The sequence below is a fragment of the Blastomyces dermatitidis genome, assembly GCF_000003525.1.
Source record: "Blastomyces dermatitidis ER-3 genomic scaffold supercont1.6, whole genome shotgun sequence".
Taxonomy (NCBI): domain Eukaryota; kingdom Fungi; phylum Ascomycota; class Eurotiomycetes; order Onygenales; family Ajellomycetaceae; genus Blastomyces; species Blastomyces dermatitidis.
This window is the reverse complement of record NW_025544779.1, coordinates 5,408,789-5,480,877: the sequence shown is the minus strand read 5'-3', so window position 1 is coordinate 5,480,877 and position 72,089 is coordinate 5,408,789. Positions and strand designations below refer to the sequence as shown.

The 72,089-nt window shown below is 31.6% G+C and overlaps 3 protein-coding genes across 3 annotated transcripts; 2 read left to right on the top strand and 1 right to left on the bottom strand.

Moving 5' to 3' along the window:
* Nucleotides 1-40,391: 40,391 nt before the first annotated feature.
* On the top strand, nt 40,392-43,598 carry BDCG_06481 (MFS multidrug transporter). The gene is made up of 5 exons (XM_045422216.1): nt 40,392-41,421; nt 41,517-41,763; nt 41,831-43,145; nt 43,200-43,286; nt 43,344-43,598. Exons 1-3 carry the CDS (start codon nt 40,628-40,630, stop codon nt 42,767-42,769), a joined length of 1,980 nt encoding a protein of 659 aa, XP_045277907.1. The 5' UTR covers nt 40,392-40,627; the 3' UTR covers nt 42,770-43,145; nt 43,200-43,286; nt 43,344-43,598.
* BDCG_06480 (uncharacterized protein) lies at nt 42,598-44,265 on the bottom strand. Its single transcript, XM_045422215.1, has 2 exons — nt 43,630-44,265; nt 42,598-43,493 (listed from the first exon to the last, which is right to left on the bottom strand). The coding sequence occupies exons 1-2, from the start codon at nt 44,071-44,073 to the stop codon at nt 43,386-43,388; spliced, it is 552 nt and encodes a 183-aa protein (XP_045277906.1). The 5' UTR covers nt 44,074-44,265; the 3' UTR covers nt 42,598-43,385.
* BDCG_06479 (3-deoxy-7-phosphoheptulonate synthase) lies at nt 43,604-47,056 on the top strand. Its single transcript, XM_045422214.1, has 7 exons — nt 43,604-44,138; nt 44,226-44,752; nt 44,828-44,937; nt 44,998-45,061; nt 45,144-45,236; nt 45,292-45,343; nt 45,399-47,056. The coding sequence occupies exons 2-7, from the start codon at nt 44,701-44,703 to the stop codon at nt 46,489-46,491; spliced, it is 1,464 nt and encodes a 487-aa protein (XP_045277905.1). The 5' UTR covers nt 43,604-44,138; nt 44,226-44,700; the 3' UTR covers nt 46,492-47,056.
* Nucleotides 47,057-72,089: the final 25,033 nt, after the last annotated feature.

The following is a 72,089-nucleotide window of genomic DNA, read 5'->3' as shown; positions in this document are numbered from 1 at the left end:
TATAATTTTATCAATTTCTTAATGATATTAACTCATTCTTCAGTTAGTGATATTATATATTCAATATTGATCTTATCTCACAGAGCTGCAGTATTGTCAGCTTTTAAGATTTTAATAGTGATTCAAACATTTTTAATAAGACTTAATAGTATACATCTATATAGAGACTTAGAATGAATTCTTCACTTCTCAGAGTTAATATAATGTGTAAAAGAGAATTCTCATTAAGTTCTTAATAGAATGTTGATTTTATTAATAACTTCTGTATCAGTTAATATATCAATACAACAGGCTTCATAATTAGAGTCATCAAATGTAATCACTGATTTGATATCTAGTATATATTTAACTTTCTTCTGATATTCTTATAACTCATTTCTTATAGTGTCTCTTTGTGCAGAAACAGATATTATACGATGTTAAGTGATTTCAGCTGCAGTCATTTGATTCTGTAGTATTATCTGTATAAGATTTATAAGATTATCTACAGTGCAATAGATTATTATTATTATTATTATTCTTCAATTATAGATGTATACAGTCAGAGACTATGACATCTATCTAAGAACTTTTAGTTCTCAGAGTTTTTCCTATATCTGTAAAGTTAACTATTATACATTCATCAATTTCAGATATGCAAAATCAGAAAATTTCAGCTCAGAATACAAAAACTGTTTACAAATTACAGTGTTTTAACATCATTTGATACTTTGAAACCATTTGACAATATCATGACAAAGGAAAAGAGAACACAGTCTTAAAGATAGACACATTAAATAGATAGACAGAAAGAAATTGAAAGAAAAAGATAAAGTAAAGAAAGACTGTAATAAAACAAATTATTAAAAGATAGTATATAGCTCTTTTAACAGACTATATCTGGTTGATTTCCTCCTCTTCATATTCAGATAATTCTGAATTTAGCCATTTTCTTATATCTGCTTGAGTTTCTGATAGAAAGTCTATTAAGTATTTAATTCCTGTCTCAGTTGAGAATAAGAATCTCATATGTAATTGATTTAGATTATACTTCTCTTTCAATCTGGCTCTGAGACTATTGTATAATGCACAGTGCATTACAATATACTCAGAATTCTCATTTGTATTGAAGAATGAGCATTCTATTGAGTTAAATCTATCATCAAATCTTTGTATATAAGATTTGAAATAGTCATGTTCTAGTTTCAGCTGTATTATAGATGAGAATATTTTCTTTTTACATTTAATTGAACAAGATTTTCACTTGAGTTTTGCTTCAAATCTTGAATAATGTATACTCTTCTTTTATTTCTGCCAGCTTTCATTTCACTTATCTAAACAAGCTTCTTTTATTTTTCTCTTTATAAAAGATCAGAACACAATTTTTTGAATAGATCTGCTTAATTCTGCACTCTTTTTTGCAGCTGAATCAGCCAATTCATTGCCATGAATATTCATATAAGCAGGAACTCAGTGCAGATGAATTATCAGCTTTAATATTCTTCTCTTTTGAATTTTCAAAACAGAGTTTAAGATCAGTTCAAGATTCATTTGATCATTATAAATCTGACTATTTTTAAGTCTTTTTAAAGCAGCTTGACTATCAGAGAATATTCATGTCTCTTTCAAACAATTTCCTCTTTTATGAGATTTTATTTCAATGAGTTTGAAAGCTTTCACTATTGTAAATAGTTCAGTATCAAAGACATCACATTCAGAGTCTAAATTACAGAAATCTGAGATAAAATTGATATTATCTTCAGTATAAGCAATGCCTGCATCTAATCTATTCAAGTTCTCATTTTTTAAGTCATCTGAATAAATCAGAATAGAGTCTTTTATATTAATTGTAGAAATTGTCTTCAAATGCTGTTCATATTCTTTCTCTTTTAATAGTTCACTTATTTATAAGTCTATAAGAGATTGAAGCTTTTCTCTTCAGAGAGATAACTTCTCATGAGCAACTTTTTCAATATTTAAAGAAGAAAATTGATTTTTAATCAGAGAGCATAGTCTGTACAGTTGAGAAGAAATTTTCTTTAAAGAATTATTTTCATTTCAATCAAGAAATCTATTTCAATTCAGTTCATTTCCAGAGTTAATTGATGAAAATGAAGAAGAGAGTCTTTCTCTGATTATATAATTTGAGCTCATCTTTACAACTCTCAGAGTATAGTTCATACAGGCCTTTTCAAATCTAATAGCAGAAGAAGGAATTAAAGCTTCAATTTTCATTGCTTTAATAGAAGATGATTTGAATGCTTTCAGAATTCTTCTCAAGACTCTGTTTTGTAGACTTTGAAAGAGTTCAGTGAAATTTTCTTGATTATTTTATCAAACTTGAACTTCATAATCAGCTACTGATGTAATACAGGCTATATATAACTGTCTCATAGTCTGGAAGAATAGACCTCTCTCTGTATTTGATAGTCTGATTATGTTGTTTAATAGTCTTTCTATCTTGACAGTTCTTTATTGAATGTGATATTTAAAATTCAACTTAGAGTTTAATCATACTTCTAATCATTTGACATTTACACTGGGTTGAATCTCTCTATTTAAAAGAGTTAGAGATAGTTCTTTCTCATTTAATCTAGAAAAGAAATGAATTAACTCAGTTTTATTCATATTAAATTGAATTTAATTAATATCTGCTCTAACAAAGATTTTCTTTACAACTTCTTCAATTACTTTCAAATTCTCTTTGATATTTTTTAAGCTGTAGACTAGACTAATATCATTCATATAACTCAGAGATCACACTATTCTCATATTTCTATTTTTGAATAGATATGCAGTGTACATTGCAAATAAAATAAGTGAGATTGAAGATCTCTGTGATACTTCTATTTTTATCTCAGTCTTGTCTTATTTCATTCCATCAAAGAAGAGTTATATACTTCTTTTAGATATAAAACAGTTAACTCATTTTATTAGAGAAAGTGACAGTTTTAATATCTTCAATATCTGAATTAACTTTGACTTTGAAACATGATCAAATACTTCTTTTATATCAATAAAAACTGCAGTTGAAATCAGATTCTCATGCTTTGCTATTTAAATATCATGAACAACTGAGAGAACAGTGTTAATTGCAGAACACTGTTTTCTATCTCTCATTTATTCACTGAATAAAAGAGAATCATCTATAGAGCTTATAAAAGATAGTTGAGTAGCTATTATCTTTTCTAAAAACTTTTCTAGGCAGTTCAATAGAGATATTACTCTATATGACTTAGAAATTGAAGTTTTTCTATTCAGTTTTGTAAGAATCACTTCAGTGACTTCTCTTCAGCATTCAGAATGATATTCATTTTTCAAGAGATTGAAAAAGAGCTCAAAATATTCATTCTTTAAGTAGAAATATATATTTTAAATAATCAAGTGATTAATTGAATCAGAATCTGCAGCAGTTTTAACAGAACTTGAGAAGATAGCTGACTCTAATTCATCTTGTGTAAGATCAGGCTATTTCCAGTCATTTTTATCAATGTAGTTGAGAAGTGATATATTCTCTTTCTCTGAATCTGAATCTGAATCTGGTGAGTTCTGAAAGAGAATTCTTATGAAAGCTTAACATTTTTTCTCAAAAGAGTTTGCTGTATATAATTCATTCTGAAACTCATATTCTAAGACTGAAAGTTTTACTACACTTCTTATTTTAGTATAGTTAAAAGCTTTAAAAACTTTCTTCTCTTATGCTTCTTCAAGAAATTTATTTCAGTAGTCTATTTTAGCTCTTTTAATATCTGAAAAATATTCATTTCTGACAGCTTTGAACTCTTTATCAGATATTACATTATTCTTTTAATCTCTTCTAGCAGTAGCTAATTCTTTTCTTTTAGATGAGATATTCTCATTTCATCAAGATTTTGAATACTCAGAAGATTTTCTCTTTAAAATATTATCTCTAACACTTATTAGAATAATAGATGTAATAAGCTTCACTCTATTCTTAAGCATCTCATTTGAGATATCTTGATCAGAATTTCAATATAGCTCATTCTGTCTTTCAGATTTTAACAGTTTTATACTTTCTTCAACTGCTTTTCAATCAGCTTTTTCAAAGTTATACTGATTAGAGAGAAGAGGATTTTCACTTATTTGTTTTTTACTCAGTCTAATATTAAATTGAATAATCTCATGATCTGATTCTGATGTCTCATTTGAATCAATAAACCAGTTTACAAGTCTTCTTTTCATTAGATTTTATGATATGAAGCTTAGATCTATAATAGACTTCTGTTTCATATCTTTTCTAAAGAATGTTTATTGATCAGACTTATTAATCAAATCTATTAAATGCTCAAAGATTCATTCAATCAGATTATCAGCTCTCACTGCTCTCTTACATTCTGAATTTCATTAGAAATAATGTGCATTGAAGTCTTCTGCAATTATAGAGTTTCTTGATAAAGTTATGTTCAGAAATTCTCTATCAATTGTTCAGATATTATTATTTTTCTTCAATGACTTTTCATTATAGATATTTATGAGCTGTATAGTATCAAACTCATTTTCTTTATCTATAATATCACTCATCAGAATATCAGAGTCAGACATGATATCAAATCTTAGATTAAATTAATATCTTGATCTCTTTCTTTCATAGATCACTACTCTTGAGTTTATCTCAGACTTTTGAGATAGAAAGTAGTAGTAGCTTGAATGAGAAATGATGTAATTTTACTCAGCATTAAAATTCAGTTCCTGAACTAGTACAAAATCAACTTTTTATTCAAATACAATTTGAAGATAAGAATAAATACAATTTGAGTTTCTATTCATATTATTTTGAATAAATGTGATTTTTGAATTATTTTTAAACTTTTTTTGTTGTTTTTGTTGTATATTCATACTAAAAGAGAGTAGAGATAGAGTAGAATCTAGTCACTATCATCAGATAGTAGATTATAACTATTTTGAAAAGTAGAGATCTCAACTGCTTGCATTATATCTAGTTTATTATCAGAGTCATTTCTCAATTCTCTAATCTTAACAGAAGTTTAAGGAGTCAAATTCTGTTTATATTTAGCTGAAGAATTGAAGTTTGAAGATTTAGATAGTTGAGAGTTTCTTGTTTTTAAGCTTACAGTTGTAAGTCTACTGGCTTGACTCTTCTCTTCAGTTCTAGATTGACTTTGAGCTTCATCTTTTCTTCAGTTCTTTTGAGTTCTAGGAGCAAATATACATTCTTTTGAGCTAGATACATGTTTTTCTTTGCAATTAGAGCACTTAAGCAGAGTGTATTGATATATTTCATCTCTTTTTAAGCATGTTTCACATTTATGCTCACTAGTTTTATGATATCTGGCACAGAATGCATATTTTAAGTCTCTAAAATATGAGATTGCAAAGTGTTCATATCTTTGACAGTTTGAACACTGTGTTTTAGCCCCAGTGGCCGAATGGTTAATGCGGCCACCTGGTAGCGCCTTGGTGTGAGAAATCAAGGCATGTGAGTTCAAAACCCGCAGGGAATATATTAAATCCGGAACTCAAGCACCTCAGATTTCTAATAAATACAGAGGTGTACAAATCGCTTTAATAAAATCACTCTATGTTTCTGAGCTGAGAAGTTATTATTGCATGTATCTAATTGTCACTTCTTTGTATTTCCTATGTTCTTGTTATCTTGGTGTGGTCTCAACACCTGTATTTCCTCCTGTATAATCAACACTTGGCCTGTATTTAACATCACACAAGGACTCATCATAAGCTCCGCTTGCATATGAGTATAATGAAAGAATAATAATAATAATAACACTGTGTTTGAGCTTTGAGATTCATTCTTGAGTCTTTGTATTCATGAACTCTCATTTTCAAATCTGCTACTCTTGTGATTCAAAGGTTGCTTAAGCCAGCGTACGATTACAGGCGTACGCCGGCTTCTTATATATTGTAATATTGTACACTAATTTAATTAGCAGCTGCTATGGCCTCTTTACATTTGTACACATACACTAGTAGTTCAGAAGCAGCTGCATTATTATTCAACAGTCATACATTCTTTCAAATCATATTCTCTCTCACCAGATTTGATCACACTTATGTGATCATATCATATGTTCTAGCTTCATGCGGATTAGCTCATCACTAGTGTTTCACAGTTATGTGACTTATCTCTGATTCAGCTAGTATTCTGTGTACATTCTCACAAAGAAACTTTCACTATATTACATCACTTATTCACTAACTTTTCTCATTCTTCAATCATCTTCTTCATTATTATCATTATTGAACATCACTATTTCATTCAAGATTTCTATTTCTTCTTCTGTTCAACTCTTTTCATCTGTTCATCTATCATATTATATATGTTTCTGACAATAATCTTCTGTTCTCATAACAAGCATTATCATAGTGCTTATACTGAGTAGTTCATTAGCAGTAAGTGTAACATGTTGTGAAATGTATGTGATCAGAACTTGTTTATCTTCTAACAATTGTCAGAATATACTATTATGAATGACACATCTACTTCATCTTCTTATACACTCTCTTCATCTTCTTGTACACTCTCAACTGTTTCTCTTCTCAGCAGGTTTCTGATCATGTTTTCTGACATGATTTTGCATGAATGCAGATACTGATATATTTGTTTTTATTTATATAGAATCTTCACATGTTGACAGATTCATGTCTGCTGATAATAGTGAACTCAATTTTGAATCATTGATTGAGAACTTGAAGAATGTGATAATGAAGAAATTGTCTGTATTATATATAATCAGATCTTCTGTGTTCTCTTCTGCTCTCTCTGTTTCTTTCTCTGCCACTTCTTCTCAATCTTCTACACCTGTCTCTGTGTCTGGTTCTCCCGCTCCCACTACCTCTGTTCCCGCGACTCTCACTTCTGTCACTCCTGGTTTTATCATCTCTGCTTTTGTTACCAGCTCTCCCTGTTTCAAGAAGATATTGTATAGACTTAATAAACTATCTCTCTCAGTATATACACTTCTGTCCTTCTTGCTGACTCTCAGAATGATTTATTGTATAAAGACTGTGTATAACATGACTATCTGAAGCTCAGTCATGAATGCTGATTATTATGTTTATTTTAAATATTTGTGATAAGACAATTGTTTATTTATATCAGAGAATTATCTCTCTTCTCAACAGTGTTGAGATTGTAAGTCTTTTTCTTTTCATCTTTTCAATCTGATGCTGATTTTTCTGTTTCTAGAGAAAATTGTTATGAGTTTTACTGTGCATAAAGTCATGATGTTCACAGATATCAAGAAGCTTTTTATAACTGTAAAGTTCAATATTGCAGAAACATTCACTCTGATGAATTTCTTCAGAATGATAGATCTGTATCAGCCTATTCTCTAGCATCTGTTGTCTGACTTCATGATGCAGGCAAAAGATATCTGTGTTTTCAGAAACAGAAATACAGATATCATACTCTTTTACACCTGCAGATGTGAGGCTTGTATGTCTTGTCTGAGATGTTATTATAAGAATGAGCTGTTCACACACTGTGTTCTGCTTTCTGCATTTCTCTGTGTCTCTCTCTCTCTTTCTGAGAAGCCTTGTGTGTGTTGTAATTACATGTACAATTCTAAGACTAGTAGGTATTTATTCAGTAATTATTATCTCTGCTTTTACAATTTTTATATACTAACAATAGTTCTTAGTTGCTCTGATGTCAGAGATTATTCTCATTGAAGATGATAATACTGCTGAGACTACTCTCTCTCACTCTCAAGCTTCTTCTGTCACTTTCTCTTCCTTCTCTGTGAGAAAGGTTGTGTATACATCAGATTATAAGTGTTTGACTCTGAGTGACTCTCACTGTTATTTATTCAGTTCTGTATCTTCTTCTTCTTCTGTTTCTTCTGTCTTCATTCTCTCTACTCTGACTTCTGATTCTGCAGGTTCTGCACTCTTCTTCAATTTCTCTATGTATACATGTGTGCATTTCTATATTGATATTTCAGTCAATATTGTGATAAATGACATTAATATTGTACACAGAGTGATAGAGAAATTGAAGATATATACAGTATTGTTATAAGAGTGACTTACAGCTCTTGAATTCCTTGTGAATCTTGAGTTTTGAGATTTCCTTTGTTTTTAGCATTTTTCAGGTGATGTGGTGTTGGAAATAGATTAAATATGTAATGTATGAAAATGAATGAGATGTATATGATAACATTTATCTTTTACAGCTGACTCTTATAATTAATGATTAATTCATTATTTCTTTTCTTACACTTTTTCTTTATCTGCTAGTCACTACTCTTACATGACCTCTATATAATACAGTGTTCAGTGACTAGATTCAGCAGCTTTTATCTTTTGTAATTCTGTCTTATACATTATACTGTTTCTCTTCACTTACTTAGATCACTACAGTGAACAGCTCATTGAAACTAATCTCATCTGATCTCTGAGTATTCTCAGAAGTTGAGATGACTTGGTTTCATATATCTGTGAATATTTCAGATAGTTCATTCTCTGTGATCTCTGTAATTGAACTGATGTAAACAGTTGAATTCAACTCTGAATTTCTTTTTCTTCTGTGACCTGACTCATGTGCAAGTCTGCTGCTTTGAGACTGCTCTTTGCTGTATTACACTAACTGTCTGCAGTGTGTTATTATACAACCAGCTACAGTCTCATCACTTATTGAAGTGTGATATTTATCTGATTTCTTCATTTCTTCTCATTCTTTTCTTATAATCATGGAAAGATTGAAATAAGTAAGATCATCTAGTTTGTAAATATCTATAATTTCTCTTACCTTGTGAGACTTTTTAATTGTAAGCTTCTTCTTTTTCAATACTAATAATAGTGCTGTGAATAATTATAATTCACTCAGGTCTTGTATCTTTGCTTTTATAAGTCATGAATCATTAATTAAGTTGTATAAGATCTGTCTCTCTGATTCTTTCAATGCATACATTCTCAGAGAATGTGATTTGAGTATTTTATATGACTCAAATTATCTAGATTGAAACTTCTCAGAACTCTCATTGCATATAAGAACTCATGTTCTCATCTTGAGACTTGATTTCTTAACTAGTAAGTCTTATATTCTTTTTAATTGAATTGCTCAGTTCAGGAGTAACTTGTTAGCTTTTGCATGTGCATGACTGATCTCTTTCAATCTTGATTTCACATCTGCAACTGTTGCATCTGCAACTGCTGTTTCTGCTGTGTATGCAACTGCTCTCTTCCTCACCTTTTTCAAAGCATTCTTCAGAATACGCAGATGCAATTCATACAATAGGTAGAATGATGAACACTTGAAGACTGTATGCTGTCAAATCCGCGTGGTCAATAGCATCTGCCTGAGATATTCATCTCATAGTCTTGTAGACTTGCTCACTAGATATTTTATCAGCATGTTGCTCAAGATTTCATTCAAGTGTTTCATCTTTTCATTTGTTCATGAATGATATAATGTTGTTCTATAATATCTTGTCTGTAACTGGCTCATGAAATGCCTCATCACTTCTTCTATGAGATTTGCACTGTTATCAGTTAGAATCTCACACGGCATTTCATATTTGACATAGATCTCATCATGTAGAAACTTCATCATCATCTTCTCTGTCATCTCTGAAACTGCTTTTACAACTGACCAGTCAGTAGTGTAATTAATAGCAGTGATTATTCATCAATTTTCATTTGATGTCTGCAGTAATATGTCTATGAGGTTCATCTCTTATCATTTAAACAGTTATATTGTACACTTCATCTGATGTTACACTTTCTCATATTTCAATCCTTTCTTAGATTCTTTTACAATCTGATAATTCAGACACTTGTAAGTATATATCTGAATGTTCTCAGTCATGCTTGATCAGTATACTCTTGATTTGAGTACACTCATAAGTTCAGAGCTTTCTAAGTGACTGAATTTCTTATGCATATAAGCTATTAAGTTATGTCTAAATAAAGATTCTAGATAGAGAGCTTCTATATATTTTAGATTGTGATAAAACACAATGTTGTTTTTCAATTTTCTCAGCTTGAAGTTTGAAAGCATCTCTTCTACTACTTTCATAAGATACTTATTATCTGACATCTTATCATTCTCTAAGTGAGAGATTATAATATTCACTCATTCTGATTTCTTGCATTCTCTCAGCACATTTAACATGAATGTCTCTTGTGCCTGATTTGTAGAACTCTCACTCATGAAATCAGATCTGTGACTGATTATGTCAGATATCACAGTGTCTGATTCTTTTCAGTATTTGATATGAAGATTGTATGCTTAAAACTCTGAGATTCAACATACTAAGTATTTGAAAGATTTTATTATTGATTGTAGATAGATAAGACTTTCATAATCTGTGATCACTGTTGATGTATATCTGTTATTGATATATCTATCTTATAACATCAATGCATGCTTAATCACTAGTAATTTCTTTTCATACACTGAGTAATTGAGCTCAGCATCTGATAGTTTTCTATCATTATACATTATCAGATGCAGCTTGCTATTCTTACTCATCTGTAGAAGAGTGTCTCTGATAGCTCATTCAAATGCATCTGTCTCAATGTAGAAAGATTTATCACAATCTGATTAAATAAGCACTGAGAATGTTATTATACATTCTCTCAGTGTGAGAAAAGCCTCTTCACACACAGTATTTCAGATAATTAAATGAAACTTCTTCTTTTACAGATTTGCATCTATTTCTCTTAAGAGATTTTAGAGTGATGCAGATATTTATATGAAATTCTTGATAAATCTGCAGTAGTATGAGACTAACTCAAGAAACTGTTGTATATAATGTACATTTCTCAGCTGCAGTCAATTCACTATGACATTCAATTTCTCTGAGATGAGATGTATACAGTCATCACTCACTACATATTCTACAAACTTTAACTCTTTCATTTTAAACACATACTTGATTGATTTGATATAGAGCTTATACTCTATCAGAGTTGTAAGCACTTCATTGAGATGCTTCAGATATTTATTATAAAAGTTTGAAAAGACTAGAATGTTATTGAGATATATGAGATATGAGGTTCTATTCTGTTTATAAAGAATCATATTCATCATTATTTAAAAGATGACAGACATATTTATCAGACTGAATGATATTATCAGAAATTTAAACTTTCTTCATTATGTATTAAATACAGTTCACAGAACTGATAGTTCATCTACATGAATCTGTCAGTATTCTGAGAGAAGATTAATCTTTGATAGATATCAGATGTTTTCAACTGTATTCAACTGTTATTGAATCTGTAATAGTGAATATTTATTCTTGATTATAAGCTTGTTAAGTGCTCAGTAATTGATACATATCTATCACTTCTCATCTGTCTTTTTCATAAATAGAACTGAAAAGTCTCATGTGCTTGATAAGAATTATATAAGATCACATTCTAGAAGATCTGTGATCTGACACTTCTGTTCTTCAAGATGTGTTTGAGACAGAAGGTACACATTCTGATTGACTGGTTTTGCATTCTCTGTGTCAATCTCATGTACAAATCCTCATTTCAGCAGCAATTTCAGTGAAAGATCTGTTCAGAAGATCTTCTCATACTTCTTCAGAAGCTTCTTCATACACTTATTCTTCTGTATATCTTTTATCTTGATTTTCTTCACTTCTGAATTCTGTATAACATACAGAATGCTTTCAGATGAGATCTTGTAAATTATTCTCTTTACTTATTAGTGTGTAAGCAGATTTAATTCTTCTATATCAGAGACATGAAATGTTCTTCTCATATCAGTTAATAGAATTGTATGAATCATTTTCTTTCTATCAGTTAATTACATATAATATGTACATCATTGAATCTGTAGATTGAATCTTTGAAATCAATTGAGTCTGAGAATAAGATTATATTTCATGTTCTACAGCTCTCATGCTTAAATATAGCAAGATCATTCTCTGAAGTGCAAGAGAACTCTTACTTTTATAGATGATATTAAATATTAGTTATTAGATAATCTTATATATCAGAAATTGTTTACTCAGCAGACCTCTTTCAATCTTCAGATTATATAATCATTAATATATTATATAGAAGCTTCTATGTCTGTTAACACTTTTACAGCTATCTCTCAATTCTTACTCAAGTGCTCTCTATATATTAATATTTCAGATCTCAAGGCATTCAGATGAGTATCTACTTCATTCTCACTTATATCTCAGTCAGAAGCCTGCTTTCTCTTGATGTTTACAGAATTCAGAGAGTCATTTAATATGAGCATCTCTTTCACTTTGAAGACTTTTCATAGAATATCAGTGAGTGTCTTTAAGCTCACTAATTCTGCTAGTTTTTTGACTCTCTTACTTCTCTTAACTGTGTATACTGAATGTAATCTTTTACATCATGATTTTAGCATTCACAGTTGAAGCAAGCTCAATACTCATAATATCAAGATTTTCACTCAGAGAATTCCTTTTTCAGGAAATTCAGTACTTTAGTGATGACATTCAGATCTAGATTCATTGTATCTGAGTGTGTGACTTATGTTATAGAAGTCTGATTACTCATTCTCTGTTAAGATATACTCAATTGCAGTATTTTCTATTATAATTGACTCACTTGTTTCTATATAATACAAATATTATATGCTTTCTTCACTGTGTCTGACTGTGAGATTAAGCATTTTCATTTCACTCTCAACTTAGATATAAGATTATGAATGAAGATCTATAAACAGAAAGATGTTGAAAGCTCTTTATTTAATATAAGATAGTATAAACTAAAGTGTGTAAAGTATGATGTAAGATTACTCACTTATCTATACTCAGTGAAGTATTTATAATACTTATCTTATATATTCACTTTCTTAAAGTTGTGTAAGATTCAGTTGAAAAACTCATTTCATATTCATGAGAATGAATATCACTTCAGATCTGTGAGATTCATCTTTTTATTAGTTATTTATAATGACTTTGCTTTTCTATGTAGAAACATGACAGATCTTAAGACTTGTTAAAATTCTATTAACTGTCTGTCTGTGAGTTCACATTCAATCTGATAATATAATTGTATCTGACTTAGTCAGCTGATTGCAGCATCATTTTTCCAGTTATTATTAAAGCTTAATAACTCTGACAGATCTTCTGACTTGATATATTTCATACTCAGATTCTCATTCTGTGCAGTAATCTCTGATAATGTATACACTTCTGAAGAGATTGTGAACAATTGTGGTTCGGAAGAACGTACGACCGTCGGATAATACCGCGGCCGCTTCCGAACTACTAGTGTACGCGTATGAGTGTAAAGGGGCCATAGCGGCCGCTAATTAAATTAGTGTACAAGATTCAATATATAAGAAGCCAGTGTACGCCTGTAATTGTACACTGGCTTAAGCAACCTTTGAATCACATCTGATAGCATGTCTAAAAACTGGTGAGGAGTGCAGGCTCCTTCAGAGTGTGATAATTTCATCTATGAAGCAATTCATAGTTATCATGTCAGTGTGGTTCTAGAACATCTCAAAAGATAGTGTATGAAGAGCAGTGAGTGAAAGAGTATTCAATTAATACTGCTTCACTTGTTGAGGGAAAACTCCACACCCAGATGAATGCCATGTATGAGACATGAACAGATGAGGTGTGAGAAAGAGGATGGGAGCGGTGAACCAGATTCAAAGAAGTCCGCTCCCTACTCAAAAGAAGGATAAAAGAGGGGGTGGCCATCACCGGAGTCATACAATGATAACAGAGTGATATAGTGATATAATGATATAGTGATATAATGATATAGTGATATAATGATACAGTGATATAGTGATATAATGATACAGCGATAATAATAGACATCGTACAATCAATGAGAAACCACTGAAATGAATACCTCTTCTAGCTGATATGAACAACACCCTTCTCTGCTACCTGAACTGAAAGGTATGCAGAACCTCTCAGAGGGTTTACTTGAAGCAGTAAGAAAAGTGACTGAGATCACTGAATCAGAATTGAAGCTCTGTACATGTATAAGAATTCTAAACAAGATTGAGACCTTGTGTACACAGTGGCAGGCTGAGATGAAGGTCAAACAACAATTGACATTCACTGTGGATCAAGCATTCACTATGAAGAGCTTTGCCGACGCAATTGCCATCATCAATAAGAATAGAGAAAATCAGATCTTAGGCCTGTAGCAGAAGATTGAATATTTACACAGATAGATAACTACACTGAATCTGAAGATCTCATCATAATCATTCACAATCTCTTCAGAAGTATACACATCATCAGAGACCACTGTGCAGGATGAGAATTCAAGTATGAAATATATCAAGCTGAGAGATCTGCTGAAGTCATTAAGCTTCAATAATGACTGAAAAAATGATACTGTAATCAGCTGGCTAAGTCAGATGCAATCATATTATCAGATTGAATATAAACTCACAGACAGACAGTCAATGAAATTCCAACAAGTCTTAAGATCTGCCACATTTCTATGTGAAAAAGTGAAGTTATTATGAATGACTGATGAAAAGATGAATCTCACAGATCTGAAGTGATATTTATTCTCACAAACATGAAATGAGTTTTTCAAGTGAATCTTGTATAACTTTGAGAAAGTGAACATGTGAGATAAGTGTTATAAATGCTTCACTGAGTGTAGATAAGTGAGTAATCTTACATTATACTTCACACACTTCAGCTTACACTATCTCATGTTAAATGAAGAGCTTCTAACACCTTTCTGTTTACAGATCTTCATTCATGATCTTACACCTGAGTTGAGAGTAGAATGAAAATGCTTAATCTCACAGTCAGGCACAGTGAAGAAAGCATACAACATTCTTATTATATGAGAACAAGTGAGTCAATTGCAACAGAAAATACTGCAATCAAGTATGTCTCAGTGAAGAACAGATAATCAGACTTCTATGACACAAGTCACATATCTGAACACAATGAATCTAGATCTGAATGCCATTGCTAAAGCACTGAATTCTCTGAAAAAGAAATCCTCTGAGTGAAAATCTTAATATTATGAGTATTGAGCTTGTTTCAACTGCAGACATCAAAATCATGATGTAAAAGATTGCACTCAGCATGCACAGTCAAAAAACTAGCAGAATCAGTGAGCTCAGAGACACTCACTGATATTCTATAAAAAGCCTTCAAAGTGAAAGAGATGCCTGTGTTAGATGATTCTCTGAATTCTGCAAATGCAAAGAAGAAGCAGGCTTCTGACTGAGGTGTGAGTGAGAATGAAGTGAACACTTACCTCAATACCTTGAGGCCTGAAATGTTAATGTATAAGAGACACTTGAATAAGAATCAAGAGATGGCTGCAAAAGTGTTAGCAGATACAGAAGCTTCAATACAATATATTGATAATTATATAATCTGAAGATTGAAAGAGGTTCACTGAGTGAAGAATTCTCAACACATAAGATTATCTGATAACTGATATTTAATATCACCTGCAAAAGTAAGAGTTTCCTTACACTTCAAAGAATGATCTTGCTATATTTGAGTGTGAGAGCTGCAGAACATAGAATACAATCTTATTCTTAAACTCAATTGATTTCAAAGGTTCAATCTGCAGATTCAATGATGTACATGTCATATGCAGTTGACTGATAGAAAGAAAATGGTTCATACAATTCTATCAACTGATATGAGAAGGACATTTCACATCTCTGATATAGAAGGATTAAATCTGCTTACACATTAATAAGTAAAGAGAACAATTCACAAGATCTCATCTGAAAGCATTCTGTATATCATACAGAACCCAGAAGTGGAGGAAACCAAGATAAAGAATATGCAGAAGAACAAGTGTATGAAGAAGCTTCTGAAGAAGCATGAGAAGGTCTTCTGAACAGACCTTTCATCAGAATTGCCACCAGAATGAGAATTTGTACATGAGATTGACACAGAGAACACAAAATCAGTCAATCAGAACACATACCCCCTGTCACAAACATATCTTGAAGAACAGAAGCATCAGATCACTGACCTTCTAGAACATAGTCTCATATGACTCTCATCAAGTGTGTGAGGCTTTTCAGTCCTATTCATGAAAAAGGTGGGTGAGAAGTGACAGATGTGTATTGATTACTAAGCACTCAATAAGCTTACAATCAAGAATGAATATTCACTATCATGAATTCAACAATAGTTGAATACAGTTGAAAACACTCAATATCTATCAAAGATCAATCTTCTCTCAGAATACTGGCAGATCTGTGTAGATGAACTGTCAGTTCTGTGAACTGCATTTAATACATAATAAGAAAAGTTCAAATTCCTGACAATGTTATTCAGTCTGACAAATGCATCTATCATCTTTCAAACAATGATGAATATGATTCTTCATAAACAGAATGAAATCTCATATCTTGTATATCTCAATGACATTCTAGTCTTTTCAAACTCATATAATGAACATCTGAAGCATCTTGATGAAGTGCTTACAACTCTGACAGAGTATAAGCTCTATATTAAATCAATCAAGTGTGTGTTTGAAATGAAAGAGTTGAAGTTCATAGAACATGTAGTGAGTGATGACTGTATATATCTTATTCTGAAGAAATTGAATGTCATAGCAAATTGACTATGACTGAGAAATGTACATCATGTATGACAGTTTCTTGAGTTGATCTCATACTATTACAGGTTCATCAAGGATTTTGCATGAATATCTGCATCACTCTCAGATCTCTTAAGAGAAATGAATACAAATCTGTGAAAGAAGAAGTTTCATTCAATTATCTGAAATGCTGTATGTGAAGAGGCTTTTCTCACACTGAGAGAATGTGTAATAACATTCTCAGTGCTTATTCAATCAGATCATGATAAACCTTTCTACATTGAGACAGATGCATCTGAATGAGTTATCAGAGATGCTCTTCTACAGATGAGCAAGAATGACAAGCTGCACCTGATGGCATATGATGGTAGAAAACTATCAGGCGCCGAGCTCAATTATTCAGTGCATGAAAAGAAATTGCTAGTGATCAAGCACATGCTGGTGTTGTGGAATAGATATATCAACAATGAGCATACAACAACAGTGATCACAGATCACAAAAGCCTCATCTATCTACAATCAATAACAAAACCTTTCAAACATTTAGTATGTTGAATCTCAGAGTTTTAAGCATACAATCTTCATATTAAATACTGAAAGGGATCAGATGCAGTGATGCTGGACACAATCAGTCACAGACTCAATTTCATGAGTGAGAGTTCTGTGAACCAGGCACAAGAGACATTCATGTTAAATGCACTGAGAAAATGCAAGGAATCAGAATGAGTGAACATCATGATCTCTTGCTTAAAGAATGACAAGGTGTTGAATGACAAGCATCTCATGAAAATAGTAGAAGAGATGCTTCTGAACTTCAAGCTGAGAAAATTGAAAAACAACATTGTGCTTTACTGTAATCTAGAATATGCAGAAGCTTTCTATCTAGAATCTTCATTTTGACACAACTTGATGACTCACATGCACAAAGAATTCAGTCACTTAGAAAGCTCTGAACTCATGAGTGTACTTGAATCAAGAGTGTACTGGTCAAGTATAGCTGAGAACATTCAGATGTACACTCACAAGTGTCTGAATTATCAGGTCATGAAAGAATCTAAGAAAGGATTAGAACATGAAGAAGTACAACATCAGATGAAGTGTACAATACAACTGTTTAAATAATGAGAGATGAACCTCATAGACATATTACTGTGAACATCAAATGAAAATTAATGAATAATCACTGCTATTGATTACACTACTGGCTGACCAGTTGCAAAAGCAGTTTCAGAGACAACAGAGAAGATGATGATGAAGTTTCTACATGATGAGATCTATGTCAACTATGAAATGCCACGCGAGATTCTAACTGATAATAGTGTGAACCTTATAGAAGAAGTGATGAGGCATTTCATGAGCCAGTTACAGACAAGACATTGTAGAACAATGTCATATCATTCACAGACAAATGAAAAGATGAAATGCTTGAATGAAATCTTGAACAACATGCTGACAAAATATCTAGTGAGTAAGCCTACAAGACTATAGAATGAATATCTCGGGCAGGTGCTATTAACCACACAGATTCAACAGTATGCAGTCTTCAAGTGTTCACCATTCTACCTGTTGTATGAATTGCATCCGCGCATCCCGGAGAATGCTTTGAAAAAGGTGAGGGAGAGAGCAGTTGCAGACACAACAGTCGCAGACACAGAATCAAGATTGAAAGAGATCAGCCACACACACACAAAAGCTAATGAGTTACTTCTGAACTGAGCAATTCAATTGAAAAGAATATGAGACTCACTTGTTAAGAAATTGAGTCTCAAGATGAGAATGTGAGTTCTCATACACAATGAGAGTTCTGAGAAGTTTCAACCTAGATGGTTTGAGTCATATAAGATACTCAAATCACATTCTCTGAGAATGTACACATTAAAAGAATCAGAGAGACAGATCTTACACAACTTAATCAATGATTCATAACTTGTGAAAGCAAAGATACAAGATCTGAGTGAATTATGATCATTCACAGCACTATCATCAGTGTTGAAAAAGAAGAGACTTACAATTGAAAAGTCTCATGAAGTAAGAGAAATCATAGACACTTACAAATCAGATAATCTCACTTATTTCAATCTTTTCATGATTATAAGGAAAGAATGAAAAGAAATGAAGAAATCAGGTGAATATCACACTTTAATAAGTGATGAGACTGTAGCCAGTTATATGATAACACACTGCAGATAGCAGACATAACATAGTAAAGAGCAGTCTCAAAGCAGCAGACTTGCATGTGAATCAGATCACAGAAGAAAAAGAAATTCAGAGTTGAATTTAACTGTTTACATCAGTTTAATCACAGAGATCACAGAGAATAAACTATCTGAAATATCTGCAGATGCATGAGACTAAGTTATCTTGACTTCTGAGAACACTCAGAGATCAGGTGAGATTAGTTTCAATGAGCTGTTCACTGTAGTAATCTGAGTGAGTGAAGAGAGACAGTATAATGCATGAGACAGAATCACAAAAAGTTGAAAGCTGCTGAATCTAGTCACTGAACACTGTATCATATAGAGATTGCATAAGAGTAGTGACTAGCAGATAGAGAAAAAGTGTAAGAAAAGAGATGATGAATTAGTCATTAACTGTAAGAATCAGTCACAAAAGACAAATATTATCATACACATCTCATTCATTTTTATACATCACACATTTAATCTATTTCCAACACCACACCATCTGAAAAACATCAAAAACAAAGGAAATCTCAAAACTTGAGGTCTGCAAGGGATTTGAGAGCTGTAAGCCACTCTTGTAACAACATCATGCATATCTCTGATTCCTCTACCACTCTGTATATGACATTAATGTCATTTATTGCAAGATTGGCTGGAATGCCAATATAGAAATGCGCACGCATACACATAGAGAAATTGAAGAAGAGCACAGAACCCGCAGGACCAGGAGTCAAGAGAGAGGAGGCAGAGGCAGAGAAAACAGAAGGGGGAGACACAGGACCGGACAAATGACGGGAGCCACCCGGGGCTGAACACTTACAACTCAGTGTGCGCACAACCTTCCTCACAGAAGAGAGAGAGGGAGAGAAAGCAATAGAAGGAGCTTGAAGGCAGGAGAAGGTAGTCTCAGCAGTGTTATCATCTTCAATCAGAATGGCCTCTGACACCGGAGCAACTAAGAACCATTGTTAGCATATAAAAATTGCAAAATCAGAGGTGAGAACAGTTATCAAACAAACACTCACTGGCCTTAGAGTTGTATGTGTAATTACAACATACACAAGGCTTCTCAGAAAGAGAGAGAGAGACATGAGAGAATGCAGAAAGCAGAACACAGCATGCAAACAGCTCATTCTCATAATAACATTTCAGACAAGACATACAAGCCTCACATCTGTAAGTGTAAAAGAGTATGACATCTGTGTTCTCATTTCTGAAAACATGGATATCTTTTGCCTGCATCATGAAGTCAGATAACAGATATCAGAGAATAGACTAATACAGATCTATTATTCTGAAGAAATTCATCAGAGTGAATATCTCAGCAATGTTGAACTTTACAGTTATGAAAAGTTTCTTAATATCTGTGAATATCATAACTTCATGCACAGCAAAACTTATAACAATTTTCTCTAAGAACAGAAAAATCAGTATCAGATCAAAAAGATGAAAAGAAAAAGACTTACAATCTCAACACTGTTAAAGAGAGAAGTGATTCTCTGATATAAATGAACAATTACTTCATTATAAATATTTAAAATAAATATAATAATCAGTGTCTGTGACTGAGCTTCAGATAGTTATATCATATACAGTCTTTGTACAATAAATCATTCTGAGAGTCAGTAAGAAGAACAGAAGTGTACATGCTGAGAGATGTGATTCATTAAGTCTACATAATATCTCCTTGAAACAGGGAGAGCTGGTAACAAAAGCAGAGATAGCAAAACCAGGAGTAACAGAAGTGAGAGTCGTGGGAACAGGGGTAGCAGAAGCAGGAGAACCAGACACAGAGACAGATGTAGAAGATTGAGAGAGAGTGGTGAAGAAAGAAACAGAGAGGGCAGAGAGGGATGCGGGAGACCTGGTCATACATGGCACAGACAATTCCTTCATTATCATATTCTTCAAGTTCTCAATCAATGATTCAATATTGAGTTCACTATTATCAGCAGACACAGATCTGTCAATGTGTGAAGATTCTATATGAATAAAAACAAACATATCAGCATCTGTGTTTATACAAAATTGTGCCAGAAAACATGATCAGAAACCCGCTGAGAGAGAAACAGTTGAGAGTGTACAAGAAGGTGAAGAGAGTATATGAGAAGATGAAGAAGATGTGTCATTCATGATAGTACATTCTGACAATCATTAGAAGATAAACAAGTTCTGATCACATTTCACAATGTGTTACACTTACTGCTAATGAACTGCCTGATATGAGTACTACAATGACACTTGTTATAGAAATGAGAGGCCATTGCCAGGAATGCATATGATGTGATAGATGAACAGATAGAAAGAGTTGAACAGAAGAAGAGATAGAAATCTTGAATAATGATGATGTTCAATGATGATGAAATGAAGAAGATGATTGAAGAATGAGAAAAGTTAGTGAATGAGTGATGTAATATAGTGAAAGTTTCTTTGTGAGAGTGTACACAGGATACTAGCTGAATCAGAGATAGGCCACACAATCATGAAATGCTAGTGGTGAGCTAATCCGCATGAAGCTAGGGTGTACAACATGGTCATGTGGGTGTGACTGAATCTGGTGAGAAAGGATGTGATTCAGAAGAATGTATGACTGTCAGATAATACCGCGGCCGCTTCCGAACTACTAGCGTACGCGTATGAGTGTAAAGGGGCCATAGCAGCCGCTAATTAAATTAGCATACGAGATTCAATATATAAGAAGCCGGTGTACGCCTGTAATCGTACGCTGGCTTAAGCAACCTTTGAATCACACAATCATGATAAGATCTTCAGATTCAGTGTAGTCATCTATCTGTGTAAATATTCAATCTTCTATCACAGATCTAAGATCTGGTTTTCTCTATTCTTATTGATGATGATAATTGCATCAGTGAAGCTCTTCATAGTGAATACTTGATTCACAGTGAATATCAATTGTTATTTGACTTCTGTCTCAGCCTGTCACTGTGTACACAAGACCTCAATCTTGTTTAGAATCCTTATATATGTATGAAGCTTCAATTTCAGTTCAGTGATCTCAGCTACTTTTCTTACTGCTTTGAGTAAATTCTCTGAGAGATTCTGTATATCTTTAAGTTCAGATAGCAGAGAAGAATGTTGTTCATATTGACTAGAGAAGATATTCATTACAGTGATTTTCTCATTGATCATACAATGTCTATTATTATATTACTATATCACTGTATTATTATATCACTATATCATTCTATTGCTATATTATTATATAATTTCTGTTATCATTATACAACTTCAGTGATGGCTACTCTCTCTTTTATCTCTTTAAGTGAAGAGCAGTCTTCTTTGAATCTGATTCACTGCTCTCATCTCTTTTCTCACATCTCATCTGTTTGCATATGTGGCATTCACCTGAGTGTGAAGTTTTCTCTTAACAAGTGAAGCAGTATTAATTGAATGCTCTTTCACTCACTGCTCTTTGTATACTATCTTTTTGAGACATTCTAGAACCACACTGACATAATAACTATGAATCACTTTGTAGATGGAATTATCATGCTCTGAAGAAGTCTGCACTTCTCACTGGTTTTTAGACATACTATCAGATGTGATTCAAAGGTTGCTTAAGTCAGTGTATGATTACAGGTGTATACTGGCTTCTTATATATTGTAATATCATACACTAATTTAATTAGCGGCTGCTATAGCCCCTTTACATTCATACGCGTACGCTAGTAGTTCGGAAGCGGCCGCGTTATTATCCGACGGTCGTACGTTCTTCCGAACCACACTCTTACTTCAGAGATCTTTGACTGTTTAAGTGTTTTTATATATACTAGAACAGAGGCATTTCTTCTACTTTGTCTGAACTCAATTGAATTTAGTCATACAGACTTCTTTCTCAGTTGAATAGAGTTGTATTCTTTCAATTCATTTTTAAGAAGTAGCATTTCTTCTTCACAGTCAAAAATTTCAACTGAAATATTATAAAGAATGAATTTGTCTCACTTTTCATCTCTCTTAGATAGATTTATTGTGTTTAGCAAAGATTCTACTGCTGACTTTCAGAGATTCTCATTCTGAATAAGGAATTCAGCACTGAATTCAGACATTGTAGTCAGAATGATGAAGTTTTCAAAGAATAATAGCTTAATTGAAGCTATAACTGGTTTTTAAACTTCAATATCAGTCATCAACTGAGAAAAGAACTGCTGATTAATTTCATTTCTGATTCTGAAAATGAGATTTGAGTTTAGCTTGTTTCTTTGCAGAATATCCTGGTTTGAGACTTTGAGAATAAGTCTTCTATTTCTGAAGATTTGAAAGTTTTTCTCTTTTTATATTTTCTTTTTCACTTTTCTATGAATAGAGATATGAGCAGTATTCTTCTCAGTTTTCTCAGGTTTTTGAGCAGGTTTTAAGATAGCAGGTTTAGAGATAGCAGATTCAGCTGCTTGAGCATATGTTTTCTTCTGATTCAAAGAAGAAGAAGAAGTAGGAAAAAAAGAAGAAGAGTAAGATGAAGAGTCAGTGATTGTACAAGGAATTTTCAATGTTTTTTGAACTGTGTTTGAGATTCCAAGTTTGAACTTGATCATCTTCTGTAGTTATCTAGTCTGAGTATGAAGAATTAACAGAACTTCTTCATTCATCTCACTCAGACACTGCTTTTCAAGAATCTTGCTTACTTTTTTAAGTTTCTGTATTTCAAGAACTTGTTATTTCTCTATTTCTTCTTTCTTTCTTTTCTTTTCTTCAGAATTTCAATCTCAGGAATAGTATTTGAGAAAGCATCTTTTTCCATATCAACTGAGTGTATTTTTGAACTCATTGTTCTCACTTAATGAAAAGTTGATCAGACTGTTTCAATTGAGATATTTCTAAGTCTGTTTTCAATTGAAAAGTTGATCAGACTGTTTTCAAAGAAGAATAAAAGACTTTTATGTATAAAACACCTAATTTTTTTCACACTAGTTCAGTAACTAGATTAGATTTTTGAAGAGAATCTAATAAACTAAATTTGATTTTTGAGATAAATCAATAAAATCTTTACAATCTCTTTCTTAGAATACAGTGAGAAAGAGTATGATATCAATTGATAATGAATCAGATGATATAACAGTTTTTGAGAGAAAAACTGATAAAAAATAAATCAATTCTTTACAGAGAAATTGATTAAAACTATTCAATTTTATTCTAAATCATTCAATTCTTCTCACACAACAAGTATACAACTCAAATCAGTTAATAAAGAGTGTAAAAAAGAATTAAGTATTAATAAAAGCTCTTCAGTTACTGAAAAAGTAATTCTTACTTAAAACAATATGAAATTATGACAGAAAACAGCTCTGTTTTTTATTCTTTATAAGAATATTGTATAAAACTCAGAGAAAAACATCTTACTTTTTCAAGAGAAGTAAAAAACTATTTCTAAGATTTTTTTTTGCATTAACTGCTGCAGAAGAATGAGATAGAAACTGCTAAGATATATACTACTATATACTCTCTATCAAGACTTTCTCTCTTCAGAGTCTTGATATTATAGAGAATATAAGTCTGTTTCTATATAATAATATAAATATTGTCAGAAGAATGTAGAGGAACTGGTTATTTATAAGAAGACTTTGTCAATGATTATATCAATATAGAGTTAATTCTCAAATTCAATAGAAATCTAGTATTGCTGTTCTCAATCCCTTGCAGAATCTATTGAATATTAAGATATTAAAGCTAGATTTAATATATCTCACTGTGCAGAGATTAAAGACTCAGTCAGATCTTAAGATATACTGATTTTATAGTTGTTGATATGCTGTTGACTCATTGTCTGCTGATTATGTATTAAATACTGTTACTGAGATATCTTTTTGTATTATTCTGCTGAGAATGGGCCAGATTGAGAGAGATAGTACAAGGGTGAGACTTGGTGTTGAAGTCTAGATACACTGATGACAGACTGTGAAGATTGCACTTCAGAAGAGTCTGTTGATTATGTGCTTGATATTATTGCTGAGGTATCTTTTTGTATTTTTCTGCCGGGGATCGGCCAGATTGGGCAGGGCGGTACGAGGGTGAGACTTGGTATTGGTGTTTTGGAACATCAAAGATGGACAGGGTTTTCGTGGAGGTCGCTTCTCAGATATCTCCACAACTACAGGTCGGGAATCTTCCAAAATCGAGAAGATTGGTGCATATGACTAGGTCTCTTCACCTTACAATTTGTATGGCACTTTGACCCGGGGTTGTGGTGTGGTAGGGGAGAATGGGGGATAATCCCACACAGGAGTTTCGAACAACATCCGGTTCATGTTTGGCTGGATAACTTCACCACCACACAGGGTATGCGGTCGGCGATGGGGTCAGAATGCTCGTATGATCGAGGGCTTTTCGATGGATCTATCGGCGGGTTCTTATTTGAAAAATCGAGTGAGTTCGTGATGGAGCGGTTGATGCTGACAGTGTAATAGATAGATTGATTCAAATCATTATTAAAAGTCAGCATTTCAGAGATGAGAGACAGTGAAGAATTCAATGAGTTGAAATAAATGAATTTTACAGATGAATGTTAACTCTGCTTTTCTTTATTCTAAAGTTTCTTTATTATCTCATTATCAAATTTCATACTCTGATGAAAACTGATCTCAGTCTTATTTTACAAGTCAGAAGTTTTCTTATAATAAGTGATCATTCTATCAATAAGTTATCTAGTGAAGTGTGTGATTCTGAGTCTTGAGCTGAACTCTGAAGTAACAGATGTATTACTTATATCAAGATAACTCTGCTTCTTCTAGATATAAAAAAAAGATTGATATTCTTCACAATAAAGAATATACTTTCTTAAAAATATAAAGTATATAAATCTGCTGATCAGTAGATTCAGAGAAAATGAAATATCTCTAATAAAGAGTGAAAGTCTTTTTAAAAAAAGATGAACTATCTGTGTCAAAAAAAAATGTTAATGCAATATTTTAAAAAGAAAAACATGTCATTCAGGCTATAATCTATAGAATAGTTGAAGATTGTATTAATAGCTATCTATAAGAATATAATATAGTGATGAGTTATGTGATCTAGTGAGATTGCTAACTGCAACAGCCGTAACAGTCAACAGAAGTTAAAGTTCATAACGTAATCAATCATCTAACACTCATTTCTGTTGATCATTACGGCTGTTGCGGTTAGCAATCTTACTAGATTATGTGACTCATCACTATATTATATTCTTGTAGATAGTTCTATTAATACACAATCTTCAACTATTCTACAGATTATTGTCTGAATAGTATATTTTTCTTTTTAGAACATTGTATCAATATTTTTGACATGAATAATTCATCTTTTTTAAAAAGACTCTTACTCTTTATTAGAGATATTTCATTTTCTCTGAATCTATCAGTCAGTAGATTTATATACTTTATATTTTTAAGAAAGCACATTCTTCATTATGAAGAATATCACTTTTTTGTTTTTTACATATCTAGAAGAAGCAGAGTTATCTTGATATGAGTGATATATCTGTTACTTCAGAGTTCAGCTCAAGACTCAGAATCACACACTTTACTAGATAACTCATTAATAGAATAATTACTTATTATGAGAAGGCTTCTGACTTGCAAGATGAGACTGAGATCAGTTTTTACCAGAGTATGAAATTTAATAATGAGATAATAGAGAAACTTCAGAATAAAGAAAAACAGAGTTAATATTCATCTATAGAATCTGTTCATTTCAACTCATTGAATTCTTCACTGTTTCTTATCTCTGAAATGCTGATTTTTAATCGTGATCTGAATCAATTTATCTATTATACTGTAGACAATCTTATAAATCTTATACAGATAATACTACAGAATTAAATAACTACAGCTGAAATCACTTAATATCTCACTACATCTATCTCTGTATAAAGAGATACTATAAGAGATGAGTTGCAGAAATATCAGAAGAAAGTTAAATATACACTAGATATTAAGTCAGTGATTGTATTTAATAACTCTAATTATAAAGTCTGATATATTAATATATTAACTGATGCAGAAGTTATTGATAAAACTGATATTCTATTAAGAATTTAATAAGAATTCTCTTTTATACATTATATTAACTCTGAGAAGTGAAGAATCTGTTTCAAGTCTCTATACAGATGTATGCTATCAAGTCTTATTAGAAATGTTTAAATTACTATTAAAATCTTGAAAGCTGACAATGCTGCAGCTCTGTGAGACAAGATCAATATTGAATATATATTATCACTGACTGAAGAATGAGTTAATATCTTCAAGAAATTGATAAAATTACAAGTTAAGAAGAATGATTATCTTACTTTTCAGAGATGTTTTCATTATTTTATTATCTGTTACAAGAAGCTCTGTCAGAGTACTGAGAATATATATCATGATCTTTTTCTCAACAATCTATAAGATTATCAAAGACTGTTTATCAAGATATGTTTGAATAAGTTTTTCTTCACTGATCAGAGACTCATTGTCAATATTGATATTAATAATTTGATAAAGTAACTGATTAATTGTACATTTAAGAAGATTATCACTGAGTGAAAAAAGCAGTCTCAGACTGATTCTGTAACTGTGAAAAAGAATAAGAACAAAGATAAGAATAAAGATGAGAATAAAAGTATAGCTGTATGAAAGTGCACTCACTGTAGAAGACATGAATATACTATTAACAGATATTACATCTTACACTCTAATAAAAAGAAAAAGAAGAATGATAAGAAGAAAGAGAAGAAGAATGACTTAATAACTTCTCAATCAGCAGTCAATGCAGTAACTATAAAGATTGAGTTCTATTTCTCTTTCACAGTCACTGGAAAATCATTCTCTAAATCTTGATATTTGAATACATGTGCAAGTCTGAATATGATGAATGAGCTTCATTCTTTTTTAAATATCAAATCTTTTAATAATAACATCTCTGTTGATTCTGTCACTGAGAGAACTGAGTTTGTCAAGAAGATTAAGACTGTCATCTTGAAGATTGAGAGTGATGATATTAACTTACAGAATGTTCACTATATTTCTAATATTATAGTTAATTCACTCTTATTTGCAAAGCTTAAAGATCAGAGATTCTGATTTACATTATCTTTCACTATTCTCTCATTTTTCATTTACAGAGCTCTGAACAGTGTTATTTTTCATACAGTTCAGACTGCTCAGAACAACATATATAAAGTTAATAAACAGAAGTTCAATGAGAATTTCAATCATTTAAACAAGGCAGTTAAGTATATTACAATATCACACAAGTATAATTTTGACTGAAAAGTTGATCTTTCTGTGACTACTGCTACTACTGTTAATAACATTGATTCTACAGTTCTGAATACAGATCTCAAGAATACAAGAATATCAAAGACTCTTTTAAACTGATACTGTGATCTCAGTCACATTCACACTGATGCTATAATTGCTATAGTCAAGAATTCTCATACTGAAGTTACAATTAAAGATTCTAAGACTAAGTTCTTTTGTAAGAAATATGTCAAGACAGATATAACATGAGATTATTCAAAAACATTAATATCTAGATCTATTTGACTCATTGAGAAGATTCATATTAATCTTACAGATAGTAGATGTACATTGAAAGATCTCTCTAATCATCTCTTAAAGTCTCATCAGAGAATTAAATACTGAATGCTTATTATCTGTGATGTGACCTGCTACTGTTGAGTATATTTTTTAAAGTACAAGAATGAGGCTGTTCAATACTTTGAGTTGTAGCTCAGATTTATAAATAATCTCAGATATACAGTCTCTGCTTTTCTACACACTGATATTGATGATGCTTTCTGATTCACATGTATACACACAGTTATGAATTCATATAGTATTAAATGAGAATCAACAGCATCACATTCACCACATCAGAATGGCATTTTCAAATGTGAGATTTACACTATCATGAGACAGGTTAGAGCTGCTCTTTTAAAAGATAATCTCTCTAAGAGATACTGAGCAGATGTTTTAGAGACAGTGATTGTAATAATTAATAATACTCTCACATCTACAGTTCTTTACAACTCAAAATTTTGATCCTCTACTGCAGAGACTTCTGTGATTTCAAGTTCATATAAGATTTCTTAATATGCACTTACAAATACCCTGCTGAATGTGAGACATTTTCATTAATTAAGTACAGAGGTTTTTATTCACTTGCATGAATCTCAGAAGCCTGTGAATAAGCTTTCTTCACATGTCAATTTCTATCATATTATTGAATTCAGTGACATATTAATATATTACCTATGACATCTCAAATCTGATAAGATTATTATCAGTAGTGATGTGAGATTTCTGATCACTGAAAAACTGATTGTTATATCTATGAAACTCATTAATTATGTTATTGAATCAGAATCTGATATTCATCTGATTAATGATAAAGATGTCTCTGACATTGATAATCTGAATTCTACATAATTACAGCCCGCGAAATCACTGACTACATATACTCTGAGTCTTATTACAGATAATCGTCTGAAGTTCTACAAGAATGTCACATCTCAGTCAGAAGAGATAGAAGATTATTGGAGAAAGTTCATGCAATATGAGATTACTGATCTGAAGAGATATAATACATGAAGTTTAATCTCTAGATCTGATATTCTAAGAAGTGAACTGATTGCTTCAGACTGTTGAGTGTTTCTTAAGAAAGATAGACTCACAGATCTGAATACTGATTCTGATAATATTCTTAGAAAAGTGTATTGAGTGATTTATAATAACTGACTTAAGAAGAATTCTAGAGAAGAGATCTACACTTCTGTTATCACTGATACTATTAATTATATTCTTTTTACAATAGCAGCACTATGCAGTTGAACACTCTGTTCAGTGAATATAGTGATGATATATCTGCATGAGCATCTCACTAAGAAGATCTATATGAGATAACTCACTGAATTTGAGACAGATTCACTGAAACCACTTGTCTGTACAATTGAGAATAGTCTATACAGTCTAGATTCTGCAGTGAAGATCTGATATGATTACTTAACAGCTCTATTGAGCAATCTTGAATTTACAGTCAGTGTCTATGATTCAGCACTCTGATATTATATATTCAGATGTCATTTCTATATAACAATTTACATTGATAATCTTAACATCATATCTGAAGTTTCTGAGAATGCTGATTAGCTAGTGAGTATACTCAGTGAGAAATTGAAAGTCAAGAATCTACATCAGTCAATCAAGTATTTGAGTATGAAGATCAATTATTCAGATAAGAGAATTGATTTGATATATTATCAATATATTAAATATCTTATTGAAGATTTCTATCTTGATAATACAGCTGTTATCAGAATATCAATGAAGAATGAATTCTGCATTGATGATTTCTCTATATCTGAGAAAGAGACTGATTTCACAATTCAGTAATATCAATATAATGTGAGTTGCTTGTAATATCTTGCAGTTAAAACACATTCTGATATCACTCACACTGTCTCACTACTCACTCAACAGAACATTGATTCAACATCTCAATATTGAAAGACTCTATTACACATTATACATTATTTGAAAGAAATCATAAATCTGAGTATTTTCTACAGACACAGTCTGTATGAGAGGTTCATTTCTATTAATATTTTCATTTCTTCTGATTTCTCTGATGATTTCTACCTACTCTTCAGCTACTCAGATTCCAATTGAGCCGGCCTCTTGAATCATGATAGAAAATCAACATTCAGCTACATTTTTAAGCTCACAGATAGCTTGATTTCATAGTATTCAGTAAAGCAATCTTATATATCTCTAAGTTTTAATGAGACTGAATATGTGACTCTTAGTGAGGCAGTCTGCAAAGTAATATGAATCTGAAATCTTATAATTGAGCTTGACTTCATTACTATATCTCTGATACAGATTCTCACTGATAATAAGAATATTATAGATCTCACAAAAGTAGCAGTCATTACAGTCTGAAGCAAGCATATTGACACACATTTTCATTTTTTATATTGACAGTTGAATCAGAGAGTCATTGATTTAGAATATATTCTCACTGCTTAGATAGTAGTGAATGAACTCATTAAACTTCTAGACACTGTGACATTTACATAATTCATGATTTTACTAGGTCTTACAGGTAGACTGGCTGATGAGATTATGAATTTCACATTTGATTTCATTTGATCTGATCTCATACATTTCTTGGCGTGAATCCCGCTGGGACTGGCTATCAAAAAAACATGTAAAGTGACTATATATCAGATCTTAAAATGAAACCATGACTTGAGAAAAATGAGAAAGTGATTTCATTTAGTTCTATTTAGTCTCATTCTTGACATAAAGTTACTATTTTTAGACATTTTAAGGTTTTTTTTAGACTATTTTTAATTTTTTAAAAAGTAACACTTTTTGATAATGCTCAAATGAGATTTAAAGTCATTTAAAGCAATAAAAATAATTTAAATTGAGAAGTGAAAATCATGATCTCATTTGAAAAATGTGACAAGACTAGACAGTAAGTCTCACTGAGACAGTATGAGACTACTATCTAATGTTAAAACTGTGTAATGGGATCAGTCAAATTGATAATGAAACTATCAAAAAATCTGGTCCTGGTCTCAGACACGGTCACACAGTCAGTCTACTTACAGGTGTAAAAGTTGAAAATGTTTAATTTTACATTTGTATTTGATTTTGACAGACTATCTTGATGATTTGAGTGATTTTATATGTGATTCTTATTATCTTGAGAGAGAGTGTTAGCTGTTACAGCTATTGCGGTTAGCGATCCCACTAGATCACGTGACTCATCACTATATTATGTTCTTGTAGATAGATCTATTAATATATAATCTTTAACAATTCTACAGTTTTCACCTAACACTCGCCTTTGTAAATCAATTACAATCAACTTTAAATGTTAATATCTCAATAAATATTCATTATTTTAATTTTTTAATTTGAAATTAATAAATATCAAGACTTATAGTATAATAGAATTCAAAATTATTATAATATGATTAAAATTAATTAAAATATAGATTCAATTAGAAAATAAAATACAGTGAAATAAAATATATAATATTTTATTCAAAATTAAGAAATATATATTTATATATTATTAAAAATAATATAAATATATTATAATTTAATAAATATTAAATTATTTTATATAAGAATTTTATATTTTAATTTTTAAATTTTTTTTTATTTTTTTATTATAATTCTTTTTATAAATTACAAGTAAAATATTGAAAATTCTTGAAATTTTACATTTTGAGAAATAATTTATTAAATATTAATATATTTAAATGATATGATTTAATAATTTATTTAAATTACAATTTTAAAGTATAAATAATATATAGTTATTACAAAAATAATTGTGACAGACTGTGTCTGATTAGACTAATCACTGAGATTATAAATTTCATATTTGATTTCATTTAATCTGATCTTATACATTTCTTGATGTGAATTCTGCTGAGACTAATTATTAAATAAACATGCAAAGTGACTATATATCAGATCTCAAAATGAAATCATGACTTGAAAAAAATAAGAAAGTGATCTCATTTAATCTCATTTAGTCTTATTGTTAGCATAAAGTTACTATTTTCAGATATTTTAAGGTTTTTTTTTAGACTATTTTTAATTTTTTAAAAAGTAATGCTTTTTGATAACACTCAAATAAGATTTAAAGTTATTTAAAGCAATAAAAATAATTTAAATTGAGAAGTGAAAATCATGATTCTATTTGAAAGATGTAATAACAGTAGACAGTAAGTCTCACTGAGACAGTATAAGACTACTATTGAATATTAGAATCATGTAATAGAATCTGTTGAATTAATAATAAGACTATCAAAAATTCTGATTCTGATCTCAGACACGGTCACACGTAGACTGATCAGTGAGATCATGAATTTCATATTTAATCTCATTTAATCTGATCTCATACAGTTCTTGATGTGAGTCTCATCAGAATCAAGTCTTAAAAAAATCTGAAAATGAATCATTTCTGAGAGAAATAGCATGAAAAATGATCAAATTTAATTCAAGAACAGTGAAATGAAAGTAATTTCTCAGAATAAACTGTGAAAAATGATTATTCTTTCAAAATCAGAATGAGACTGAGACTGAAGATTAAAATCAGTCTCATTCAGTTTATTCAGTGATTGCTTATATAATCAGAATTTGATAATGATTATTAATAATACTTATGAAATAATTAAATACATTCTTGTAAAAGATTATTCTTTACTTTCTTGTGAAAACTACACTTCTTTGATATACTATGATCAGAGATATTAAACTGTCTGATAATTCTATATTTTATAATTATAAGTTTCTTGATTATTTCTTCTTATAATTATTCTCAGTGATAGAGATAAATATCTTGACTTGAGTTGAACTTTTACTTCATTCTTATTTCTGTTAATGAAATTATTAGAATATTATATATTATCAGTACAACAGTTGAATATATACTCTTAACAATTTTTTATAACTCTAGAATTGATTTGATGTGTAAATTTATCAGATTATGTTAAAGATAGCAGTTAAATTCAGTTTTACAAGCATGTAGTTTTATCTGATTTTCAGTTGCAATTAATATATATAAGTTCTGTTTCAAAGTTAGTATTATAGTTCTATATAATATAAAGTAGTATCAAAGATTATTACTTACTAGAGAATGTATTTCACTATCTTCATATCTTGAACATCTGCTTATTCAAATCTCTGATAGTTGATATTGTAGTAGTCTTAGATTAATTTAATATATAAGTCTCATTTCTTCTCTGTTCAATCTTGAGAAGTGTAGATATTAACTTGATAGAAGAAATCTAGTAGAGCTGATACTAAACTGACCGTGTGACCGTGTCTGAGATCAGAATCAGATTTTTTGATAATTTTATTATCAATTCAACTGATCTTATTACACAGTTTTAACATTAGATAGTAGTTTTATACTGTCTCAGTGAGACTTACTATCTACTCTTATTACATTTTTCAAATAGAACTATGATTTTCACTTCTCAATTTAAATTATTTTTATTGCTTTAAATGACTTTAAATCTCATTTGAGTGTTATCAAAAAGTGTTACTTTTTAAAAAATTAAAAATAGTCTAAAAAAAACCTTAAAATGTCTAAAAATAGTAACTTTATGTCAAGAATGAGACTAAATAGAATCAAATGAGATCACTTTCTCATTTTTTTCAAGTCATGGTTTCATTTTAAGATCTCATATATAGTCACTTTGCATGTTTTTTTAATAACTAGTCTCAGCGGGATTTACACCAAGAAATGTATAAGATCAGATCAAATGAGATCAAATATAAAATTCATAATTTCAGTAGCTAGTTTAAAATAGAGTCTCTCTGTGAGATTCATTGTTATCAGAAGTCAGAGAATCTTATATTTCTTAAAATTATCTTCATACATCTTATTCATGAAACTAATGAGAGAAATTATCAATTTCAGTATTCTATTCTTAATATCATTCAAGTGATATCAGAGTTCACCCTGATCATACTTTTTAAGTGTATATTTTCTAAATATTCACATTTATACAGATATATACTGATTGTTTATTAGATAATATTAAGATAATAGCTTATCATGACTGTGTTACTCTCACTGTGAGAGATACACAGTTAAGAATGAATATTGTAAAGACTCTAAGAAGTGAGTATTTTAGGAATACTGCAGCTCTGTAATCTTGATTTTTTATTTTTTTTTATTTTTTTTTTCTTTCTCTTTTTTTTTCATTCTGATTTTTTCTTATTTGTATTTTATTTTTTATTTTTTGTTTTTTTTTTTGTATTTTATACTTTTTTAATAATTAAAATTATATAAATTATAATCTATATTTAAAAAAGTAATGATATTTAATAATACTCTCTATTGAATCTTCAATAAATGAGTACTATGTTATGATATTATGTAAGTGAGAAGTGATTTGATAATCTTATTTAATATCATTATCAATAATGAGATCAGAATAAAAATATAACTAAGAATTTAAATATATTCTTTATCTGAGACTAGATTTTTATTTGAAAAGTGAATCTGAGATCTTTAATATTTGAAATAACCTGATTTAAGATTAATGTAATGAACACAAATCATGATCAGAAGTAATACTTTTAGATAGTATAATAACTGTAAAGTTTGATTCTGGTCTCAGACACGGTCACACAGTCAGTCTAGATATAAGAATCATTAATAGAGAATCTAGACATATTTATATATATCTGATCAGAGATTATATGAGTAAAGAGAGAATAATTATAGACTTACAGAGTTGTAGAGAACTAAACTGATCACTGAAATCATAAATTTTACATTTGATTTCATTTAATCTGATCTCATACATTTCTTGACATGAATTCTGCTGAAACTAATCATAAAAAAAACAGGTAAAGTGACTATATATCAAATCTCAAAATGAGATCATGACTTAGAAAAAATAAGAAAGTGATGTCATTTAATCTCATTTAGTTTCATTCTTAGTATAAAGTTACTATTTTTAGACATTTTAAGGTTTTTTTTAGCCTATTTTTAATTTTTTAAAAAGTAACACTTTTTGATAACACTCAAATGAGATTTAAAGTCATTTAAAGCAATAAAAATAATTTAAATTGAGAAGTGAACATCATAATCTCATTTGAAAAATGTAATAAGAGTAGACAGTAAGTCTCACTGAGACAGTATGAGACTACTATATATTCTTAAAATCATGTAATGAGATTAGTTATATTGATAACAGAACTATCAAATATTCTGATTCAGATCTCAGACACAGTTACACAGTCAGTCTATAGAGAACACTGATAGTACTGAGAGCTTCACACAGAGACTATCAGCTAGAGTCTGTAAGAAATTGCTTATAATAAGACTTATAGTAAAGAGCAGAACTACACTGCTAAGAGTTTGAAGCTGATCTGAGAAAGACACAGAGATAGCTACTGATCTGAATATTAGATACAGTAGCTGAGCTGAGAAGAGTAAAGATACTATTATAAGTAACAGTATCTCTGCTTTATCAGCTGATAGAAAGTAATTAGAGATGTTATAAGAATACATACAAAAAGCTCAGCAGTAATCAGACATTGTTTATAAAGATATTAAAATTAACAAAATTTACTCTTGAGAAGTTCTTGAATTAATATATGAATTTTGTCAAAAATATGCTTTCTCTGTCATCTGATTGAAAACACTTCATAGATGAATAAGAATACTCACAGTTTATAAAAATGAAAGCTATTACAGAAAAAGAGAAGAGAAGATGAGATTTCACAGACAGATATAAGATATTTATACTACTTTAGAGAGATTTATTTATACTATGAGTAATTCTGTAAAATAGTCAGATCACTCTAGTAAATAAAGAGTGATTATAAATCACAGATCTAAATCTTTCTATATAACTATAAAAAGTGATGACAGACTGTAGATATCTTGATTCTACAATTGTACAGAGTTAGTAAAATAAGGAAAAATTTCTTATAACTCTACAGTATCAAAGAATGATAATCTATAAAAAATAAGTAAAAGATTCACTTATAAATACTTCTCTTTAATAAGAATGATCTCACAGAAAGTGATTCATCTGTGAGATGAATCTATGTGACAGTTATATACAAATCTCATAGAAAAATGATCAAAGATTAACTGAAATTCTTCAGTTTAAAAGATACAGAATAAATCTGTGTAATAATCACATAAGAATCTTACAGAAATAGTTGAGAGTTAAGTGAAACTTTTCAGAATGAAAAATATGAGATGAATCTGTATAGTAGTCAGAGAAAAATCTACAAATTATAAAGAATCTTACAGAATGAGAAACTGAGTGACAGACTCTTTTCTCTTTATAGTAATAAGAGATTTTTTCTCACTGAGTTTTTTTATAGATATGAAGAGTTTTTAGTGAGTATCACTGCAGTACTGAGTCTGATTCTATGAAATCACTCAGTGAAAAACTTCACAGATGAAGTTTTAGAGAGAAAAGAGTATATAAGAAATCTTACTTCTTACAGATTCTTTACTTTTATTTCTATCTCTTATATAATTAATAGAGTTAGCAGCTCTTAACTATACATAACTATATAGACTAGAGTTTGTGACAACTATTTATATGTTATCTTAAATACTATTATATATTTAACTTCTATATTTATCTTTCTACTGTGAATACTTCTAGTAACTATCAGTACATATTATATCAAGCTGTAAACACTGAAATAATTACCTGTCAGCACTTATTCTTACACTTATAGCAGATAAGATTATTAATAAGATTATTAAGATTAATCTCAGAAACAGATATCTTTGAAATTTCTTAATATAGATTTATAAGATAGATTTAAATAAATATTTATATATAAGTCTTCAGATTATAAACAAATTGTTAAGTAAGAAAGTCTTTGAATATTAATCAGTTATAAGTGTTAATTTCATTTATTATTATTTAGCAGTACTTTATATATAGACTGGCCGCCGGGATTATAAATTTCATGTTTGATCTCATTTGATCTGATCTCATACATTTCTTGGCATGAATCCCACTGGGACTAATCATTAAATAAACATGCAAAGTGACTATATATCAGATCTCAAAATGAAATCATGACTTGAAAAAAATGAGAAAGTGATCTCATTTGATCTCATTTAGTCTCATTCTTGGCATAAAGTTACTATTTTAGACATTTTAAGGTTTTTTTTAGACTATTTTTAATTTTTTAAAAAGTAACACTTTTTGATAATGCTCAAATGAGATTTAAAGCCATTTAAATCAATAAAAATAATTTAAATTGAGAAGTGGAAATCATGGTCTTATTTGAAAAATGTGATAAGAGTAGACAGTAAGTCTCACTGAGACAGTATGAAACTACTATCTAATGTTAGAACTGTGTAATGAGATCTGTTGAACTGTCAATGAAACTATTAAAAATTCTGGTTCTGGTCCCAGACACGGTCACACGGTCAGTCTATTTATATATAATATATTATTATTATTGTAATCAGTGAATATTATAATAATAATTTTATTATATAATTTAAATTGAATATCTACTCTGTGTGTTTAATATTTTAATTTAACTACTTACTATAATACAGCTGAGTATCTTATCTTGATAACACTGTAATTATTAACTTAATTCAGTTTTAATTGAATAAGTGTTTACAGCTCTGTTTTTATTGAGTTTTATATACAGTCTTATAATCTATTTTCTTTATAGTATTAGATCTTTAAATCTTTATCTATTAATTAAAAATCAGAGAAAATCTCTTTCTCTGTAAGAATATAAGATATATCAATTAAAATTACTTTTAATTCAATTTCGCAGTATTAGATATTATAGTCTTTTAACTCTGAGAGTTTTATAGTAATTTTTATTTTAATATAACTATAATTATTCTTCAATTTATAAAACTTATCTATTTCAGTAATTGAATTTACAGCTATAGTAAGATTATGATTTATTCTCTGTTTTTATAGTTATTACTTATAGATAATTTTCATTATATCTGTCTCAGAGAACTCTGTCTCTTATTAATAAGTAAAGTATATTATTATTTCAGTGATCTTATCAGCAGAGCTATTTTAAGTAAGTATAGAGTGTTTTATTAAAAAGAAATCTTCTTTCTCTTTTAAACTTATATTATAATCTATATTTATTTTAATTTAAATCTTTTTAGCTGTCTGAGATAATAATTACAGCTTAAACAGCTCTTATTTAGAGGTATTATATATATATATTAATTATATCAGATATCTTCTACTTTTAATAATTAATACAGATTCAAGTGAGATAGTATTATCTTTAATAGTGAAGCTGCTTATTGAAGTATATTCACTGTCAATACTTATATTTAGACTGACTGTGTGACTGTGTCTGAGATCAGAATCAGATTTTTTGATAGTTTTATTATCAATTCAACTGATCTCATTACACAGTTTTAACATTAGATAGTAGTTTCATACTGTCTCAGTGAGACTTACTCTCTACTCTTATCACATTTTTCAAATAAGATTATAATTTTCACTTCTCAATTTAAATTATTTTTATTGCTTTAAATGACTTTAAATCTCATTTGAGTGTTATCAAAAAGTATTACTTTTTAAAAAATTAAAAATAGTCTGAAAAAAACCTTAAAATGTCTAAAAATAGTAACTTTATATCAAGAATGAAACTAAATGAAATTAAATGAGATCACTTTTTTATTTTTTTCAAGTCATGATTTCATTTTAAGATCTGATATATAGTCACTTTGCATGTTTTTTTAATAGCTAGTCTCAGTGAGATTTATACTAAGAAATGTATAAGATCAGATTAAATAAGACTAAATATGAAATTTATAATCTCAGCAGCCAGTCTACTTATATTCATGTGAAAATACAGAAGTTACTTATAAACTTGTTATGAAAGTCTATAGTGAGTTAATTAACTTCAAAATCAATAGAGTTCTTTTAAATTTAATTTATAATAAGTAACTGCAGAACTACTAATACAGTATTTCAGAATATAATTAGACTGACTATGTAACTATGTCTGAGATTAAAACTAGATTTTTTAATAGTTTTATTATCAATTTAACTGATTTCATTACACAGATTTAATATTAAATAGTAGTTTTATACTATCTTAGTAAGACTTACTATCTACTCTTATTACATTTTTTAAATAAAATTATGATTTTCACTTCTCAATTTAAATTATTTTTATTACTTTAAATAACTTTAAATCTTATTTAAGTGTTATGAAAAAGTGTTACTTTTTAAAAAATTAAAAATAGTCTAAAAAAACCTTAAAATATCTAAAAATAGTAACTTTATACTAAGAATGAAACTAAATAAGATTAAATAGAACTACTTTCTCATTTTTTTCAAGTCATGATTTCATTTTAAGATCTGATATATAGTCACTTTGTATATTTTTTTAATGACTAGTCTCAGTGAGATTCACATCAAGAAATGTATAAGATCAGATTAAATGAGACTAAACATGAAATTCATGATCTCAGCAGTCAGTCTAAATATAATTAGGTCTTTAATTTAAGTATAAAGTATAAGAATTTGATTTTAAGATAGAATTAGCAGATTCTTATGCATAAGTAGATGGAGGTGATATAATAGAGTAGTTGATTGTATTATCAAGATCTAGCTGTTGTGCAGCTTTTATGTGTGGTTGGCATTCACCAAGCGATCGGCGAACACCTCGTTTAGGCGGAAGCAGTCAGCCCGTAGAGGGAGACAAAAAAACTCTTTTCACACATTTGTCACTATAGACTGCTGTACGGAGTACAGGCGAGGCCTCAGCAAACAATTTAACCGCGCTGAGATTCTCACTACACTATGAGCTTCACTCCACAGACCTCTCAATATATACTCTGTAGTTTACTACTAGTTCTCCTGGGTGTATACACTGTAGAGCTCCCTCCCGGCCCGGCAATGAACGCCCTCAGGTATATAGATATAGAGTTTCCCTGTGTATAGACCCTCTTAGTATAGAGGCCTTCTGAGTCCTGTGTATAGAGCTTCCGGGTATAGAGGCCCCTGAGCATAGAGACCCCTGGATATAGATTCCTCTGAAGGCTCTGAGTATATACGTACTGTTTCTATGTGGCTCATTCTTCATACAACCTCCAATGAGGAGATCTTGATTGTTAATACAATTAATGTGTGCTCATTGGAACAACTGGTATAAAATAGCAATTTGACACATTTGTCAATATAGACTGCCGTAACTACTGTACTTAGTCATCCGCCACCATGAAATTCTCCGTTCGGCAATAGCGATTGACCGGCTGGAGTTGTCATATTTCTCCGCACGACGGTGAGTTTACGCTTCACCTCCTTTCTATCTTCATACGCATCACAAAGGAGACAAAGACACGGGCTTCACCTAGACAATTATCCCAATACAAAATACTTGGACGTCGTGGCACAGGAACGTTGCCAGTCACTGTCTGCCTGTATTTATCTAATCAGCGAGTTCGGCATTTCGGTTCTGTGGATGAGCTCGCCCCAACGTCGCTCCCCTCCTGTTATCTTACATGGAAATGTAGCGTCCCGCGTAGGGGCCAATGCTCGCGAGAATGACGATGATTCCATTGCAGCAGTTGGGGTTGATAGAGAGAGCTCCCAGAGTGATATATATGAAAATATAGATGCCGATTCGTCAAGTTTGGAACAATTGAGCGGAGATACAACTGACCTTCACGGTCATCTTTTAGGGAAAAATGGTTTCAATGGGCGGATAAGAAGAGGCCACTCACCTGCTGCTTTGCAGCTTTCCAGTTCTTGGGATACACAGCCATCCTTGGCTGAGGAGGGCGAGACAAGCGCGGCGAATATTTCGAGGTCAAATGGGAATAATCGGGACGATGAAAACCCAGTATCATGGCGGTCTTTACCAAACAAAAGCCAACTGGCCATTCTAACCATTGCTCGATTGTCCGAGCCGCTCACCCAAACTTCCCTACAAGCGTATCTCTTCTACCAACTCAAGTCCTTCGACCCACACTTGCCGGACTCCGCGATATCTGCCCGAGCTGGTCTCCTACAGGGCTGCTTCACTGCAGCACAGTTTGTGACAGCCATGATCTGGGGCCGACTTGCAGACACTCATTTCATGGGAAGGAAAAGGGTGCTTGCAACAGGCCTTTTTGGAGCGTCTATTATGTGTGTGGGATTTGGATTTTCTCAGTCTTTCGTCGCTGCTGCCATATTTCGCACTATGGGAGGCGCCTTGAACAGCAACATCGGCGTCATGCGGACCATGATTGCAGAGCTTATCGTGGAGAGAAAGTGCGTTTGCCCATTTGTGAAACTATGATAAAGCTCCGAACGGCAACATGGCCAAGTGCCGAGTCCTAGAGAATCGCTGGCTAATAGAGTGCTAGATACCAATCTCGGGCCTTCTTGCTCCAGCCAATGTGTTTTAATATCGGCGTTGTAATAGGACCTATACTAGGTGGACTTCTCGCTGATCCTCTGGGTAACTATCCAGGTCTGTTCGGGCCGGGTTCATTCTTTGGGGGCCAACACGGCGTCTGGTGGATGCAGAAGTGGCCATATGCGCTACCAAATCTAATAAGCGCGATATTGGTCCTGATCTCTACGCTAGCTGTTATCCTTGGATTGGACGAGGTGGGCTTCATTTCTATGCGCGCTAACTCCTTTGAATTTGTACCACCTTGACTAACTTCTCTTGCAGACTCATGAATCAGCTAAGTATCGCAGCGACTGGGGCCGAAAAGCGGGTAAAGCATTATGGGGATACTTTAAATACGGTCGTTCCTCGCATAACTATCACCCAATCGACGGAACTTATGATGTCGAGACCGCAGGAGAATCCATCGATCTGGAGAGAAGCGTACAAGGATCAGTGCCAGCAACACCTTCCTCAGCCCGGGCACCCCGACAGCAACGCATGCCTTTCCGTCAAATCTGGACACGGAATGTCATACTCACGCTTCTCACCCATTTCGTCCTCGCCATGCACCTCAGCTCCTTTAACGCCCTGACTTTCGTCTTCTTACCCACACCTCGAGCCCCCGAAGGAAGCCGCCGTGGGTTTTTCCATTTCGGCGGCGGTCTCGGCATGCCGAGCTCCAAAGTCGGTTTCGCGACCGCCATCATCGGCCTTCTCGGCCTCCCACTACAGATCTTGGTTTATCCACGCGTTCACTTCCGTCTAGGGACGCTAAAGTCGCTACGGTCATTTATACCGTTTTCCCCTCTTGCCTATGTCTTGGTTCCATTCCTAACTCTCGTGCCGAACCGCGCATATCTCATCTGGCCAGCTCTGGCAGCAGTTTTTTCCCTCCAGGTTATTTCGAGAACATTTGCGCTCCCTGCGGGTATTATTCTGGTTAACAATACTGTTTCGGATCCGACCGTGTTAGGTACATTACATGGGGTTGCACAGAGCGTGGTCAGCTGTGCTAGGACTCTGGGTCCCGTGATTGGTGGTTGGGGCGTGGGGATGGGGCTCAAATATAATATTGTTGGTGCGGTTTGGTGGGCTCTTGCAGTTCTGGCGTTTTTGGGATGGGGCCTTACTTGGACTATATTCGAGGGCCGTGGGATTGAAAAGAAAAAACTCGAACAAAATCATGCAACTGGAGGTTCCGAGCATCGAAGGAGCAGATGAGGTATATCGTAGGTCCGTTTTAATTATGACATTGGACCTTGATCTTATGATGAGACTATGATTATGGAAATGCTGCACTACTTATATATGATTTTTAGTCTATCTACTTGGATTGTCATATTGGGATAATGGGATACATATGTTGATCTCTTGGAAATACGGAACGCTAATGACCTCGAAGTTATACCCGTAGTAGCTAAATCATATACATGGATGTTCCAAAACACACAAAAAGGATGCTTCCTGTTGGTCAACGTCGTCATACTCTGCTACCGAATATACTTCTGTATAGTGTCAGGGTCTTCTGAGTCCGGGTCCTCTGAGTCTTGCTCATTCATTTATGAAAGAACCCTGGAAATGGACCATATAACAAAATGTACGTCCCTTTGGAAGGTGGGAGACATATTCCCCCAGTTATTCATGATTGTAGTGCATTGCGTCCTCCAAAGGCCCTAGGATCACTGAGATAATGACTGTGTCCATGTCCCCCAAGTGTTGACGCCTTTCTAAATTGAAGGTAATGCCTTAATATGTCCTAGGTTGACGGAGCCGAGACATCTGATGACGCTGATAGGCCTTATCCATCGAACGATTTTCCATTCCTTGTTCCCTGTTATCACGCTGCCGGAGGAGCAATGTATGCGCGAATAGCTTTGATTGAGTCTCCCTCGTGTGTTTTCAAGAGTTCCGTAGCTTTTACTTTTGTAAGATCAAGCTGATCCACCTACATCCAATCAATCAGCAAACGACTATGATAACCCAGGTAGAAAAAGAGACCAAAAAAAAAAAAAAAAAAAAAAAAAAAAAAAAAAAAAAAAAAAAAAAAAAAAAAAAAAAAAAGGAAAAAAAAAAAAATTTACCAAGAGCCCAACATCCTCCGCCGTAACCTTTACCACCTTCTTCTTCACCGCCTTCTCGACCTCCCCCGCGTCCGGTTTCTCCTCGGCCTTAGTTTTCTTCACTTCCGCATCCTTTTTCCCAGTCCCCATAGCAGCACCTGCACTTGAACCGCCAGCTTTCCCCATCCCCGCGATAATCTCCAACCTGCTCATCGCCTTACCCAGAGCCTCTTGGTCAGCTGCAGAGGGAACAACCGCTCCCGCGGGGACGTCTCTGTCGTGTTCGGAGGCGGAAGTTTCATTGGCGGTGTTGAGAGAGGAGAGCGCAGCCGCCGCGGCACGGTCCTCAGCATTTGTAGGAAGCTCAGAAGCTGATTCGCCGTTAATATTATTATCATCGCTGTTGTTGTGGCTGTCCGGACCAGGCTCCGCAGCTGGATGGTTCCGACGTTTCGAGGCAGCCATAGCTAGTCTCAAGTTTATGTCGCCGGGAAAGGGGGTCTGTACTCCGTATGGGGGAGGTGGATTACGTGAGTCTTTGGAACAGTTGAGCTGGTCTTTATTTAACAAAACATATTCTAAATTCTCTGAGGTTCACTCTTGACCGCGGTTGATAGCGACAACGTATGTTATACATACCTTGGAGGTCGAAGGAAGGAGCGGAACTGCTAATTTTAACCCCGCCACCAGGCCAGCTTGCTGACTCACCAGGTCAGTCTGGTCAAAGTATCCACGGCCCAAATTTTGTTCGAGACAAATTTTCCCCAACAACCAACGTCTTTTCCTTCGCAAGAAAATTTGTTAAGAAATCATATATACGCAGCCCGGTTGAGAGGCTGTGCTCTCTGTCGTATATCAGTGTTACGCGGTTGCCAGCGGGTTTTATATATCCGCTTCCATCACCCCCCGACACTCCTTTTGCTTTCTCCTCGTTGTAGAGTAACATTAATGTTACAAAGCTCGAAGCAATATTTCGATCATTGATCTTGCGACATTGAGAAACACCTAGCGTCGAACCAGCGTCATATCAGCCCTATCTGCGTTTTGGCGGGGTATCCGCGCCTCTCAATCTAAGAGATCTACCAACTCGACATGCCTGCCGCCATGAAACAACAGCTGCCCAAAGATGCTTGGACTCCATCTTGTATGCCCCATTTGAAATTAGCCTTTTTTTTTTGTCTTTTTTGTTTGGTACATGATAGTTGACAATATGGAACAGCATGGACAACAAAACCCATCAAGCAAGAGGTGGTGTACGAAGATAAGGAAGGCTTGAAAAAGGCCCTGATTGAGCTTCAGTGTCTACCTCCATTGGTGACTCCCCAGGAGGTATGAACCATGCACGCGGGAGAAACTGTGCTAATCAAAGATGCTAACTTCCCGGCCCAGATTGTTGAGTTGAAACAATGCCTGAGAAAAGTAGCCCTTGGGAGGGCTTTTGTTCTTCAGGGGGGTGAGTAACGGGACCCCTATGATTTTATATACCTCATGAAACATTATATAACACTTCGGTGAACTGACATTGCGCCGAGAAGGTGATTGTGCGGAACTCTTTGATTACTGCAATCAAGCAACAATTGAGTCGAAGATCAAATTGCTTTTGCAGATGAGTTTGATTTTGATCTGGGGTATGATTCTGAACACCACTATTAACTTCGGTTTCGTGGCTAACTCTACAAATAGGTGCAAATAAACCAGTAGTAAGAATTGCTCGGATGGCTGGTCAATTCGCCAAGTAAGTTGAATCTCTCGCTGTGCATTGCTTTCATATAATACTTACAGTCATCAAGGCCTCGTTCAAGCACGACTGAAACCGTCAACGGCGTGACCATGCCTGCATTCCGTGGTGACAATATCAATGGCTTTAAAGCGGATCCCGTTTCCCGGAAACCTGATCCATCACGCCTAGTTTCTGCGTACTTCCATTCCGCCGCAACTCTAAATTATCTAAGAGCAGCTCTTTCATCCGGTCTAGCTGATCTACACTCTCCACTGGACTGGGGACTTGGTCACGTAATTACGCCGTCGATAAAAGACAAATATGAACAAATCGTATCCAGAGTAACAGACTCGCTGCGTTTCATGAGAACCGTAGGTCTCGACACAGACCGCGGAATCGAGACCGTGGACATCTATACCAGCCACGAAGGCTTAATGCTGGAATATGAGCAGAGTCTCACCAGACTCTGCCGTGATCCTCCAGAGCCAAGATCGAAACACACCCTCCCAATAGGAGGAACCATTCCCTCCTCCCCCTTCCCATCAAACAGCCACTACGCGACCTCAGCCCATTTCCTCTGGATAGGCGATCGCACACGCCAACCCGACGGTGCCCATGTAGAATTTTTCCGCGGTCTCTCCAACCCCATCGGCATCAAAATCGGCCCATCAATGGACCCAGACGAACTCATCGAGCTCCTCAACATCGTCAACCCAGACAAGGAAATTGGCAAAGTAACCCTGATATCACGCTACGGGGCATCGAAAATCGCCACTTACCTACCTGGACACATCAAGGCGGTACAGTCCTCGGGTCATATGCCTGTCTGGCAATGCGATCCCATGCACGGCAACACACTCACCACGCCGTCGGGTCTCAAAACTCGCCATTTCAAAGATATCTTGTCTGAACTGCGGCAGGCGTTAGAGATCCATCGCGCACAGGGCTCGTTTCTGGGCGGTATGCACCTGGAGCTGACTGGTGAGGCGGTGACGGAGTGTGTCGGTGGTGCGGCGGGCCTGACGGAGGATGGGTTGCGTGAGCGTTATACCACTTTCTGCGACCCGAGACTGAATGAGAAGCAAGCGCTGGAGTTGGCGTTTTTGGTGGCGGGGTTCTATCGGGACCGGATGGCCGAGGATGGTGATTTGAATGCGATGTGATGATACCGTTTTGTATATGTTTTCCTGGCGGTTTCTAGAGGAAAAAAACGACATACGTACGGGAACAAAAAGTTTTGTAACTTACCAGTGAAAAGATAGGAATGTTCACATAGATTGCGATAGAGTGAATATGTGCCTTTATAAACACAATTACCATCCAAGCCCAACCGTCGTACGAAAATCGACCAAAGGAGAAAGGCGACAGAAAGAAATTCAAACTCAGTTACCAAAGTTCACGATCCCCAAGGCCGTAAACTTACATAAATACGAGGTTTGAGGGAACGGAAGAAAGTTGCAAGTAATACCAGGTGGTATGATACATAGTACTATAACCGTGCCAACACAACACAAGCCCTGACCCACGTGACCCACACACATATCCATAGTTACCGGAAGAACGTAGGGTTATTACACGACCGGATTATGGTTGTTTCATCATTTCAATTGATGACACAGTCACTGAGCTGTAAATCATAGTATAATGATAAATGAATGATAGAATCACTGTAAATAAGTTATAAACTGAAAAAATCAATTATTATATTAATAATGTCACTGAATTCAATCTATATAATTACTAATTCTAAAAACTATCTTATTAACTGATATTATTCTTTATTGAAAATTATGAATTCTTTTATTCAAATTCTTCTGAATTAACTGAACTAAGTTTGTTTTATAGTCTTTATTTCTAGTTATATTACTCTCATTGATTATATTACTGAACTTATAAATTAAGATTTATAAATTAATTATAATCTGAGAGACACTGCTATCAATTATCTGATATTTAAGAGTTAAGATTTAAAAGTGATTAGATATCAGATATTTAAAAGTTTATATAATTATTAATCTCTAAATAAATTTAAAACTTATTTTACTAACTTTAATTTACTATTTCAGTAATTATTTTATAAGTTTAGAAACTTAGAACACTTATTATAACAGACTGTATCTGATTAATTATATAGATTATTTTATTATACTTCACAGATTTCAACTACTTCATTCTTAAATATATACACTTTAATTCTCAGTCATTCTTAATCATTAATTCTCAGCTGCTATAAATACATACACTTTGATTCTCAGTCATTCTCAAGCACTAATTCTTAGCTGTTATAAACATGTATAGATTCTTCTACTCTCAAGTTTCATTACATATATTATTACATATGTATATAAATATTTACTTTAATTATTAATTCTTATACTTTCTCTTTCTTTTACTTCTCTAATGTTTTTCTCTTTATTATATAAGATCTATTAATATCATAGTAATCTATTTAGTGTAGATCTCTTATACTAGAAAAATGTTCATTATCTTCTTATTAGAAACAATTATTCATGTATTATCTTCTTATTAGAAATGATTACTCACTGAGATATTCAAACATGTAACAATGTATAAGAAAGAGAAACATAGTTAAGCAGATACTGAGTTTTTAGATAGAAGCTTACTTATCAGTCACTCTGACCTTATAATAAGACTTTATAAAGAGAATGTGAGTGAAAGACCTGAGAGTTCTAACACTCAGATATATAAGATATTCATATAATTACACTTCTTCAAGATTTCACAGATATTATATACTCAATAAATGACATATCTAATAATAATATAAGAGAACTCTTGAATATAAGTATAGAAGTAATATTACAGTGACTCTGAGTAATATTGAAATTATAATAGTAATAAATAGCTAATATGCATGCAACTTAATAATACTAATTTAAAGAGATTTAATAATTATTATAATAAGAAACTCATGCAATTTTAATATCTACAGAATTGAGTATAAAAGTGTTGAAAGAACACTTAGATACTTCTATATATTTCAATACTTCTGATCTCACTCTCTACTCATCATGAAGAATGAAAATGCTTATGAAACTAAGTATGAATGAAGATATTATCAATTCACTAATTAATTAAGTTTAATATATCAATGAATAATTGAAGAATCATATATAACAGAAGTTTTATTCATGAATAAAAGCATATAAATCAGTGTTACAAATATCTGATAATATTATTAAATATCTTGATATTCTGTTCTGAGATGCTGTTATATAATAGAAAGTATTAGATTGATTACAGAGTATCTGATAGAGAAACACTTCTCTTATAATATTTATTCCTGACTGTAACATTAAGATTCTAGAAGAAGATAATCAATCTTGAAAGAATTAAATAAAGATTAATATGCTTAAGAAGATATTAACTTTTGAACTCTTACAGACTCTTATAAGTATAGATGAAGATCAGACTTATGAAGATTTCTGCACACAGTTTCAGACATTGAATGACTGTCTTATCAAGCTCAAGAGTATACAGAACAGTAATAGAAGATATTACACTTCAGTTACTTATACACTCATACTGAAGAACAGTAATACTGCAGATGCTATGAACTGAATAGATTCAAATGTCTATACATAAGCAAGAGTTTCTGCTGTTTGAACAGACTTTCAAGTTTCTGGGATCACTTCTGAGAAAGTTGCTGATTGACATCAATAAGAAGTATATATTAACTGTAACTGATTAGAATATATCACTTTCAACTGCTGATCAATCTATATGTTTTCACACTCAAGAGAAAGACTGATATCTTCTCAATTAAGAGAAAGATCAGTGTCTTCTTATTTCAAGAATGAATCAGTACCTGTTCACATCAATTACATTTCAGTGAAGAAAGATTTAGAGAATAACTATAAGAATACTCTGATGAAACAGGAAAAAGATTATCTTCTATTCAAATTTGCAAACAGAAGCTTGAAGAGATCAGATAACAATAATTTAAAGAGAAAATAACAATGAATATGATTCTTGTATCTACTGTGATAGATAACATGTATAATATGAAAGTCATGATAGACAGCAGTCTATATTACTATACAATAATAAAATCTTCAGTTGTAAGATATTATAATCTTTAGTATATTCTCTTATCAAAATTCTGACTTCTTGCAGAATTTAATGATTCAAATGATGTTTATATCTGTTATATAATAAAACTAAACATAGATATGAGAGAATATTAACATGAAGATGTCTATATATATAAAGTTGATAATCTCAATTATAATCTTATATTAGAACTTATCTGACTATCTGAACAAGACATCTTGTTAAATACTTGAAACAGAAGCTTGATATTTCTCAACAATGATAGAATTCACAAAGATAATATTTACAAGACTATGAATCTTACACAGATCTCTGTCAATGCTTATGAAATACTCTGAAAAAGAAGTTATTATCAAAATTGCTAACAGAGTCATTAATAAGATTGCTGATAGCAGAATTATGTATTAATCTATTTCATCAGTCTGACTAATATTAAAAAGACTCTGAAAAAGTTATTCTGTGTTACAATAACAGATTCTTGTATACAACTCTCTTAATAATATCATGAATATCTAGATATCTTCTGACTAGACTAGTCACTGAGATTATGAATTTCACATTTGATCTCATTTAATCTGATCTCATACATTCCTTGATGTAAAGCGCGCTGAGACTAGTCATTAAAAAAACATGCAAAGTGACTATATATGAGATCTTAAAATGAAATCATGACTTGAAAAAAAGAAGAAAGTGGTTCTATTTAATTTCATTTAGTCTCATTCTTGGCATAAAGTTACTATTTTTAAACATTTTAAGGTTTTTTTTAGACTATTTTTAATTTTTGAAAAAAAAGTGACGCTTTTTGATAACACTTAAAGAAGATTTAAAGTCATTTAAAGCAATAAAAATAATTTAAATTGAGAAGTGAAAATCATGATCTTATTTGAAAAATGTGAGAAGAGTAGACAGTAAGTTTCACTGAAACAGTATGAAACTACTATCTAATGTTAAAACCGTGTAATGAGATCAGTCAAATTGATAATGCGACTATCAAAAAATCTGATTCTGGTCTCAGACACAGTCACACAGTCAGTCTACTTCTGACAAGATAATAATGTTACAAATCTATCTCTCTTTCAAGATTCAGGAGTGAATCACAGTATCAAGTTGAAAAAGAGAGATGATAAGAACTCTGAATCATTATGAGACTCTCTTTATAATATATTCTGAGATGAACTTCTTCTTCTTTGAAAGACACTTAATGATCTGTTGAATAAAGAATTTATACATATTAGCAACTCTTTCATTACAGCCTCTATTCTCTTTGCAAAGAAACCAGATAGAGAACTTTGATTCTGTGTGAATTATTGAGAATTAAATAGATTAATAAAGCAGAACTGTTATTCTTTATCTCTTATCAATGAAAGTCTAGCTCACATTGAACAAGCTCAATAATTTACAAAGTTATATGTTATCATCATGTTTTATAAGAGCTGTATCACTGAAGAAGATAAGTGGCTTACAGCATTCTGAACATGATATAGTCTCTTTGAATGAGTAGTCACACTCTTTGAACTGACTAATACTCTCAGTATATTTCAGAAGTATATTAACTGAGCACTCTGAGACTTTCTTAATGAATTCATGTCTGTATATCTTGATAACATTCTCATCTTCACTAATGAATTTAGGAAAGAATATCAAGAATATATATAAAAGATATTACAATAACTACAGAAAGCAGAACTACTGATAGACATAGATAAGTATAATTTTAAGATTAAAAGTACAAAATATCTAGACTTTATTATAGCAGCTGATAAGAGAATCTGAATGAATTCTGAAAAGATCTCTACTATTCTTGAATGAGAGACTCTGCACACTGTGAAAGATATATGAAGCTTCATTAAATTTGTTAACTTTTATCAGTAATTTATATGAAACTTCTCAGATATTGTGAGATCACTTACAGAACTCACTAAGAAAGACTCAGTATTATAATAATCAGCAGACACTGAAGCTGTATTTACACAGATGAAGAAAATGTTTATTAATATCTCTCTGCTGATAACATTCAATTCTGATCATGAGACAGTTATTAAGGCTGATTTATCTGACTATGTCACAGAAGAAGCTATATTATAATATAATGATGAAGATGTCTTACAATCATATATCTTCATGTCTAAGAAATTGAGTCTCACTGAATGCAACTATGAGATCTATAATAAGAAACTTCTTACAATTGTACACTGTCTGAAAGCATGAGACTCTGAACTCTGAAGCATCTCTGAGTTTGAGATAATCACAGATTATAAGAATCTCAAGTACTTTATAACTATCTGTAAACTCACTGAATAACAGATATAATGATGTGAGTTCTTAAGATGCTTTCATTTTATAATACACTATCATTCTGACAGTCAGAACTCAATGACAGATAGTCTCTTATAATGAGAGTAAGATATATTATCTGATGCAATAGATACTCACTGAATGAACTGAGAGCACTAGCTCTTGAATCTGAAGATATTAGTTGATCAAGATCAAACAGCTCATGACACTATACATACTTTTTTAATTAGAACATCTTCTCTCTGAACTGTCACTGACACTGACACTGATACTGATATTGATATCTCAACTTCTCCTGAACCTATACTGAAGAAATTATGACATGTAACAGCTTAAACTGATGAACTTCTTCAAGCACTCACTGAAGCAGTATGTTAAGAAGCACTCTGATTCTCCTCAGAACTATGTATAAGAATTGACATCTCAGAATGCTCAATTGATGACAATAATACTCTGCAGTTTCATGAATAATGTTAAGACTCTCACTCTGAATTCTTACACACTCAGATAATGTAAGAGATGCATGATTTGTATATAATCAGTCACTCAGATTATGAATAATTGTACTGAATAATCTCTCAAGAGTTCTACTGATCTGAGATATTAAACAGCATCAGATGTTTCATTTGAAAGTGTAATCATTATTCTTCTATCATCTTATAAAAGAACTGTAGAAAAGATCTACTGAAATCACTTAATATCTCTCATAGAATCTGATGAGATGTGATAATTGACTTCACTGTTAATCTCTCTAAGAGTAAGAATTATAGAAAGATTCTGATCATTATAGACTGATTAAGTAAGAATGTAATATTAAAATCATATAATAAGATAAATACTGAATAAGTGATTAAAGCTTTTCTACAGAGTCTGTTTTATTGAATGTATAAATTACTGAGATTCATAGTATCAGATCAGAGCTGTTAATTTATAAGTACTCTCTAAATAAGAATCTGTCAAGTTCTCAAGATTATATACTGTCTATCAACTGTCTATTATTCTGAGACTGATGATGTAGTAGAACAGATAATTCAGACTGTAAAGAATTATCTCTATAAGTTCTGTAATTACTTATAAGATGATTGATATAATCTGCTTCTACACACAGAGATTACTATTAATGAACAAGATACTGTTTTAACAGATATAAGCCTGTTCTTTCTTATACATAGTTATTATATAAAAGTGTTAAATCTTCTAGAGATTACACAGTTCATACTGAATTCTCATAGTTTGATTTAGATCACTGATAATATAGTAATGAAGCTCTGAGATATCTGTGACTGAACAGAGATCTTCATAGTAACTATAAAACAAGATCAAGAGAATTAAACTAATGTTCACTAGGGTTCTGCTGAATAATATAAGATAGAAGACTTGATATAATTGAATCTTAAGAATATACAGATCATATATTCATCTTATACACTGAATTATTATTACATCAAGTATAAAGTGATAGAAGTTCTAGATAGTTATAACTACTGTCTTAACATATTATCAGAAATTCATAATATCTTTCATACAAGCTTGTTTCACTACACTATCACTGACTCATTCTCTTCTCAACTGACTTTCAACTGGCAGTTATCAGGCATTATGTGATTCAAAGGTTGCTTAAGCCAGCGTACGATTACAGGCGTATGCCGGCTTCTTATATATTGAATCTTGTACACTAAATTAATTAGTGGCTGCTAGGGCCCTCTTTACATTCATACACTAGTAGTTCGGAAGCGGCCGCGTTATTATCTGATGGTCATATGTTCTTCCAAACCACATTCTCTCCCATCAGATTCGGTCACGCCCATGTGACTCTGTTGTATGCCCTAGCTTCATGCAGATTAACTCACCACTAGCATCTCACAATTGTGTGACCTATCTCTAATTTGGCTAGCATTCTGCATACATTCTCACAAAGAAACTTTTCACTATATTACATCACTTCTTCACTAACTTTTCTCATTCTTCAATCATCATCTTCATCATCATCATCATTGAACATCATCATTTCATTCAAGATTTCTATTCCTTCTTCTGTTCAACTCTTTCCATCTGTTCATCTATCATATTGTATGCATTTCTGGCAATGACTCTCTGTTCTCATAATAAGCATCATTGTAGTGCTCATACTGAGCAGTTCATTAGCAGTAAGTGTAATATGTTGTGAAATGTGATCAGGACTTGTTTATCTTCTAATGACTGCCAGAATAATGTATTATCATGAATGATGACACATCTTCTTCATCTTCTCATACACTCTCTTCACCTTCTCATACACTCTTGACTATTTTCTCTTCTCAGCGGGTTTCTGATCATATTTTCTGGCATGATTTTACATGAACACAGATGCTGATATGTTTGTTTTTATTTATGTAGAATCTTCACATATTGACAGATCTGCATCTATCAATGATAGTGAACTCAATATTGAATCATTGATTGAGAACTTGAAGAATGTGATAATGAAGGAATTACTTATATTATATGTGACTGAGTCTTCTGCATTTCTCTCTGTTCTCTCTGTTTCTTTCTCTGCTACTTCTCTTCAATCTTCTACATCTGCTTCTGTGTCTGGTTCTCTCACTCCTGCTATCTCTGTTTCTGTGATCTCTGGTTTTGTCATCTCTGCCTTCATTATCAGCTCTCCCTGTTTCAAGAAGATGTTGTGTAGACTTAATGAATCATGTCTTTCAGTGTATACACTTTCATTCTTCTTACTGACTCTCAGAATGATTTATTGTATGAAGACTGTATATGATATAACTATCTGAAGCTCAGTTGTGAACACTGATTATTATATTTGTTTTAAATATTTGTGATGAGACAATTGTCTGTTCATTTCAGAGAATCATCTTCTCTCTTAACAGTATCTAGATTATAAGTCTTTTTCTTTTTTCATCTTTATCTTTCTGACACTGATTTTTCTGTTCTTAGGGAAAATTGTTATGAGTTTTACTGTGTATAAAGTCATGACATTCACAGATATCAAGAAACTTTTTACAACTGTAAAGTTCAACATTGTGAAGACATTTACTCTGATGAATTTCTTCAGAATGATTAATTCATATCAGTCTATTCTCTGACATCTGTTGTCTGACTTCATGATGCAGGTGAAAGATATCTGTGTTTTCAGAAATAAGAATGCAGATATCATACTCTTTTACACTCATAAGTGTGAGACTTATATGCCTTGTCTGAGATGTTGTTGTGAGAATGAGCTGTTTGCATACTGTATTCTGCTTTCTGCATTTCTCTGTGTTCCTCTCTCTCTTTCTGAGGAGTCTTGTGCATGTTGTAATTGTGTGTACAACTCTAAGAACAGTGGATGTTCATTCAATAATTGTTACCCCTGTTTTTGCAGTTTTGTATGCTAACAATAGTTCTTAGTTACTCTGGTGCCAGAGGTCATTTTAATTGAAGATGATAATATCACTGAGACTACTCTCTTCTGCTCTCAAGCTTCTTCTGTTACTTCTTCTCCCTTCTCTGCAGAGAAGGTCATGTGCATACTGAGTTATAAGTGTTTAGTCTCAGGTGACTTCTGTTATTTATCTGATCTTGCATCTTCTTCTTCTATTTCTTCTGTCTTCACTCTCTCTGTCCTGACTTCTGGTTCTGCAGGTCTCACACTCTTCTTCAATTTCTCTATGTGTACGCATGCACATTTCTATATTGGCATTTCAGTCAATCTTGTGATAAATGATATTAATGTTGTATGCAGAGCAGTAGAGGAATTGAAGATATGTATAATATTATTATGAGAGTGGCTTACAGCCCTTGAATCCCTTGCAGATCTTGAGTTTTGAGATTTTTGTTTTTAATGTTTTTCAGGTGACATGACATTGGAAATAGATTAAACATGTGACATATGAAAATGAATGAAGTGTGTATAATAACATTTGTCTTTTGCAGCTGACTCTTACAGTTGATGATCAATTCATTATTTCTTTTCTTACACTTTTTCTTTGTCTGCTAGTCACTACTCTTACATGACCTCTATATGATACAGCATTCAGTGACTAGGTTTGACAGCTTTCATCTTTTGTAATTCTGCCTTGTGCATTATACTGTCTCTCTTCACCTGCTCAGATCACTACAGTGAACAGTCTATCAAAACTAATCTCATCTAATCTCTGAGCATTCTCAGAGGTCAAGATGACTTAGTCTCACACATCTGCAGATGTTTCAGATAGTTTGTTCTCTGTGATCTTCACAATTGAACTGGTATAAACAGTTGAATTCAACTCTGAATTTCTTTTCCTTCTGTGATCTGATTCACATACAAGTCTGCTGCTTTGAGACTGCTCTTTACTGTGTTATATCTGCTGTCTGCAGCACATTATTATATGACCAGCTACAGTCTTATTACTTATTGAAGTGTGATATTCATCTGATTTCTTCATTTCTTCTCATTCTTTCCTTATAATCATGAAAAGATTGAAATAAGTGAGATCATCTGATTTGTAAGCATCTATGATTTCTCTTACTTTGTGAGACTTTTCAATTATAAGTTTCTTCTTTTTCAATACTGATGATAGTGCTGTGAATAATCATAATTCACTTAAGTCTTGCATCTTTGCTTTTACAAGTTATGAATTATTGATTAAGTTGTGTAAGATCTGTTCCTCTGATTCTTTCAATGTGTACATTCTCAGAGAATGTGATTTAAGTATTTTATATGACTTAAATCATCTAGATTGGAACTTCTCAGAACTCTCATTGTATATGAGAACTTACATTTCTATCTTGAGACTCAATTCCTTAACAAGTGAGTCTCATATTCTTTTTGATTGAATTGCTCAGTTCAGGAGTAACTTGTTAGCTTTTGTGTGTGCATGACTGATCTCTTTCAATCTTGATTCTGTATCTGTGACTGTTGTTTCCTCCTTCATCTTTTTCAAAGCATTCTCTGGGATGTGTGGATGCAATTCATACAACAGGTAGAATGATGAATGCTTGAAGACTGCATGCTGTTGAATCCGCATGATCAATAGTGCCTGCCCGAGATATTCATCTCATAGTCTCATAGGCTTACTCACTAGATATTTTATCAGCATGTTGCTCAAGATTTCATTCAAGTGTTTCATCTTCCTGTTCATTCACAGATGATATGACATTATTCTACAATGTCTTGTCTGTAACTGGCTCATGAAATGTCTCACTGCTTCTTCTACAAGGTTCACACTATTATCAGTTAGAATCTCATGCAGCATTTCATAGTTGATATAGATCTCATTATGTAGAAACTTTGTCATCATCTTCTCTGTCATCTCTGAAACTGCTTTCACAACTGGTCAGTCAGTAGTGTAATCAATAGCAGTGATTATTCATTAATTTTCATTTAATATTCACAGTAATATGTCTATGAGATCCACTCTTCATCATTTAAACAGTTATATTGTACACTTCATCTGATGTTGCACTTTCTCACATTCTAATCCTTTCTTAGATTCTTTCACAACCTGATAATTCAGGCACTTGTGAGCATACATCTGAATATTCTCAGCCATGCTTGATCAGTATGCTCTTGATTTCAGTACACTCATGAGTTCAGAGCTTTCTAAGTGACTGAATTCCTTGTGCATATGAGCCACTAAGTCATGTCTAAATAAAGATTCTAGATAGAGAGCTTCTGTATATTCTAGATCACAGTAAAGCACAATGTTGTTTTTATTTCCTAATTTTCTCAGCTTGAAGTTTGAAAGCATCTCTTCTACTACTCTTATAAAACACTTATCATCTGACATCTTGTCATTCTTCAAGTGAGAGATCATGATGTTCACTCATTCTGATTCCTTGTATTCTCTCAGCATGTTTAACATGAATGTTTCTTATACCTGATTCATAGAACTCTCATTCATGAAATCAGGTCTGTGACTGATTGCATCAGATATCACTGTGTCTGATCTCTTTCAGTATTTGATATAAAGATTGTACACTTGAAACTCTGAGATTCAATGTACTAAGTGTTTGAAAGATTTTATTATTAATTATAGATAGATAAGACTTTCATGATCTGTGATCACTGTTGTTATATACCTGTTATCAATATATCTATCTCACAATATCAGCATATGCTTGATCACTAGCAATTTCTTTTCATACACTGAGTAATTGAGCTCAGTGTCTGATAGTTTTCTATCATTATATATCACTGAGTGCAGCTTGTCATTCTTGCTTATCTGTAGAAGAGTGTCTTCAATAGCTCATTTGAATGCATCTGTCTTGATATAGAAAGGTTTATTACAATCTGATTGAATAAGCACTGAGAATGTTATTACACATTTTCTCAGTGTGAGAAAAGTCTCTTCACATGCAGCATTTCAGATGATTGAATGAAACTTCTTCTTTCACAGATTTGCATCTATTTCTCTTAAGAGATCTGAGAGTAATGCAGATATTCATGTGAAATCCTTGATAAACCTGCAGTAGTATGAGATCAATTCAAGAAACTGTTATACATGATGTATATTTCTCAGCTGTAGTTAATTCACTATAACATTCAATTTCTCTGAAATGAGATGTATACAGTCATCACTCACTACATGTCTCACAAACTTCAACTCTTTCATTTCAAACACACACTTGATTGATTTAATGTAGAGCTTATACTCTGTCAGAGTTGTAAGCACTTCATTGAGATGCTTCAGATATTTATTGTATGAGTTTGAAAAGACTAGAATGTCATTGAGATATATGAGTCATGAGGTTTCATTCTGTTTATAAAGAATTATATTCATCATTATTTGAAAGATGACAGATGTATTTGTCAGACTGAATAATATTACTAAGAATTCAAACTTCTCTTATTGTATATTAAATGCAGTTCACAGAACTGACAGTTCATCTACACAGATCTGCCAGTATTCTGAGAGAAGATTGATCTTTGATAGATATCAGGTGTTTCTGATCATATTCAACTGTTATTAAATCTGTGACAGTGAATATTCATTCTTGATTATAAGCTTATTAAGTGCTTGATAATTGATACACATTCATCACTCTTTATCTGCCTTTTTCATGAATAGGACTGAAAAGTCTCACATGCTTGATGAGAATTGTATGAGACTATGTTCTAGAAGGTCTGTGATCTGACACTTCTGTTCTTCAAGATGTGTTTGTGACAGAGAGTATGCATTCTGATTGACTGGTTTTGCATTCTCTGTGTCAATCTCATGTATGAATCCTTGTTCCAGCAGCAATTCTGATAAAAGATCTGTTCAGAAGATCTTTCCATGCTTCTTCAGAAGCTTCTTCATACACTTATCCTTCTGTATATCTTTTATCTTGGTTTCCTCCACTTCTGGGTCCTGTATAACATACAGAATGCTTTCAGATAAGATCTTGCAAATTGTTCTCTTTACTTGTTGATGTGTAAGCAGATTTAATCCTTCTATATCAGAGGCGTGAAATGTCCTTCTCATATCAGTTGATAGGATTGTATGAATCATTTTCTTCCTATCAGTCAACTGCATATGACATGTACATCATTGAATCTGCAGATTGAATCTTTGAAATCAATTGAGTCTGAGAATAAGATTGTATTTCATGTTCTGCAGCTCTCACACTCAAATATAGCAAGATCATTCTTCAAAGTGCAAGGAAACTCTTACTCTTGCAGGTAATATTAAATATCAGTTATCAGATAATCTTATGTATCAGAGATTCTTCACTCAGCAGATCTCTTTTCATCTTCAGATTATATAATTATTAATATATTGTGTAAAAGCTTCTGTGTCTGCTAACACTTTTGCAATTATCTCTCAATTCTTACTCAAGTATTCTCTATACATTAACATTTCAGGTCTTAAGACATTGAGATAAGTATTCACTTTATCATTCTCATCTGCACTCTATTCAGAAGCCTGCTTCTTCTTTGCATTCACAGAATTCAGAGAATCATCTAACACAGACATCTCTTTCACTTTGAAGACTTTTCATAGAATATCAGTGAGTGTCTTCAAGCTCACTGATTCTGTTAGTTTTTTGACTGTGCATGCTGAGTGCAATCTTTTACATTATGATTTTGACATTCACAGTTGAAACAAGCTTAATACTTGTGATATCAAGGTTTTCACTCAGAGAATCTCTTTTTTGAGAGATTCAGTGCTTTAATAATAGTATTCAGATCTAGATTCATTACATCTGAGTGTGTAACTTGTGTCATAGAAGTCTGATTATCTGTTCTCTGCTGAGACATACTCAATTACAGTATTTTCTGTCACAATTGACTTGCTTATTCCTGTATAATGAGGATATTATATGCTTTCTTCACTGTGTCTGACTGTGAGATTAAGCATTTCTATTTCACTCTCAACTCAGATGTAAGATCATGAATGAAGATCTGTAAACAGAAAGATGTTGAAAGCTCTTCATTCAATATGAGATAGTGTAAGCTGAAGTGTGTGAAGTATAATGTAAGATCACTCACTTATCTACACTCAGTGAAGTATTTATAATACTTATCTCACACATTCACTTTCTCAAAGTTGTGCAAGATTCACTTGAAAAACTCATTTCATATTTATAAGAATAAATATCACTTCAGGTCTATGAGATTTATCTTTTTATCAGTTATTCATAATGACTTCACTTTTCTGTGTAGAAATGTGACAGATCTTAAGACTTGTTGAAATTCTGTTAACTGTCTGTCTGTGAGTTCATATTCAATCTGATAATATGATTACATCTGACTTAGTCAGCTGATTACAGCATTATTTTTTCAGTCATTATTAAAGCTTGATAACTTCAGCAGATCTTCTGACTTGATATATCTCATTCTCAGATTCTCATTCTGCACAGCAGTCTCTGATGATGTGTATACTTCTGAAGAGATTGTGAATGATTGTGATAAGATCTTCAGATTCAGTGTAGTCATCTATCTATGTAAATGTTCAATCTTCTGCTGCAGATCTAAGATCTGATTTTCTCTATTCTTATTAATGATGATGATTGCATCAGTAAAGCTCTTTATAGTGAATGCTTGATCTGCAGTGAATATCAATTATTGTTTAACTTTCACCTCAGCCTGCTACTATGTACACAAGGCCTCAATCTCATTTAGAATTCTCATACATGTACAGAGCTTTGATTCTGATTCAGCAGTCTCAGCTGTTTTTCTTACTGCTTTGAGTAAACTCTCTGAGAGGTTCTGCATATCTTTCAGTTCAGATAGCAGAGAAGGATGTTATTTGTATCAGCTAGAGAAGATATTCATTTCAGTGATTTTCTTATTGATTGTACAATGTCTATCATTATATTATTATATTGTTATATAATTTCTGTTATCATTATACAACTTCAGTGATGATCATTTCTCTCTTTTATTTCTTTGAGTGAAGAGCAGTCTTCTTTGAATCTGATTCATCACTCTCATTTCTTTTCTCACATCTCATCTGTTTGCATACATGGCATTCACCTGAGTGTGAAGTTTTCTCTTAACAAGTGAAGCAGTATCAATTGAATGCTCTTTCACTCACTGTTCTTTGTATGCTATCTTTTGAGACATTCTAGAATCACACTGGCATGATAACTATGAATTGCTTTGTAGACAGAATTATCATGCTCTGAAGAAGCCTGCGCTTCTCATTGATTTTTAGACATGCTATCAGATGTGATTCAAAGGTTGCTTAAGCCAGTGTATGATTACAGGCGTACGCCGGCTTCTTATATATTGAATCTCATACGCTAAATTAATTAGTGGCTGCTAGGGCCCCCTTTACATTCGTACGCTAGTAGTTCGGAAGCGGCCGCGTTATTATCCGACGGTCGTACGTTCTTCCGAACCACAATTATAAGTGAAGATAATGAGCTTGAGTGAGAGATTGAGAATATTCTTAATAATAGACTCTGCAGCTGCAGCTGATAATATCTTATGAAATGAGTCAGCTATAATTAACTGATCTGAACTCTGAGTTCTGTGTTATCTGAAACAGCAGTTCTTAACTGATGAGAACTGCTTCTGAAAGAAGAGAGCTAATGTGATGAGCTGTACTCAATCAATTATATAGACTATTCTGTTACACTTCACAGATTTCAACTGCTTCATTCTCAAATGTATACACTTCAATTCTTGATCATTCTCATTCATCAATTCTCAGCTGCTATAAATGCATACACTCTGATTCTCAGTCATTGTCAATCGCTGATTCTTCACTGTTATAAACATGTATAGATTCTTCTGCTGTGAAGCCTCACCATGTATACTATTATATACATGTATAAATATTCACTTTGATCAATGATTCTTGTACTTTCTCTTTCTTTTCCTTCTCTAACATTTTTCTCTTTATTATATAAGATCTATCAATATCATACTGATCTATTCAGCGTAGGCTCCTTACTCTCATTAAGATTAAAAAATTAGAGAAGAAGAGAGAGAAAGAATTAATAGTAGTAATAGAGAGATTAGTAAGAGTTGTAGAGAAAGAAAGAAAATTATCACTATTAACAGATTTCTTATCACTGCTACTCTGATTAACTGTATTACTAAGAAGTTTAATAATTATTTTAAATTAATTTATTAATTTATATATTTTAATGAAAATATGCTATACTTTCTCTTTAATACTGTTAATTAAGTTTGTGAGATTCTTTATTACTACTTTTTAACTTTTATAATAATTATTAATCAATCTCAAGATCTTCTACTAAATAGCAAGATTTATATTTTTAATATTTAATTTTATCTTTTCAATAATGATTTTCTTCTTTATAGTAATTTTCTTCTTTTCAATCTTCAATTTAACTCTTTTAATATTCAACTTAATCTTTTCAATTTCAAGTTTAACTTTTTGAGTGAGATTAAGAGATATATTTAAGACTTTTAATATAATAGTTATACTCTTGATTTTTTAATTTTCTGTTTTCTGCTGATGTATCTTTACTTTCTTAATTCACTTAAATAAATTCTTTACTATCTTTAATATGACTGACTTAACTGATTTCTTTATACCTGTTAGAATGATAAGATAAAACTCATGAATTCATATCGGATTTTTATTTTTATTTTTGAATTTATTAGTAAATATCACACAATGTTTCTTTTCATAGTTGTAGTTTGAATATGACTTGGTACTTTCTTCAACTTTATCACAAACAGATTCAATATAACAGGGAAAAATATATAAGATATAGTACTTGTATATCATTGACTTACTAGATTTAATAAGAGTATTCAGTCTGCTAACTATCTCTTTCTCTTATACTTTTACTGCTGCTATATATATACACTTAAAAGTGTCTTCAGTTATTTTAATACTATTATTATTATTGTTATTATTGTTGTTATTACTATTATTACTGCTGTTACTACTGTTACTACTGTTGCTACTGTTACTGCTATTACTGCTGTTACTGCTACTGCTGTTACTGTTATTACTACTGCTACTATTACTACTGCTGTTATTACTGTTACTACTATTACTACTACTATTATTACTGTTACTAGTGCTATTAAATAAAAGAATGAATTACTGACATTCTTAATATACTATATACATTAGATATCTTGATATTAGAACTTTTAATACTCAAAGCTTTCTATTACAACTGATAGAATACTAATCTTGCTGAAGATAAAAAGAGCTGAGTGAACTGAAAAAATCAATATTCATGTTATAATATAATTATAAGAAGAAGAAAGAAAGAAAGAAAGAAAAAGAAGATAATAAGTTATTCTTCTTATATATGTTGTTAATTCATCTTTGCACATTGTTATGAAATGAATATAAATACTTTCATATTTCATCTCTGAGTGCAATTGATACATCTGGCAAATTTCACTTATATATTATTTTCGGAATGAATACTTTCTGCACAGGCTATCACTGAATGATTTACAGCTATTTTAAATACAAAATCATTTCTATTAACTAGAAACAAGTGTTTAATACACTGTCAGAAATATATTTACAGAATTCAAGATAAATAAAAAGATTTTCTGATGTAGTGAAATCAGTGAATTCTTCACAGTTATAACTATATAAATTATAAGATAGTGTAAGAGATCTACACTAAATAGATCAGTATAATATATAGGTCTTATAATACAAAAGTGAAAAATGTTAGAGAAGGAAAGAAAGAGAAAGTGCAGAAATCAGTAATTAAAGTGAATATTTATATGCATACACAGTGAAGCTTCAGAGTGAAATAATAGAAATTTCATGAGTTTTTCAGCTGAGAATCAGTGACTGAGAATCAGAGCTTTCAGTAGAATCTGTGAAGTGTAATGAAATAGTCTATATAATTGATCAGACGCAGCTCATTACATTAGTCTCTTCTTTTCAGAAGTGATATAGAGTTATGAGCATATAGTTCTCATCAGTCAAGAGCTGCTGTCTTGAATAACACAGAGCTCTGAGTTCAGATCAGTCAATTATAGTTAACTCATTTCACAAGATATTATTAACTGCAGCTGCAGAGTCTCTTATCAAGAATATCTTCAATCTCTCATTCAAGTTTGTTATCTTCTTCTATGATCTCTGATAACTGTCAGTTAAAAGTTAGTTGAGAAGAAAACAGATCAGTGATAGCACAGCAGAGTAACCTTGTATGAAAGATATTATAAATCTGTAATAATATATTAAGATAATAGTTATAACTGTCTAGAACTTCTATAACTTTATACTTTGTATAAAAGTAATTCAGTGTATGAGATGAGTATGTGATCTGTATATTTTTAAGATTCAATCATATCAGATCTTCTATCTTATATTACTCAGTGAGATCTCAGTGAATATTAATTCAGTTCTTTTAATCTTGTTGAGTGCTTATTAGAAAGACTTCTACTCAGTCACAGATGTCTCAGAGCTTGATTACTATGTTATCAGTGATCTGAATCAGACTGTGAGAGTTCAGTGTAAACTGTGTAATCTCTAGAAGATTTAACACTTTCATATATTAACTGTGTATAAGAAAGAACAGACTTACATCTATTAAGACAGTATCTCAATCATTAATAGCAATCTCTGTATGTAGAAGAAGATTATGTCAATTATCTTATAAGTAATTGCAGAACTTATAAAGATAATTATTTACAGTCTGAATTATCTGTTCTGATGTATCATTAGTCTCAGAGTGATAGATAGTTAATAAATGATATATAATCTTGAGAACTTGACAGATTCTTGTTCAGAGAGTGCTCATAATATGATTCAAAGATTGCTTGAGTCAGCGTATGATTACAGGTGTACACCGGCTTCTTATATATTATACGCTAAATTAATTGTGGCTGCTATGACCCTCTCTTTACATTCATAAGCAAGTTTGAAAGTGGCCGCATTATTATTCAACGGTCATACGTTCTTCTGAACCACATCCTCCCTCATCAGATTCAGTCATGCTCACATGACTATGACATCCGCCTTAGCTTCATGTGGATTAGCGTGTCACTAGCATTCATAATTCTGTGGCCTATTTCTGATTCAGCTAGTATCTCATGTACATTCTCATAAAGAAACTTTTACTATATTACATCACTTATTCACTAACTTTTCTCATTCTTCAATTATCTTCTTCATTATTATCATTATCAAATGCTATCATCTCATTTAAGATTTCTACTTCTTTCTTCTGTTCAACTCTTTCTATCTGTCTATCTATCACATTATACACATTTCTGGCAATGAGCTCTCATTCTCACAATAAGTATTATTATAGTGCTCATATCAGACAGTTTATTAGTAGTAAGTGTAATATGTTATGAAATATGATCAGAACTTGTTTATCTTCTAACAATTATCAGAATATATTATCATGAATAACATATCTTCTTCATCTTCTTATACACTCTTGACTGTTTTTTCTTCTCAGCGAGCTTCTGATTATGTTTTCTGATACAATTTTATATAAACACAGATGCTGATATGTTTTTTTTTTTTTTTTTTCACATAGAATCTTTACATGTTGACAGATCTGTATTCACTGATAATAGTGAACTCAATGTTAAATCATTGATCAAGAACTTGAAGAACATAATAATGAAGAAATTGTCTGTGTTATATATAACTGAGTCTTTTATATCTCTCTCTACTCTCTCTGTTTCTTTCTCTACTACTCTTCTTCAATGTTCTACATCTGTCTCTATGTCCGATTCTTCTGCTTCTGCTATCTCTGTTCTCATAACTCTTACTTCTGCTACTTCTGATTTTACTGTCTCTGCTTTCATTATCAGCTCTTCTCATTTCAAGAAGATATTGTATAGACTTAATGAACTATAATTCTTAATATATATACTTCTGTTCTTCTTATCAACTCTCAGAATAATTTATTATATAAAGACTGTATATAATATAACTATCTAAAGCTCAGTTGTGAACACTGATTATTATATTCATTTTAAATATTTATAATAAGATAATTATTTATTCATATCAGAGAATCACTTTCTCTCTTAATAGTATTAAAATTATAAGTCTTTTTCTTTTTCATCTTTTCTTTCTAACACTGATTTTTCTGTTCTTAGAGAAAATCATTATGAGTTTTACTGTGTATAAAGTTATAACATTTATAGATATTAAGAAACTTTTCATAACTGTAAAGTTCAATATTATGAGAATATTCACTTTAATAAATTTCTTCAGAATGATAGATCTGTATCAGTCTATTCTTTAACATCTATTATCTGACTTTATAATACAGATGAAAGATATCTGTATTTTCAGAAATAAGAATATAAATATCATACTCTTTTACACTCATAAATGTGAGGCTTATATATCTTATTTAAAATATTATTATAAGAATGAGCTGTTCACACACTGTATTCTACTTTCTGTATTTTTCTATATCTCTCTCTCTCTTTCTGAGAAGTCTTATACATGTTGTAATTATATATATAACTCTAAAATCAGTGAGTATTCATTCAGTAACTGTTCTCATCTCTGATTTTACAGTTTTTATATACTAATAATAGTTCTTAGTTACTCTGATATCAGAGATCATTTTAATTGAAGATGATAACACTGCTGAGACTACTCTCTCTTACTTTTAAACTTCTCTTATCACTTTCTCTTTCTTCTCTGCAGAGAAGATTGTGTGTATATCAGATTATAAGTATTCAGTCTTAGATAACTTCTGTTATTATTTATTCAGTTCTGTATTTTCTTCTTCTTTTATTTCTTTCATTTCTACTTTCTCTGTTCTGACTTCTAATTCTGCAGATTCTGTGCTCTTCTTTAACTTTTCTACTTATATATATACACATTTCTATATTAGCATTTCAGCCAATCTTGTAATAAATGATATTAATATTATACACAAAGTGACAGAGAAATTGAAGACATGTATACTATTGTTATAAGAGTAACTTACAGTTCTCAAATTTCTTACAGATCTTGAGTTTTGAGATTTTCTTTATTTTTGATGTTTTTCAGATGATATGATATTGAAAATAGATTAATATATAATGTATGAAAATGAATGAAGTATGTATAATAACATTTATCTTTTACAGCTAACTCTTACAGTTGATAATCAATTCATTATCTCTTTTCTTTTCTTACACTTTTTCTTTATCTGCTAGTCACTACTCTTACATAATCTCTATATAGTACAGTATTCAGTGACTAGGTTCAGCAGCTTTCATCTTTTATAATTCTATCTTATATATTATACTATCTCTCTTTACTCACTCAGATCACTACAGTAAATAGCTTATTGAAACTAATTTTATCTGATCTCTGAGTATTCTCAGAGATTGAGATAACTTAATCTTATACATCTGTGAATATTTCAGATAGTTCATTCTCTATTATCTTTATAATTGAACTGATATAAACAGTTGAATTCAACTCTGAATTTCTTTTTCTTCTGTAATCTGATTCATATATAAGTCTGTCACTTTGAGACTGCTCTTTATCATGTTGTACTCACTATCTGCAGTATATTATCATACAATCAGCTACAGTTTCATCATCTATTAAAGTGTGATATTTATCTGATTTCTTCATTTCTTTTCATTCTTTTCTTATAATTATGAAAAGATTGAAATAAGTGAGATTATCTGATTCATAAGCATCTATAATTTCTCTTACTTTATAAGACTTTTCAATTATAAGCTTCTTCTTTTTTAGTACTAATAATAGTGCTGCAGATAATTATAATCTGCTCAGATCTTATATCTTTACTTTCATAAGTTATGAATTATTTATTAAGTTATATAAGATCTGTCTCTCTGATTCTTTCAATGTGTATATTCTCAGAGAATGTGATTTGAGTATTTTATATAACTTAAATCATCTAGATTGAAACTTCTCAAAGCTCTTATTATATATAAGAACTTATATTCTCATCTTGAGACTTGATTTCTTAACTAGTAAGTCTTGTATGCTTTTTGATTGAATTGTTTAATTCAGAAGTAACTTATTAGCTTTTACACATGTGTGACTGATCTCTTTCAATCTTGATTTCATGTCTGCAACTATTGTATCTGTAATTACTACTACTGTGTCTGTAACTGCTATTCTCTCTCTTATCTTTTCTGAAGCATTCTCTGAGATGCGCGGATGCAATTCATATAACAGGTAGAATGATGAACACTTGAAGACTGCATACTGCTGAATTCGCATGACTAATAGTGCCTGACTGAGATATTCATCTCATAATCTCATAGACTTACTCACTAAATATTTCATCAGCATATTACTCAAGATTTCATTCAAGTGTTTCACTTTTCTGTTTATTCATGAGTGATATAATATTATTCTACAATAGCTTATCTGTAACTGATCTAAGAAATGCCTCATTACTTCTTCTACAAGATTCACATCATTATCAGTTAGAATCTCATACAGTATTTCATAGTTGATATAGATCTTATTATATAGAAACTTCACTACTATCTTCTCTATTGTCTCTGAAACTGCTTTTATAACTGATCAGTCAGTAATATAATCAATAGCAGTGATTATTCATCAATTTCTATTTAATATTCACAGTAATATGTCTATAAGATTCATCTCTCATTATTTAAATAATTGTATTATACACTTCATCTGATGATATATTTTCTTATATTCTAATTCTTTCTTAGATTCTTTCACAATCTGATAATTCAGACACTTATGAGTGTATATCTGAATATTCTCAGTCATGCTTGACTAGTATACTCTTCATTCAAGTACACTCATGAGTTCAGAACTTTCTAAGTGACTGAATTCCTTATATATACAAGTCATCAAGTCATATTTAAATGAATATTCTAGATAGAGAGCTTTTATATATTCTAGATTATGATAAAGTACAATATTATTTTTCAATTTCTCTAGCTGGAAGTTCAGAAGCATTTCTTCTACTACTTTTATAAGACACTTATTATCTGATATCTTATCATTCTTTAAGTAAGAGATTATTGTATTCACTCATTCTGATTTCTTATACTCTCTCAGTGTGTTTAATACAAACTTCTCTTATATCTGATTTATAGAATTCTCACTCATGAAATCAGATCTGTAACTGATTGCATCAGATATTACAGTATTCAATCTCTTTCAGTATTTGATATGAAAATTATACACTTGAAACTTCAAGATTCAACATGCTAAGTATTTGAAAGGTTTTATTATTAATTATAGATAGATGAGACTTTCATGATTCATAATCACTGTTATTATATACTTATTACCAATATATCTATCTCATAATATCAGTGTGTGTTTAATCACTAGTAATTTCTTTTCATATACTGAGTAATTGAGCTTAGTATCTGATAGTTTTCTATTATTGTACATTACTAAGTGCAGCTTGCTGTTCTTCCCTATCTGTAAAAGAGCATCTCTGATAGCTCATTCAGATGTGTTCATCTCAATATAAAAAGGTTTATTACAATCTGATTAGATAAGCACTGAGAATATTATTACATATTCTCTCAGTGTGAGAAAAGTCTCTTCACACACAGTATTTCAGATAATTGAATAAAACTTCTTCTTTCACAGATTTCCATTCATTTCTCTTAAGAGATCTGAGAGTGATATAGATATTCATACAAAATCCTTGATGAATCTACAGTAATATGAGATTAATTCAAGAAACTGTTATATATAATATACATTTCTCAGCTGCAGTCAATTCACTATAATATTCAATTTCTTCAGAATAAGATGTATACAGTCATTAATTACTACATGTTCTATAAACTTTAACTCTTCTATTTCAAACATATATTTTATTAATTTGATGTAGAGCTTATACTCTGTCAGAGTTATAAGCACTTTATTAAGATACTTCAGATATTCATTATATGAGTTTGAAAAGACTAGAATATTATCAAGATATATAAGATATGAGGTTTCATTCTATTTATGAGAAATCATATTCATCATTATTTGAAAAATGACAGACACATTTATTAGACTGAATAACATTGTCAGAAATTTGAACTTCTCTTATTATATATTAAATACAGTTCACAGAACTGACAGTTCATCTACACAGATCTACTAGTATTCTGAGAGAAGATTAATCTTTGATAGATATCAGGTATTTTTAACTATATGCAACTGTTGTTGAATCTGTGACAGTGAATATTTATTCTTGATTATTAGCTTATTAAGTGCTTGATAATTAATACACATTTGTCACTTCTTATCTGTCTTTTTCATGAATAGAACTGAAAAGCCTCACATGCTTGATAAGAGTTATATAAGATCATATTCTAGAAGATCTGTGATCTGACACTTCTGTTCTTCAAGATATGTTTGTAACAGAGAGAATGCATTCTAGTTGACTGATTTTGTATCTCTCATATCAATCTCATGTACAAATCCTCATTTCAGCAGTAATTCTGATGAAAGATCTGTTTAAAAGATCTTCTTATACTTCTTCAGAAGCTTCTTTATACACTTATTCTTCTATATATTCTTTATCTTGATTTTCTCTGCTTCTAAGTACTGTATAATATACAGAATTCTTTCAGATAAGATCTTATAAATCATTCTCTTTACTTATTAATATATAAGTAGATTTAACTCTTCTATATCAGAGATGTGAAATGTTCTTCTTATATCAGTTGATAGAATTATATGAACTGTTTTCTTTCTATCAGTCAACTATATATAACATGTACATCATTGAATCTGTGAATTGAATCTTTGAAATTAATCAAGTCTGAGAATAAGATTGTATTTCATGTTCTACAGCTCTCATACTCAAATATAGTAAGATTATTCTTTAAAGTACAAGATAACTCTTACTCTTGTGAGTGATATTAAATATTAGTTATCAGATAATCTTATACATTGAGAGTTCTTTACTTAATAGATCTCTTTCAGTCTTCAGATTATATAATTATCAATATATTATATAGAAGCTTCTGTATCTGCTAACACTTTTACAGTCATCTCTCAATTCTTATTCAAGTGTCTCTTATATATTAACATCTTAAGTCTTAAGAGATTGAGATAAGTGTCTGCTTTATCATTCTCATCTACATCTTATTCAGAAGTCTGCTTTCTCTTAATATTCACAGAATTTAGAAGATTATCTAACACAGACATCTCTTTCACTTTGAAGACTTTTTATAGAATATTAGTAAGTGTCTTCACACTCACTGATTCTACTGGTTTTTTAACTCTCTTACTTCTCTTGACTGTGCATACTATGTGTAATCTTTTATATCATGATTTTAATATCTACAGTTGAAGCAAGCTTGATGCTTATAATATCAAGATTTTCACTTACAGAATCTCTTTTTCAGAGAATTCAGTGCTTTAGTAATAATATTCAGATCTAGATTCATTATATCTGAGTGTATAACTTGTATTATAGAAGTCTGATTATCTATTCTTTACTGAGATATACTTAATTGCACTATTTTCTGTTATAATTTACTTATTTATTCTTATATAATAAGAATGTTGTATACTTCTTTCACTGTGTCTGATTGCAAGATTAAGCATTTTTATTCTACTCTCAACTCAGATGTAAGATTATAAATGAAGATTTATAAATAGAAAGAAGTTGAAAGCTCTTCATTCAATATAAGATAGTATAAGCTGAAGTGTATAAAGTATAATATAAGATTACTTACTTATCTATACTCAGTGAAGTGTTTATAACACTTATCTTATATATTTACTTTCTCAAAGTTGTATAAGATTCATTTGAAAAACTCATTTTATATTCATAGAAATGAATATCACTCTAAGTCTGTGAGATTTATCTTTTCATCAGTCATTTATAATGACTTCACTTTTTCATGTAGAAATGTAGCAGATCTTAAGACTTGTTAAAATTCTGTTAACTATCTATCTATGAGTTTATATTCAATCTGATAATATAATTATATCTGACTTAGTCAGCTGATTATAGCATTATTTTTTCAGTTATTATTAAAGCTTAATAATTTCAGCAGATCTTCTGACTTAATATATTTCATACTTAGATTCTTATTCTG

Excerpts from the sequence above, each read along its gene's own strand:
- BDCG_06481 (XM_045422216.1), top strand. The coding sequence starts at position 40,628 with ATGAGCTCGCCCCAACGTCGCTCCCCTCCTGTTATCTTACATGGAAAT. Across the intron at positions 41,422-41,516 it reads GAGCTTATCGTGGAGAGAAA|ATACCAATCTCGGGCCTTCT; the intron begins GTGCGTTTGCCC and ends ATAGAGTGCTAG. Across the intron at positions 41,764-41,830 it reads TTATCCTTGGATTGGACGAG|ACTCATGAATCAGCTAAGTA; the intron begins GTGGGCTTCATT and ends CTTCTCTTGCAG.
- BDCG_06480 (XM_045422215.1), bottom strand. The coding sequence starts at position 44,073 with ATGGCTGCCTCGAAACGTCGGAACCATCCAGCTGCGGAGCCTGGTCCG. Across the intron at positions 43,494-43,629 it reads CGGAGGATGTTGGGCTCTTG|GTGGATCAGCTTGATCTTAC; the intron begins GTAAATTTTTTT and ends GATTGGATGTAG.
- BDCG_06479 (XM_045422214.1), top strand. The coding sequence starts at position 44,701 with ATGCCTGCCGCCATGAAACAACAGCTGCCCAAAGATGCTTGGACTCCA. Across the intron at positions 45,062-45,143 it reads GGCTTTTGTTCTTCAGGGGG|GTGATTGTGCGGAACTCTTT; the intron begins GTGAGTAACGGG and ends TGCGCCGAGAAG. Across the intron at positions 45,344-45,398 it reads ATGGCTGGTCAATTCGCCAA|GCCTCGTTCAAGCACGACTG; the intron begins GTAAGTTGAATC and ends ACAGTCATCAAG.